The sequence below is a fragment of the Gopherus flavomarginatus genome, chromosome 1, assembly GCF_025201925.1.
Source record: "Gopherus flavomarginatus isolate rGopFla2 chromosome 1, rGopFla2.mat.asm, whole genome shotgun sequence".
NCBI lineage: Eukaryota > Metazoa > Chordata > Testudines > Testudinidae > Gopherus > Gopherus flavomarginatus.
Window position 1 is genome coordinate 147,176,023 of NC_066617.1, and position 72,089 is coordinate 147,248,111.

At 44.1% G+C, this 72,089-nt stretch overlaps 1 protein-coding gene across 1 annotated transcript; it reads left to right on the forward strand.

Annotated features, from left to right (window-relative positions):
• The first annotated feature begins 10,092 nt into the window (after positions 1-10,092).
• On the forward strand, positions 10,093-30,984 carry LOC127043011 (C-type lectin domain family 12 member A-like). Its single transcript, XM_050936682.1, has 5 exons — positions 10,093-10,213; positions 11,732-11,818; positions 26,555-26,698; positions 27,987-28,138; positions 30,729-30,984. The coding sequence occupies exons 1-5, from the start codon at positions 10,093-10,095 to the stop codon at positions 30,780-30,782; spliced, it is 558 nt and encodes a 185-aa protein (XP_050792639.1). The 3' UTR covers positions 30,783-30,984.
• Positions 30,985-72,089: the final 41,105 nt, after the last annotated feature.

A 72,089-nucleotide genomic window follows, 5' to 3' on the forward strand; every position in this document is an offset into this window, starting at 1 on the left:
GGGGATCAGGGAGAGAATCCGGGAAGGAGGTAGAGGCAGGATCCGGAGCCTCCATAGGTGAGACGCCAGAAGGTGGCTCCTCCTGGCCAGGCTCAAGGATCTGGGAAGTGGGCAGGGGACCCCTAACGATGCCGGGCTCAGCCACTGTGGCACGTGCGGCAGCCTCGGCATCCAGAGAGAGATGGTAGTCAATGGGGTCCCCGCTGAGGAAGGAGGGCGGGTCCTCCACACCCAAGAGGGACACCCCCTGGGAAGCGGGTCTCGGCAGCGGGGCACTGGCCGTCGCCCCAAGGGGCTCGGCAGCCGCCAACAGAGTGCCACCCGCAGCCGAGTCGAGGGAAGATTCCAGGGGACCCTCAGAGGTGGGAGCAGAATCAGCGGGTAGGGGAAGGGACCTGGGGACAGGGGGGATGTAGTGAGGGCGCCCAGATCGAGGCCCGCCAGCAGAGGGTTGTCCTCCCCCTGCGTGACCGGGGTCAAACCCAGGGCCTCGATTTCTGCGTAGATGGGAGGGAGATCACAGTCCACCACCCCAGGGCCCTCCCCGCCAGCACCCGAGGTAATACCCACCGCGGCGCTCTCAGAGGCGCCAAGTGGGAAGGGGGCGAGAGAGGCTCCCTCGGGGGCATCCACGGGAAGGGACTCCGGAGGAGGGGTGGTGTCACCTTCCGGTGCTGCCACGGCATCCCCAGCCGGCACCACAAACTGGGAGTCATCAGGGGACAAGGCGGAAGACTCGACATCGGCACCCCCCTTCCTGCTCTTCCGGGGGGCCTCCGAATCCGAAGGATGTAAAGAAACTCGAGCCTTCCGCTTGCCCCGCTTCCCCTGCACTAAGGACCAGCCCTCCATGGCATCATCCGGGGGCTGGCTAACAGGGGTCGGCTCGGGGGGCAAGGGCAATGGCTCAGGGACTCGAGGAGGCAGTGGTGGGACAGCAGAAACCGGGGAGGAGTCCCCCTGGGACGAGCCCTCTCCCACGGCCGGCGGTAGCCCCGCCACACCATCCTCCACAGAGGTGGACCGAGAAGGAGGAGGAGGGGCAGCTTCGGGTGCCGGGCAGCCAGAGGGACCGGCGATGACAGGGCCGGCGCCTTGCCGGGGCTCGGGGGTCCCGGACGCTCCTCCGTGCTGGGCCAAGGGACAGTCCCTCCGGACGTGCCCCATCGCCCGGCAGAGGTAGCACCGGGCTTCCCCCGTTGAGTAATGCACCCGGTAGTGGGCTCCCTGGTAAGGGACCAGAAAGGACCCCTCGAGCGCCTCTCCGCCACGCGCCGCCGGTGGCAGTTGAAGCTGCACTTGCCGGCGGAACGAGAGAACATGACGGAGGGCGGGGTCCTTGCAGCCCAAGGGGAGAGGGCTGATGACAGAGATGGGGCGTCCCAGGGCAGAAAGGGCGGGCAGCAGGGCGGCATTGGGCAGGAAGGGAGGGACGGAGGTCAAGATCAAGCGGACCCCCAGGTCTTCTAACGGCTCCAGGGGGACGAACACGCCCCCCACCGCCAGGCCCGTCTCTACCGCCTCCTGGGCGGCAGCCTCCGATGCCAGGAAGAAGACCACCTTCCCGTACATTTTGGAGGCCGCCACGATGGCTGTGGGCCCCACTACCCTGGCCAACGCCCGCACGTAGGTCTCTACGTGGGGCGAGGCGGGCACCAGGAGGCAACGGACGCTGTGCTTCCTGGTCAAAGTGGGAAAGGGGCCCCGGCCGCTGTAGATGTTGGCGGAAGCGGCGGGCGGAGGAGCAGCGGCAGGCGGGGGGGCCGCCGCCACCTGGGCGTACGCCCTGGGGGCTGGGGGAGGGGGACCTGCAGAGCTGGTGGAGGGAACAGCGGGGAGGGACGCCGCAGCCGGTAGCGGGGCTGCGGCAGCGGGGGCAGTCTCCACCATGGAGGGCCTGGCCTTTCTAGCGGGGCCCTTACCCTTCTTCCCACCCCGACCCTTCCCACCGGCTGGGGGGGCTCCCCCCGAATCAGAAGGGGCGAGAGACATGGCAGCAACGGAGGTCTCCCCAGTACTCGCTGCTGCCAGTGCCCCAGCAGGGGCGGTGATAGGTGGAGCAGCAGAGGCGGTCGAGGTAGAGGCTTGGGCAGTGGACACGGGGGCAGGTGGAGGAGGGGTAGTGGGAGCATCGCGAGGGGTCTCCCCCGCCGCATCCCCCGCCATAACAAGAGCGGGGAGGGGGACAAACAGCGAGGGGAGGGGAAGGAGAGGAGGCGGCCACCCCTCCCCGCTAGGCTGCAGGCAGGGGAGGAGGGCGCCAGAATGGGAAGGCTAAAGGGGCGTAGGGAGCAACCAAGGACTACGGGTGGGATTGGTGCAGGGCACCAACGCAGAGGGGGGTTCCGGCTCCTCCAGTTGCACTAGGGGAGCGGGGGGGCAACGGCAGAGGGGGGAGTGCAGTGAACAAGGGGAAACCAAATGAGGAAGGGCACAAGCGCCTGAGAGGGGGCGTGGGCGCATGAGGGGGAACCAATCAGGGCTGGGGGAGCACAGGGTGGGGGGAAAGGGCGAGCTGAGATTGGGGTAGAGGGACCACGGGGACAGCTACAGGGCCGGGGCAGAACTATCAGGCAGCAGAGGGAAATAGGTGGGGTGGACAAATGTGGCAAAGGGGAGGGGGTCAGTCCAGTATGAGGGGGGAGGTGGTGCACCCACAGGCACTTGTGCCAAAAAGTCAATGCTTGGCTGCTGCAGGCCCAAATGGTGGAAGTGGGCGTGGTGAGCCAGGCGAGCAGCTCAGACCCAGAGGCAGGAGTCCAAAGCAGAAGGAAAACAGCCTGCGGGGGTGGTGGAGGGGGCAACGATGGTGGTGGTGGCGAAGGGGGACACGGATGGACTGGGGGCAGGCTCCACGCCACACCCCCGGTGCCCCAGCAGACACAGTCCAAACCCCCACCACAAGAGCACAGTTCGAAAAAGACTCAGTCCAGAAAAGCCCCCTCCACAGTGGTCTTCATACTGTCTCCAGCAGCAGGCGGTCCTCTCCTCCTTCCTCTCCTTCTCCGGGCACCAACAGCTCCCCAGCAACAGCCACAGCAGCCCCAGCAGCTCCAGGTGGTGGTGGTCTGGCGTCCAGGCAGGAGGGACCCCGCTCAGAGGGTGGTGTCCTCAGCAACAAGAGCTGGGGTCCCTCACTCCCCTCCTCTCAGGGAAGCAGGCCAGCACCCCCCCCCCAAGGGGCTGTAGGTGGAATAACAGCAGTAACTGAGGTGGGGGGGGAACCACTAGCCAGCCAGCAAACAGACAGCAGAGAGAGGGGTAGGTGGTGGTGTCTAGCCCAGCCAGGGGAGCAGCAGGAGCAGGAACAGCAGCAGAAACAGCAGCAGCGAGGGCCCAGCGCCCAGCAGGAACAGCAGCAGCAGCAGCAGCAGCCCTCTCCCTCCTTCCTCTACAGCAGAGCAGGCAAAGGAAGAGTCAGTACTGGCCCCAAGAGAAGCAGGTTTCTGTGCCCTGAGGGACTAGAGCAGGGGCTGCACTAGAGTAATCAGGAACTTGCTAGAACCAATTAAGGCAGACAGGCTGATTAGAACAGCTGCAGCCAATCAAGGCAGGCTAATCAGGGCACCTGGGTTTTAAAAGGAGCTCTCTCTAGTCAGATGGGGAGGAGTCAGAGGAGAGGAAGTGTGTATGAGGAGCTGGGAGCAAGATACACAAGGAGCTGAGACTGAGAGGGTGTGCTGTTGGAGGACTAAGGAGTACAGGCAGTATCAGACACCAGGAGGAAGGTCCTGTGGTGAGGATAAAGAAGGTGTTTGGAGGAGGCCTTGGGGAAATAGCCCAGGGAGGTGTAGCTGTCACACAGCTGTTACAAGAGACATTATAGACACTGCAAATCCATAGGGTCCTGGGCTGGAACCCTGAGTAGAAGGTGGGCCCGGGTTCCCCCCAAACCTCCCAACTCCTGATCAGACACAGGAGGAGTTGATCCAGACTGTGGGGGAGATCACTGAGGTAACCAAATCTGCCAATAAGCGCAGGACCCACCAAGGTAGAGGAGGAACTTTGTCACATTGGTCACAGGATGGCTATGAGCTGCAAATGAGAAGTGGCCATGAAAAAGGCTAACAAAGTCCTAAAATGCTTTGGGTGATGCATTTCCTGTTAAGACAGGGGAGTAATAGTACCATTGTACATGGCACTGGTGAAACCTCATCTGGAATGCTGTGTGAAATTCTGATCACCCATTATAATAAATGAAGGGGGGAGTAGCTCCCTTTTATGGACCCAGCCAGCCAGTTAGCTATAAAATCCCTCTTAGTAGCTGGTCTCTATTTACTTTACCTACAAAGGGTTAAAAGGCTCCCTGCGATGCATAGGTAAAAGGAAGTGAGTGGACACCTGGCCAGAAGAGCCAACTGGAAAGCTAGAACTTTCTGAAATTGAAACAAGACTCCCCTTTTGTCTATATGTTGTTGTTCTTGGAGAGAAGCAGAGACAGGGCTGGGACTATGCTGTAAGAAGCTTGGGGCCAGATATGAAAACCATCAGTATGATACCTAGAAACTACTAATTTGAAATCCCAGATGTGTAAGTAGATCAGGAAATATTGAGGAAGACATGATCAGGTTTATCTCCTTTTATTTCTTTATGGCTTATGGACTCCTCTGTGCTAGCCTCAGGTGCTTTTGTTTTGCTTGCAACCTTTAAGCTGAACCTCAAGAAACTAATCTTGATGTGTAATCCTTGTATTTGCTCTTTTTAAATCTAGCAATAGCCTAAGTTTCCAGATGTATTTTCTTCCTTTTGTTTTTTTTAATAAAATTTACCTTTTAAAAAAACAAAAAAACAAAAAACAGAATTGAATTTTTGTGTCCTAAGAGGTTTGTGCACATGTTGTTTAGTTAACTGGTGGCAACAGCTGATTTCCTTTGTTTTTATTTTTCAGCTCTTCCCAGAGTGGGGTGAAAGGGCTTGAGGGTACCCCACAGGAAGGAATTCCCACGTGCGCCTTCCTGGGTTTTCAAAGGGGTTTTGCACTTTCGTGGTGGCAGCATCTCCCAATCTAAGGTCAGAGAGAAGCTGTAACCTTGGAAGTTTAATACAAGCCTGGAGTGGCCAGTATTAATTTTTAGAATCCTTGTAGGCTCCCACCTTCTTCACTCGAAATGCCAGAGTGGGGAGCCAGCCTTGATACCCATGTTTAAGACAGATGAATTCAAATTGGAACACGTACACATGACGTAACTTATGAGAGGAAACTCAAAGAGCTTGGCTTTTTTAGTCTAACTAAAAGGAGGCTGAGGGGAGATGTGATTGCTCTCCATAAATACATCACAAGGATAAATACCAGTGAGGAAGAGGAATTATTTAAGTTCAGCGCCAATGTGGACACAAGAACAAATGACTATAAATGTCCATCAACAAGTTTAGGCTTTAAATTAGTCAAAGGTTTCTACCTATCAGAGGAATGAAGTGCTGGAACAGCCTTCCAAGGGCAGCAGTGGGGGCAAAAAACCTAACTGGTGTGTAGCCAATCTGCGGCTGCTAGAAGTAAATATCTCCAATGGCCAATGATGTGACACTAGATGAGGAGGGCTCTGAGTTACTACAAATAATTTTTTCCCAAGTGAGTGGCTGGTGGGTCTTGCCCACATGCTCATGGTTTGACTGCTCTCCATATCTGTGGGTCAGGAAGGAATTTCCCTCCGTGTCAGACCCTAGTTTTTTTCTCTTTCCTTTGCAGCGTGGAGTGTGGTTTAAATTTGCAGGTTTAAACTAGTATATATGGTGGATTCTCTGTAACTTGAAGTCTTTAAACCATGATCTGAAGACTTCAGTTAGAGGTTAGGGGTCCATTAGAGTAGTGGATGGGTAAGGTTCTGTGACCTGCAATGTGCAGGAGGTCAGACTAGAATATCATGACTGTCCCTTCTGACCTTAAAGTCTATGAGAAATGCAACATTTGTTAAGTGTATGCGACTGGTTGCCTTTTCTCTTAGAATAAGTTTTCCTGTATAATTCTAATGTAGGACTATTGAAGAGTCAGCCTCTTCATTTCCTTGAGGGATAAAATCAGGCAATTCCACCTTTAATCAGCAGGCCTGTTCTAAGGGTTCATATTGTTTTCTACAGCAGTTGCCAATACTCTCTTAGCCAATCGTCAAAGGCTAATGCTTCACAAGTCCATTGTCCTCTCTTGCTAGGTAAGTAAAAACTTCCGTTTGTGTCACAGTAGGATGTGCCGCAGGAAGGTGGTTGTCAAAAGGGAAGTAGGATGCACCTTTAGTTTTGTAAAAGCAGCAAAGAATCCTGTGGCACCTTATAGACTAACAGACGTTTTGGAGCATGAGCTTTCGTGGGTGAATACCCACTTCCTCAGATGCATGTCATCTATAAGGTGCCACAGGATTCTTTGCTGCTTTTACAGATCCAGACTAACACGGCTACCCTCTGATACTTTAGTTTTGTATTATATTTGTTATTATATTAGAGTTTGTCAACAACAAAAGGCAGATGGGCAGCCTGTTCCTTTAAAAAGGGCCCCTGTGTGCTTGTGCATGAGGAATATAGTGAGGCCCCTAGGCCATCGCAAAGTAGCCCTGAACCACTCATCTTCCCCACCATTTTCTTCAAATCTTCTCTTAAATCATGCTCTATTCCACTTCAGCTGTGCCTTTTAATTTCCCCTATGCCCTCTGCATCAGGGCTTTAGCATCATAACACCTGTTTTCAGTTAATTTCTCAGGTCCCTAATCTACTGTCTTGTATTATTTAATATTACATAGCATCTAGGGTTACAGCCCGTATACAAGTAAAATATAAAGTGTCATATAAAAAGAGAAAAATCATCCTTTAGGGCCCCTTGAATGTAATTGATAAATAAAAGAGAAAAATTAAAATGCAATTGTTGCTTTGCAGGTGTTGCTATAAAATACCTGTTAAGAATGTAATCCTGCAATGTTTCTGTTAATCTTGTTTATTGTTTATGGTAGTCCAGTGCCTCATAAAGTGAGAAACTATTTCTGTATGTCAAATGCTTGCCCATGCTAAAGCATGACAGCTAACAAGTAATGGCTACCTACAAAACTGCTTCACTAAAAATGATTTCAGTTAGTTATCAACATTCCCCTAAAGTCCAGGACAGCTCTTGTATCCCCACTATCCTGCTTTACATGTTAAACCTCTAAAAGTTTATTTTTAAAAACTTTATTTACTCTGGTTAAAATCTGTATGTTTGGCAAAAAAGAACATAGAAAGATGAAATTTTAAATTAAAAAAAAACTCAGAAAAGGGGTGCAGGTGAGTTGGGGCTGTTTCTTCAAATAACATAATCAGAGGCTACAGCTTTATCTCTGGATTTCCTGCCATCATAAAACCATGGCTTTTGTTTTTTAAAAACTATTTTAGATTATAAAAATCATCAACTGTGGGTTTTATACTACACCCTAAATATTAAAGCTTTCTTTACAATTTACAAGTGATAAGACTGTAGATCTCTCTCTCTCTCTCTCTCTCTGTGTTTTGCATTCTGGTCAATTCATTTAAGCAAAATTCTAAAAAAGCAAACTAACACTGTTTTTTAAAGATAAAGAGATAAGGGAAATTGGTGTAGAAAGGCTGGACATAACTTTAATGAGGGACTTTCTACTATTTAAAAACAAATGCTAGAGGTTTTATGTAAAAAGATAATTTAGTTCCTGGTACAAAACTAAGACCAAATAAGGATGACTGCTAAATTTACATAAATTTTGTAAATAAATAAAGAGATTTACATGTATGCTCCTTTTGATTGGTATTTTAAAAGTTTATTTGTTAACACTTTACTAGATAGAATTCTATCTTCTGTAAAGAGTGTTATCAACTGTTTTACATAAGCTAGTTTTCTTCTAAGTTAGCCAGTGTGAGTTTTGTATAAAGTGTGTAAATCTAAAGCTTTCTTTACAGTTTACAGGTAATAAGTTTTTAGAGCAGTTTTCTTGCACGCAAAACTTTAAAAAGCAAGCTAACGCTATTTTTTTTAAAAGGCTTTTGTATTTCTATAAAAAAAACTTGTGTTATTTACAGTGTTTGTCTTTTCATTCAGTTGCTCAAAGAGATGCATTTTGTAAACAGGTCAGCAGACAAAAGCTATGCCTCTTGGGACATTATGGTTGGTTCATGAAAGTGAAATTCTATGACATATCTAAAGAATAGCTTCTGATTGGCTCAGCCAAGAGTCATGACTTGTCCAAGGCTGACTGTCCTGGAATTACTGGTATTTGACTAGTGGCAGCTGCAGTGGTAAGGTGCTTTTCTCTTTTCTCTGCTCCTTAATCAATGACACAGGCTTTCTTCCTTTCCTGTTTTAAAACTTTCTCTGCAGCTTTCTCACTTTATCTTCTCTCCTTGTCTGTAACAGGCTGAAAGTCTTATGCCTTTCTTAGCTGTTCTACAGCCTCTCTCATTTTGTGTCTTGTTTAATCACCACCCCTTCCCCCCAAAGTTCTCTAAAAATGCATGTTCTATTACTAGTATTTAATGCCTTTATTTTAAAAAAATACAATTATTGCTCTCTATTTTTGTCACTTAGACTTAATTTTAAAATAACCAAAATGCATACAAATTCTTCTTTTAAAAAAAAATCATGTTCTGTTACTAATATTTAATACCTTTATTTCAAAAGACGTACATTGTTTCTCTAAAAAGGTGTGTCATTCAGACTTTATTTTAAAATAACATCAATGCATAAACTATTTTTTCTCTAAAATGGCCTGTTAACATACTTATGTCTTCACACTTTAATCCTCTTCTTACTAAACTTTATTGAAAAGGGCTTAACTGTGTAAAAGCCTATTTTTTTCTTAAAATAAATTATTTATTCTTCTAACCTTAAAACTTTTTAAATGGCTCTCAGTGTGGAAAAAAAACCCACACAAGCAGTCCTAATGCTGCCCATAAAAAAAAATTAAAAAATCAAAATGGCTGCCACACCAATAATGTACATGTCCAAAAATGAGATCAGAGAGTGGGATGTAAAGCAAAAAAAGGGGGGTGTAGAAACATGTCATAATTTATATGGGGATGTCATTTGAAATAATTACTTGTGAGTCGTAAAGGCCCAGCCAATCCATGAGGAAAGGTCAAACCAGCTGGTATATAGGCTGCTAATGAAAACAGCCACTCCAGTCTGCTCAACGGTGCTACCTTGTTGGGGATGCTCCCTGTTACCTGGTAGTTCTGACTGACTATACCTGCTCCAGCTTGGGTGGCTGATGAAGGAGCAGCAGGAGGAGAAAGTGGCTGATGAGGGGCCCAGTAACAGGTAGGCACTGGACTCTGTCAAACACTAGTCCAATTAGCCAGTCCATTGAGGTATGTTCTCATTCTTGATGCCATCTCTCAACTTCCAGGAACGAGTCCAGAATTTTCTCCACTTGCTGCAGAGTGCTCTTAAACTGCTCCTGATTTTTCTGCTGCACACCTGCAAGCAGGTGCCCATGGCCCTTCTACACCTTCCTCTGCCCTCTTGCTGGGGTGGTTTCAGTTTCAGAAGCTAAACTGTCTGCAAAATCAATGAGCACGAAAACATTACATGTTTGGCCTTGAGAAAAAACTTGACTCCGCCTCCAATATCATAACTGCTGTATAAGGCCAAAATGTTGATACTTTTAAACGCTCAAGAAATGTAACTCTCTCTTCACTGGGTGCCCTGGTTCTCAGAAAGCTGCTACAGCCCATAAGGAAAGACCAGCTGCATATAATGGTGATACAAAAATTAGTAGTAGTTTTAATCATTTAAAAAGTTCATCCTGTCTCAAGAAGTTGGAGGATAGTGTGGAGATTCCTTCCAAGGACTATGTACCCAGTTTCAATTATCTTCTTCAAGACTGGACACCCGCTGGAGGATGGTATTTCAAGTACCTCAATGGAAAAAGGAAGTGGCTTTTCAGTCTTCATTCTGTGCCAGGGAAATGTTTCTGAGAATGGGAACCCCACTACATATCACTGAATGGAGGGATCTGGTGATCTATGAAGGAGGTCCAAACAGTTTTTCACACCCCAGGAATCTCAAAGACCAGCTGGAGCTCATGCTGCATGAAAAATTTGCTGGCATATGTTTCCAGGATTGGGAGAAGAATGGAATGTACATCAACAAAATTCTGAGCTAGGATGGAGAGATTTAATGCAAAAGGAGATAGGCATCATGAACCCAGTCCCTGGCTGCCTCTGAAAAACCTGCCTTTGTGCCTGTCTATTGGCTGTGAAATGGACAGGAAAGTGGAGACATATGGTAAGTTAAATATCTTTCCTGGAATGAATGCACATTGTTTCAGATAACTTTAATGGAATGCTGCATTGTTCTCTTTTTTCCCACACAAAAACTGAGCTGCTACCCACGCACTTGTCCTGATTCACTCACCCTTGGCAGCCTTCTTCTCTGCCAGGAGAGAAAGATTAAAGCAGGGCAAGTCATCCCAACCTCTTTAACTCTCCTGGAACCCAGGAGAACATTGCAAACATTTTCTTCTAACAAAATCTAAGGAATGCTGCACTGTTTTCTTTCCCTTTTAGACCAAAGCTGCCCTCTCCCCCACCATGCTTTGCATGGCCCCTGCAGCCTGCCTCTCAGCTGAGAGAGAAAGTGTGAAGCTGTTACAAATGTTCCAACTTCAATAACTTCCCTGGGACACAGCAAAGCAGTACAGACATTTCCCTCAGACAACTTTAAAGGTGTGGTGAGCTGTGTTCTCTTCCCCGCACCGGGATGAAACCCATCCCCAGAAAGAAGCTCTGGGATGCTTGCTGCCCCAGAATGCTCACTGTCTTATAGGCAACTGAGGAAAGGACAGATACAAGACTACACTGATATTTTGAAACACCACTTAGGACCTAGCGTAGACTCAATTTAGTACAGTTAAAACAGACTTTTGGTCAGATTTGAGTGGGAGAGTGTTGGTACCTCTAAACCTCATCTGCTCTGGACTTCAAATAGCTAATCCAGTTATAAAGGTATTAAAATGCATCTGCATTAGTAGTGTTTCAAATGGAGTTAGCTGATACTTTTTAAAAAACTTCTTTTTTCATGAATAAGACAAGGTCACTGAGGGGGAACCAATCCCACAAAACCCAGTGAGGTAATCCAAGATAAATCATCAGCTCCCCTCCCCCACAGCAACAGGGCCAAGCTCTGCTCTGGTGGTTGCTGAGGGGACAGGTGGCTCTGATGGCTGCTGCTTTTACCTCTTCTGGAGGCTGTCTGCAAATTTATGTGGAAGTCACTGCATCAGTTACACTTGACTCACATTTCCATCCTTTTCTTTGCAACCATAAAAATTAGGAAAATTCATATTTTCATGAATGCTTAGACTCTGATCCCAGCATACAGTTCTAGGAGCTGTGGTACTGGGCATATGCATATTACATCTGTGCCTTAATCTGGCCTTCCCATGACTCTTTCTATGAGGGGGAGTGAAGCCTGAAAAGCCAAGCAAAGCCCACAGGATAATATTTTGAACATCTATGCATTGTGCTGTGAGTTGTGTGACATTTTCATATCTCAGATGGAGAAAATTTGGTTTATGGGTGAAGCCTGGAAGAGTATCACTAATTTTGTTTTTTTAATTTGACCCCTGGTCATAATGATGCTTTAACCCATAAAGATGAAAATCCTTTTGCTCTGAATACTTTGTGAGGGGGCAGCTCACTTCAACCAGTTATGTGCGAACTTCCTGTGCAGTTGTAGCCGGAACACCACAGCAAATAATTGTTTCCTCCTTTGTTTTATGTTGACTCTCTACTAACACGATAGACACTCTTTCTCATATTTTTATGCCGTATGAAGATATCAGCACATCTGTTCCAGGATTCCAACCAAGGATCTCTGACATCCACACAGGTATCATCACCAAATGTCTTGGTAGCTTTTGTTATTAGACTAGATAATTGAAGGAGGTTGGTTTTTAACTTTGTCTTCTTTTTTCTCTTATAAATTTAATACAAGTGGTTATAAACATTACTATTGCATTAATCAACATTAGCATTAGTATGGGCTGTCCCTGCAGCATGTGAATTGGCATTTGTGCTCCTTTTGCCTTCTGTAATGTATTTGGTTGTTTTACCATTAAACACCAAGGGTAAACATTTTCAAAAATGGCTAATAATGTAGGCATTTTTGAAAACTGTACATCGAAGGTATAAGATCTTTTCCAAGCCAGGAATCAGATCTTGAGTTTAGAAAAGCTTTGTTTACAAACATTCAAAAAATCCTATTTGAAAAAATTAATTGAAGCTGGTTGAGAAATTATTCTAGTCCTACTGATTGAAAAATGGGTGAGAATCCAAAACTAAAGTGTGATGACTCATGTCAGTGTATTAAATCAGGAGTTGGTATGCTTTGGGTTGCTATAGATAAGTTTATACTGAACTAGGTGATGTTCTGAACCCTACAAAAGTCAGAGAAAAAATACAAAAGGACCTGGAGAGGTTAGAAATAAGGTTAGGAAAAGGGGAAGGTACTCTTTTTATGTAACATAATCACACTCATGTTGCTTCTCTTAGCAGTTTCTTGAGAACTCTGGTGGTCTCTGGCACAGGAGTTTTTGGTATAGGGTGCTCACCTTAAATTGCTCTTATTATTTTGGTGGAGCCTGGGTTTGTTGACCTTCAGGGCATGGTTCAAGACTCATCTTTTCATTCTTGCATTTTCTGAGGATGGAATATGACACATTGCTTGTCCAAAGCTGGAACTGGGATGATGATTTTGAGTTTTGCTCTCTGTCATAGAATTGAGAGTGTTAGAAATTATGTAGTGAGGGTCTGGCTATGGACGATACCAACAATAGATAGCATATTTTAATTTTGTTGGTAATAGGTTTGTACAGATACAATTGATTGGAACTTACTAAGCAATTCTATTCCAGCAGGCGATGCACAAGTAGAAATAGACTAGTTCCATCTGTCTGAGCTATATTGGCTCTAAGGGGCTAAAAAGATTTTTTTTTAAAAATCTAACTTATTTTTGACACTAAGCCAAGTCAGCAGCTATGATCTGAATATGCACAGATCACATACTCACTGGGGAAGAGGGTATCAATTTTACATAGTTACTTTTTCAGAGTAGCTCCTCACTTTAAGTTTTTCTGGAGTCTGTGCTCCCATATGTCACACATGTAGCTCTAGAAGAGTGCTCTGTGCTGGACACTCTCCATGCTGCTGTGTGGAGTCCCAAACCACTGGAGCCAGGAGTTCTGAAGCTTCCTTGGCTATCAATAGAGTGCAGAAGTGTTTCCTCTTCTGGCTTCTCTGGCACATCTCGTGAGTGTAGGCTGTCTGTTATCATCTTATGCAAATGGGGCCACATGGCCCAACTAACATAGGCCCCTAGGACCAGTGCTGACCCCTGCCACCCAGACTCTCCTGTAGCTTAAACACACCCTCTTGCAGAACTCCAGCCTTGTGAGCATTCTAGATTTACTGTTTTAACTCATCAGTGACAAAGGCAACAGACACATCGGCTTCGTAATAGCTTCTAAACACCATTTCTCTTTACTTAGATAGCAAGAGACATACACAGATCTAGGCAAAATAATCATTTTGTCTACACATCTCCCTGCCTCAGGTTCCTCACCACTTGAGATAGCAAATGGGCTTGGGCAGAGCCCTTTGGGGTGTCCAGGATCTTTGTTTCCTGCACACAGTTTCTCTCTGGAATCACAGATTCTTGCTCCCTCACTCTCTCTCTCTCTCTCTCTCTCTGTTCCAGGACACTGGACAGCTCTCTTTGTTTGACTTTGGCTGGTGCTGCAGATAAACAGGACACCTTGCTACAATAGCAGGCCTCTCTCTTGCTCTCTCCTGTCCAAAGTTTACTGTTCCTTCCCTGCTGTGTGAGTCTCTCAAGTTTATATGTCTCACATCCAACACCTGATTCCTTTGTTCTGCTGCTGGAGATACCCCAGTCTCCAGTCCCAACCTCCTGCAAACTGGCTTTTCCCAGTCTTCAGCTATCCTATTTTTCTGTCAGGACCAGGTCTGTTCACTGCTTAATAGCCCTTAATAACTGTCTCTTTCAAAGAAGACATGTAGGCTCCATTTCCCTGTGTTGCCACCCATGGCAATTTCGGTCCAACGTGGAGATAAAAGAGAAAGAAGTGGGCAACTAGCACCACATTCTAAACAGTGTTTGCTGCTTGATAAACATACATACAGAGACCTCAAAATCTCAGATTAAAGATGTACATTGACAGATTCCCAGACTGTCACACCACACTTTTCAAGTGGGATTTTAAAAGACACTTAAGAAAATTCACTTTGAATTTCAGTGGAAACTGGATGCTTAACTCCATGAGGTCCCTTTGAAAATTTTGCCCTTCAAATATATTTTTTAAATATTAAGTCAAAACCTGACTTTCTAATGTTTGTTTTTATAAACCTTCAGTGTTAACAAGTTGATTTTTTGTCTTTTGTTTTGTTTTTAATTTCACTGTTTAAATTACTAACATGTATTGACAGCTCCAGTTTGGGAAATTTTATTCTCTGGAAATATAAATAGAGGTCAGACATTAGAACCCAATTCCCAAAGTTTTGAAAACTGAGCCCCCTTTTAACTAAATTTCCACACTGTATTAGAAAATGTGATAAGAAATTGACACTGGACTCATTGCTCTAGTATATGATTTCTTTTCATCACAAGAACCTTGATTGGATTTTCTAAAAGACAGCTCATTTGTGGCATAAAATAGGTACTGGTGCTTTTTGTTTGCTCTGATGGGAGTTTCACAGATATGTCATGTCAGTTATTCATCATATCCCATTACCCATCTCAATACACTTGAGTCTAAACTCTCTGTTCTATAACCCACTAGAAATGAGTGAACAGGATGTGACCTACTCAGAGTTGAAATTTCACAGTCCTAATGAACTGCGAAGCAGACAGATTGCTGAGAAGGCCAAGAATAAAGGTACCATGCCTTAAAAGCTTCTAGTTCTATATATACTGGTGTTTCACTGTAAAGACTCAAACCTCTTCCTCCAGTAACTAACTTTCTTCAACTGTGTTTGCTAGAGGGCTTTCCCTTCACACCCTGCTCCGGTTCTTGTCCTGCAGACAGCAAGCAGCAAAAGACCAGTAGTCCAAAGCACCGACAATGCAACATTTATTGGGGTTAGTTTCCAAGCAATCATATTCCGAAGCCCTTCACACCAGTCAGGCTTATCTCTATACACCGATAGAGTCTGTTCCCCAGTGTCCCCTTTCCCAGGTCTGACTCCACAGAGTGTTTACCCTATGTGCCTCTTCCCAACTTTGATGCCGCAGAGCATTTACCCCAGGTCCCCCTACCCAGCTCTGAAGCCACAGAGCCTTGCCTGTGTCCCTGTTCCCATTTTCCCTGCCCCTTAGCAAATATGATTCCAATTTCCCTTCCCCCCACTTCCTGTTTGACCCCAGTTTACATAGTAATATTCTCAGCTATCCCTTAACCAATCATTTTACTGTAATTCAACTAACCAGTCTTAACATATTGTAACATAATTTTGTATCCAATTATATCCCACTACCCTAATTAACTTACACCTAGCAAAATTAATTATACAGCAAACAGAAACAATTAGAGAACCAGACAGATTAACAATAGAAAAGTGAGGGCCATAAAGATAAAACAATACAGAAATGATGGTTTCACAACCACAACCATTGATAAGTGATTTCTTGCTAGACAGGATGCTATCAAACTATGTTTTCTTTAACCCTCTTAAGATCTGTTTTTTTATCTGATGGTGATGGGCACTATCAGGACAGGATCATCTTTCTAACAGCCCAATAGCGCCTTATTTTAATCGACTGGTTTGGAATGTGAGGATGTGACTGTTTGCTTCCCAGCTTATGGCTGCCCCTGCTGTTTAGCCAAAGACCTTAGCCTAAGAACAAGGCCTCAGACTATCCTAGTGAGAGAAGGCCCATACACAGGTGGACAGTGATTTTGATTCTTTATTTTATACCTCTATAACTAGCTAAGTGATAAAAAAAACACATAAATTCTTAAAGCAGGGATTCTCAAACTGGGGATCGGGACCCCTCAGGGGGTCACAAGGTTATTACATGGCGGGTCACAGGCTGTCTGCCTCCACCCCAAATACCGCTTTGCATCCAGCATTTAAATATATAAAAAAGCGTTTTTAGTTTATAAAGGAGGGTCACACTCAGAGGCTTGCTATGTTAATGGGGTCACCAGTACAAAAGTTTGAGAATTACTGTCTTAAAGTATAGGCCTTTACAGGCAGGCCTGAATATCCATATTCTACAAGTGTTTGCTTATGTTCTGTTACTGGTAGCTGATAACAAATCTGGGCCCAAATTGTCTATAGCAGGCAGAGAGATCTTAACGGTTCTTGATCAAAAGTGTTTAATCAAAGTTTTTTCAACAAAAATGACTTTTAGACCAAATAATTTTGATTTTTTGGTTTTGGTTGAAATTTTTCATTTTTTAATTAAAGTGTTGAAAAGAAAAATATTGTTTCACTTCAAAAATGTTGTTTAAGTTAAAGGTTTGGGGTTTCTTGTTTTGTTTTGGTTATTAAACTTCCTTTATCTCTCCTTTTTTCCAAAGGAAAAAGAGGGGGAGATAAAAGGTGACAGAAAATGGGGCAACCCTCCCCCCCGAAGCAAAATTCTTACACTTCTTTTTAAATTTGGAAACTAACTGAAATTTATTAATTTTTTTTCGATTTTGTTATGAAAACAATAAAAATGAGAAATTTTCAACAAAATGAAAAATGTTCATGAACTTCTATCTTTCAGTCAGTGCTAGTCACAAATCTGCCACCAAAAAGTGTCTATTTGCTACAGTCACTTTCATTAGCTACACAGGTAATGAATGGAAACTATTACTGTTTTGTTTTTTGTTTTTTTTCATATACCGCCTTCAAGTTGCAGAGCATAAGTCAAGCACTGACTACCTGAGGTTAGGAAGAAACCTTTTCCACAGGGATGTTTTTGCGTATTGTCCTTTATATGGGATTTAAACCTTTCTCTGAAATATTAGGTACTAGCCACTGTTGGAGACAGGATGCTGGACTAGAAGGACAATTGTTCTGATCCAGTATGGCATTCCCTGTGTTCTTATTTTAGTCCTGGTTGGTTGGATTCTGTCCATGTGTCACATATACTGCCTAAAGAAATTTCAATCTGACACCAGATTCTGAGGATAGGGAGCTCACTTTATTTGATTTTCTCCCTTCTCCTTTCTATTAGATTCTTCCTCCCTGCCTCCATACCTGCAGCTCATTTTAGTGATTCTTGGAATCTTCTGCCTGGTTTTGTTGGTAACAATAAGTGTCCTGGGTGCTAAGGGTAAGTACTTGCAGAGAAGACACTAAGTAGGCCAGATCCTCAGCTGGTGTAAATTGGCATACATCCATTGTTTTAACACAGTTACCTGTATATTCTCAGATAATGCATTCTGTACTCAAAGAGTAAGTGCTGTAAGTTTAGATGGATACACTGTATTGTTCATTCAAAAACAGTTTTTTACCAAAGTATGGAATCCTCAGTAATCAGTTATGCCTTGGTACCTCTCTTCTTAATTTATACCCATTTGATTCATAGACTGATAGATTGTAAGGTCAGAAGGAACAAGCGAATTCATCTAGTCTGACTTCCTACACACTGCAGGCCACAGAAAGTCACCCACTCCTGAAGTAAACCCCTAACCTCTGTCTGAGTTACTGAAGTCCTCAAATCATGGTTTAAAGACTTTTTAAGTTACAGAGAACCCACCATTTACACTAGTTTAAACCTGCAGGTGACCCATGCCCCAGGCTGCAGAGGAAGGGAAAAAACCAGCAGAGTCTCAGCCAATCTGACCCAGGGGAAAACTCTTTCCTGTCTCCAAATATGACAATCAGTCAAACCCTGAGCATGTGAGCAAGACCCACCATGAAGATACCTGAGAAAGAATGCTCTACAGTAAATCAGAGCCCTCTCCATATACTGTCCCATCTACAGGCATTGGGGATTTTTGCTACTGGCAGTCGCTGATGGGACACATGCTATCATAGGCAACCTCATCATACCATCTTCTGCATTAGCTTAACTTAAATAACTCCTCTCCATCACTGGTATTTAGCCCTCTGATGTATTTATAGAGAGCAATCATGTCTCCTCTCAGCTTTATTTTAGTTAGGCTAAACAAGCCAAGCTCTTTGAGTCTCCTTTCATAAGACAGGTTTTCAATTCCTTGGATCATCTCAGTAGCCCTTCTCCACACCGGTTCTAGTTCGAATTCATTTTTCATAAACACGGGAGTCCAGAATTGCACATAGTATTCCAGATGAAGTCTCACCAGTGCCTTGTATAATGGTATTAACACTTCCCTGTCTCTACTGGAAATACCTCGTCTGATTTATCCTAGCACTGCATTAGCTTTTCTCATGGCTGCATCACACTGATGGCTCATAATAATCCTGTGACCAATCAATATAGCCATCCTTCTCTGTTGCTTCCAACTGGTAAGTTCCCAGTTTGTTGTTAGTCCCTAAATGCATGACCTTGCCCTTCGTACTATTAAAATTTCATCCCATTTCTATTACTCCAATTTACAAGGTCATCCAAATCTTCTTGTATTATATTCCAGTCCTCCTCTGTATTGGCAATACCTCCCAGTTTTGTGTCCTCTGTAAATTTTATTAGCAAACTCTCACTTTTGGTGAGAAAATTATTAATATAAATGTTAAATAAGATTGGTCTCAAGACTGATCCCTGAGGAACTCCACTAGTAACCTCATTCCAGCCTGACAGTTCACCTTTCAATACAACCCGTTGTAGTCTCTCCTTTAACCAGTTCCTTATCCACCTTTCAGTTTTCATATTAATCACCATCTTCTCCAATTTAAATAATATTTTCACATGTGGAACTCTATCAAATGCAATGATTCATTTCTATGGGAAGAACAAACAAATCAAAGCAGATGTAATCAAATAATTTTATGAGACACTTTGGTGGAGATTAAGTTAGAGACACACACTAAAGGAAATGTTGTTAAACTATAACTACTTTTGAAATTTGCATGTAGTATTAATGCACAAAAGAATTTAACATGATGACATTGGAACAAGATAAACTCATCAATAAGGCCATATCTACACTAGAAATGGTTTGCCAGTATATATATAACAGCAAACTGTGCTAGAGTATATGAAGGTTATACTGGCAAAAAGGTGATTTTGATGGTATAGTTTATAATGGGTCCCTGAGCAAAATAAGTTGTACTGGCAAAAACACTTATTTTACCAGTATAAGCTGTGTTTACACTAGCATTTAGTCAGTAAAATAATATTGCAAAAATCCCCCCAAGCTGACATTGCTAAACTGCCAAAAGTTTCTAATGTAGACCTGGCCTATGGAGAGAGAGAAAGAGATTCACAAATTCAAGAGACAAATAGGCTTTACTACAGAAAGACCTTCAAGCTCACCCCTTTCCACAGCACTAACTGGCAATGTGCTACTTTGTTTATCTTCACCATCAACACTATAATTTCACAGACAATTTGAAAACCATACCCTATGGTGTCAACTACCAGAGGGGTAGCCATGTTAGTCTGGATCTGTAAAAGCAGCAAAGAATCCTGTGGCACCTTGTAGACTAACAGACGTTTTGGAGCATGAGCTTTCATGGGTGAATACCCACTTCGTCAGATGCATGTAGTGGAAATTTCCAGGGGCAGGTATATATATGCAAGCAAGCTAGAGATAACAAGGTTAGTTCAGTCAGGGAGGATGAGGCCCTGTTCTAGCAGTTGAGGTGTGAAAACCAAGGGAGGAGAAACTGGATTTGTAGTTGGCAAGCCATTCACAGTCTTTATTTAATCCTGAGCTGGTGGTGTCAAATTTGCAGATGAACTGAAGCTCAGCAGTTTCTCTTTGAAGTCTGGTCCTGAAGTTTTTTTGCTGCAGGATGGCCACCTTAAGGTCTACTATTGTGTGGCCAGGGAGGTTGAAATGTTCTCCTACAGGTTTTTGTATATTGCCATTCCTAATATCTGATTTGTGTCCATTTATCCTTTTCTGTAGAGACTGTCCAGTTTGGCCGATGTACATAGCAGAGGGGCATTGCTGGCATATTATGGCGTATATTACATTGGTGGACATGCAGGTGAATGAACCGGTGATGGTGTGGCTGATCTGGTTAGGTCCTATGATGGTGTCGCTGGTGTAGATAGGTGGGCAGAGCTGGCATCGAGGTTTGTTGCATGGATTGGTTCCTGAGCTAGAGTTACTATGGTGCGGTGTGCAGTTACTGGTGAGAATGTTTCAGGTTGGCAGGTTGTCTGTGGGCGAGGACTGGCCTGCCACCCAAAGCCTGTGAAAGTGTGGGGTCATTGTCCAGGATGGGTTGTAGATCCCTGACGATGCGTTGGAGGGGTTTTAGCTGGGGACTATATGTGATGGCCAGTGGAGTCCTGTTGGTTTCTTTCTTGGGTTTGTCTTGCAGTCGAAGGCTTCTGGGTACACGTCTGGCTCTGTTGATCTGTTTCCTTATTTCCTCGTGCGGGTATTGTAGTTTTGAGAATGCTTGGTGGAGATTTTATAGGTGTTGATCTCTGTCTGAGGGGTTAGAGCAGATGTGGTTGTACCTCAGTGCTTGGCTGTAGACAATGGATCGTGTGATGTGCCCGGGATGGAAGCTGGAGGCATGAAGGTAGGCATAGCGGTCCGTAGGTTTTCCGTATAGGGTGGTGTTAATGTGACCATCACTTATTTGCACCGTGGTGTCTAGGAAGTGGACCTCCCATGTAGATTGGTTCAGGCTGAGGTTGACGGTGAGTTGGAAGCTGTTGAAATCGTGGTGGAATTTTTCCAGAGTCTCCTTCCCATGGGTCCGGATGATGAAGATGTCATCAGTGTAGCGTAGGTAGAGAAGGGGCATGAATGGACGAGAGCTGAGGAAGCGTTATTCCAGGTCGGCCATAAAAATCTTGGCATATTGTGGGGCCATGCGGGTGCCCATAGCGGTGCCACTGATCTGGAGATATATATTGTCATCAAATTTGAAATAGTTGTGTGTGAGGATAAAGGCACAGAGCTCAGCAGCCAGTTGTGCTGTGGAATCATCAGGGATACTGTTCCTGACAGCTTGTATTCCGTCTGTGTGTGGGATGTTTGTGTAGAGAGCCTCTACATCCATGGTGGCTAGGATGGTGTTTTCTGGAAGGTCACCAATGCATTGTAGTTTCCTCAGGAAATCAGTGGTGTCACGGAGATAGCTGGGAGTGCTGGTGGCATAGCGTCTGAGGAGAGAGTCCACATATCCAAACAGTCCTTCAGTGAGAGTGCCAATGCCTGAGATGATGGGGAGTCCAGGATTTCCGGGTCTGTGGATCTTAGGTAGTAGATAGAATAACCCTGGTCGGGGCTCCAAGGGTATGTTGATTTTGTTCCAGTGTTAGTGTAGGGAGTGTCCTGAGTAGATGGTGCAGTTTCTTAGTGTATTCCTCAGTGGGATCTGAGGGAAGTGGCCTGTAGAATTTGGTATTGGAGAGTTGTCTGGCAGCCTCCTTTTGGTAGTCAGACCTGTTCATGACGACAACAGCACCTCCTTTATCAGCCTCTTTGATGATAATGTCAGGGTGGTTTCTGAGGCTGTGGACGGTATTGCGTTCTGCACGACTTAGGTTATGAGGCAAGCGATGTTGTTTTTCCACAATTTTTGCCTGTGCACGTCGGCAGAAGCATTCAATGTATAGGTCCAGACTGTCATTTCGACCCTCAGGAGGCGTCCATGTGGAGTTCTGCTTCTTGTGCTGTTGGTGAGAGGGTACCTGTGTATCAATGCGCTGTTCGGTGTTGTCCTGAAAGTATTCTTTGAGTTGGAGACGGCGAAAGTAGGCTTCCAGATCGCCGCAGAACGGTGTCATGTTGGTGGGGGTGGCACTGCAGAAAGAGTCCCTGAGATAGGACAGACTTTTCTTCTGGGCTGAGTGTGTAGTTGGATAGATTGACGATATTGCTGGGTGGGTTAGGGGTACCACGGTTGTGGCCCCATGCCAATATTTTATATGCCAATATTTTTATGGCCGACCTGGAACAATGCTTCCTCAGCTCTCGTCCACTCACACTCCTTCTCTACCTACACTACATGCATCTGACGAAGTGGGTATTCACCCACGAAAGCTCATGCTCTGAAACGTCTGTTAGTCTATAAGGTGCCACAGGATTCTTTGCTGCTTTTACATACCCTGTGGATGACTCAAATGTAGAAGAAACCACATGTTCAGATATAATAACAAGCGTGCATTTTCATCTATCTCCTATGACTAGACCAGATCATTTCCCACCTCCTATTCTACTCAGATGGGTTCCCTAATCCTTGACGTCATAATTTGCCCACTCTGACTAAAATGAGGTTGTAGTTTCCCTTCAGCAGATTGTTGTGGTTTGCCTCTTGTAGAAGTGCTTATTTATGAGGAGGACAATGTTGTGCAAATAGTTTCCCGTGTCACTATTGTGCCCTCTCATCTGAATGGCCCCTAATGATTTTTTTTATATGATGCTATTTAGTTTTGCAGAATCCCGGCTTTCATTTGCAAAAAGTCAATCTATTATTATAGTTGCAAAGAAAACCTCAAAAATGAATGTCAGAGATGCCTAAGTGATTCCAGGAACAATAGCCCGAAAAGGGAAGAGCTGCCCCATTCCTCTCAGTGAGGTTGTCATAAACAGATAGTTAAGGGTTAATGTCTCTTTTACCTGTAAAGGGTTAACAAACAGGGAACCAAAAACACCTGACCAGAGGACCAATCAGGAAACAAGATACTTTCAAATCTCGGTGGAGGGAAGCCTTTGTTTTGTGTTTTTGGGTTTTGCTTTGTTCTCTCTGGGTCCTGAAAGGGACTAGACATGAAACCAGGTTTCTTGCCAATCTCCCTGCTACAATCTCTTATATATTCAGAATAGTGAGTATTAAGTAGGAAAGGCGGTTATAGTCTTTTGATTGTTTTCTGTATTTGCAAATGTGTAGTTTGCTGGAAGTATTTTAAATTGTATTTTGTTGGAGGGGGGCTTCTCTCTAGTGTCTATAAGCTGAAAGACCCTGTAACTGTTACCATCTAAATTACAGAGACAACTTTTACTTTTTTTCTTTCTTTTTATTAAAAGTTTTGCTTTTTAAGACCTGTTTGATTTTTTCCCCTTGTTGAGACTCAAGGGAATTGAGTCTGTACTTACCAAGGAATTGGTGAGGGACACGGAGAGAGAAGGGAGGGGGGAAGGGTGGAATCCCTTTGTTTTAGATTCACGGAGCTTGAATCTGTCTCTCTCTCCAGGATAGCCCAGGGAGGGAACACCTGGGAAGGAGAGAGAAGAGGGGAAAAGACCTAATTTCTCTGTGTTGTGATTCAAGGAGTTTGAATCACGGTGATCTCCTAGTGTACCCAGGGCGGGAAAGATCTAGGAGGAAGAAAGGAGAAGGGGGGGGAATGGTTTATTCCCCTTTGTTGTAAGACTCAAGGAATTTGGGTCTTGGGGTCCCCAAGGAATGTTTTTGGGGGGACCAGAGTGCCCCAAAACACTATATATTTTTGGGTGGTGGCAGTATGTCAGATCTAAGCTGGTAATTAAGCTTAGATGAATTCATGCTGGTACCCCATTTTTTGGACTCTAAGGTTCAGATTGGGGATAGAATACCATGACAGAGGTGTTAACTCAGATACCCACTGATGATGATTTAAATGTTATCTTTAACTATTTAATTCTTCATGTAAGAAAGGAGAGGGAGGATCACAAATCAGCACAATCTGCCTTTACAAACAGCTAATTTTGGTGCTCGACATGGCTGGCATTTTGGAGATAATACTTTTTAAATTCCCTCTTGGACAAAAAGGAGCCATGCTAAAGAAGCCTAGAAGAGCCCATGGGCATATTCAGGCCCCACTGAGGAGGAGCCCAGTGGAGCTCAAAGCATGATCATATTTTGAAAACGATCTGTATAAGTTGTACCTCATTTTGATAACTAACATGGAACAAAACTTATTCTGTGTGTTGAGTTTAGGATAGTAGCACTACCCTTTCCCGCAATTTAACAGAGATTAAAAATCTGTGTTGGTTATATAATGATTTTGCACATGGTTTTTTAGTCAGGTTACAAAATCAGTCTTTTTCTTTTACTATCTTAGTGGACCTGTAGAGCAAAAGACAATTGATTTAATAAAGGTTACTGCAGTTTCAGTTTTATGTGGTACAGCTTTGTTACTTTATTATTAATTTAAGTTCTTCAGAATGAAAACCCCAACAAACAGCATGAATTATTCGAAAACCTGAGCACCTTGCATCCTCCACAGCCAATTCCTGTGATTAGACTAAAGCAGTTTCTACCTCCTCTCTTCTCCAACAGACCCCTGTTCCCCATTCCCCATAATTTCCCACTCACACTAAAAAGGCTGCTGTGGGTTCCCTGCTGCAGAAGCACTTTGTTGTGAGGATCACAATGCTGTGTTATGCCTTGCAGTGTTGCTTTATGTTCATGTGCTTGTTTGTCTGTTTCTTGCTGCCTTTCCCAGATATAAAAGCAGCAAAGAATCCTGTGGCACCTTATAGACTAACAGATGTTTTAGAGCATGAGCTTTCGTGGGTGAATACCCACTTCGTCAGATGCATGTAGTGGAAATTTCCAGGGGCAGGTCCACTACATGCATCTGACGAAGTGGGTATTCACCCACAAAAGCTCATGCTCCAAAACGTCTGTTAGTCTATAAGGTGCCACAGGATTCTTTGCTGCTTTTACAGATCCAGACTAACACGGCTACCCCTCTGATACTTTCCCAGATGTATTTCATTTTCTTCATCTCCTCTGTTCATGACCCACAAACCCTTGTACAAAAAATCATGTTCAGGATCTGTGCAAAGTAGAGGACCAGGAGACAGAAGATGATGGAGAGTAAAGATTATTGTCCTTAACCAAAAATCCAGTCTAGACATGTGGTGTCATTAATTGTCAATCAACATATTTTAGCGGACACATCCAAAAACTGTAGTCTAGACAAGATCATAGAGCGCTTTACTTGGGTCAGTAAGCAGCCAATGATCAGTATCAGATTTTAAACACCAAGTCACTAGTATCTGACTTCACTAAACTCCACAACAACCCATTGGAATCTTAGCATGTCACTGAAGATGTTCCAGGTCCATGAGGCAGTACTGGATGTGTCTTTTGCTCCAGGTGAACCAGCAACAGAAAAATGGCTATTTATTCATGATCATTTGATCTCATCTTCTTCTATGCTTTCATTAAGCATAATTGTGTTCATCTGCCTGTTTCATCCACATTCCACTTGGGAGAGTCCTCAAATTCAGTTTACTTTGCCCTCTTTTCCCATAGAATTTCCTCCCCTAGAAATGAAGCACATTGTTAAGATGGGACATTTTCATGTTATCAGTGGTTGGATTCCTTGCCATATAACCCTAATTTTCCACCCTCATCGAATCCTGTTCCTACGACTCTTGTCACCTATTTGTGGTCTTTGACTTCATGCTGAAATCTTCCCCACTCTCACTATTCCTCTTTCCTGGTGCAGAAACTTGAGGACTTCTTCAAAGAGAAGATCAACTCCTCCCCATTTTCTGTCCTCTTCTCCCTCCACTGTACCCTGAAAACTCTCTTTTCTTCTGCAAAAGAAAGCAACCTTTCCTTATCCCTGTCTGGCTGTCATTGGCTCTCAGCTAAACAGACCCGACATTTCGGTAACACCTCTTTCATCAATTAATTCCTTCCTCCTTTGTCTAGTGTTATTGTTAAATGTTTTCACCTTTCATCTTTTCTTCTGAACCTTTTCCTTAATGGATTTCAAAGTTGCACTCAAATTTATTCTTTAGGTCTTTTTCCTTCCTTCCTTCCTTCCTTTGCAACTGTCTATAAAATATATAATGCATTCAGTAGGTGAGTCCTTATTTGTACATGTTTTTCCAGTGTTACAAGGGAGTGGGAGGATCTTGAAAATTACCTTAAAATACCATATAATTTATGAACAGCTCCTTCCTTCCTTCCAGTGATTTCTCCATCTTTTGATAAGGCATCAGATTTTTCAGGTTCTCTCATCCAGCGCAACGTGGCTTGATTGGATTTCATGGTAGCAATGTTGTGTGCTGTACCTCTGAGTTTTAGCAAGATTTTAAATGGATTTTATCTCTATTTAGGGTTTTCTTTGGAGCACATCCATGTCAACTCCTGTTACTTCATTCTGCCTAAATCCCTACCTGTTTTCCTTGCTACTTAGCTTGGATATTGGCAGCACCAGTGTATCTAGTTTTGATTTCATTGGAGTGATGATGACACAAAACCAGAGTAACAGAGTGGTGAATCAGCCATTAAGAATTGACAGTCTTTCAGTCTCTTAAAATATTCACTGCCTCCATACCAGAGATTAGAAATCAAACTAAATTGCCAATTGTTATTAATATGTTCCATTTAAAAACCACCCAGTGCTTTTTTTAATATCCAAGTAGCATTTACTATTTTGCTACCAAAAAAATCTGAAAAATTAAACATATCTCTAAGCAGACCTATAGAACAAAAGGCAACTTGTGAAAACTTACAAAATTTACAAGTGGTATAGTATGTGTGAATTTATTCTGAATTTCAGTTCTGCAGAACAAATCCCTCAACAAGCAATGTGAAATTGTGGACAATATCACCCAACTGCAGAAAACACTGGAAATCTACCACCAGCAAAGAGATGATCTCCAAGCAAAGAGCACAAACCTCACAAATATTATGAACATGAAAGGTAGCAACTCAGGTTCACTATTTTGTTATAGTCTATAAAATAACATTTGTGTTTCATTAGACTCCTATTCACCTGTGCACACACTGCCCAAGGGCCTGATCTAATGGTTGTTAACACTGAAAGCTACAAATAATTCTATGCAAAAATGTTGAGCATCCAGCATGAGTTATACTCTATGATCCCTGGGACTCTAACTTCAGGGGTTTGTAACATGGGCATATCTGTTTCCAATTTGTCACCAAAGTCTTTCCTGTCCCTTTGGGAGTGACAGGATGTGTCCAACAAATGGCAAACTGAGGTGGTATAGCTCAGTGGTTTGTGCATTGGCCTCCTCAATCTTGGGTGGTGAGTTCAATCCTTGAGTGGGCCAATTAGAGATCTGGGGCAAAAATCTATCTAGAGCTGGGCCCTGATTTGAGCAGGGGGTTGTACTAGATGGCCTCCTGAGGTCCCTTCTACCTCTAATAATCTATGATTCATGTCACCTATTTCACATGTGATGTTTCCTTCCTGGGTGTTCTTATTCATAGGGCCCACAAATAATTGCAATTTTTGTGACCATCAATAATAGCAATTCACTGACAAGACTGGGTCAGCATTTAAGTGGATCAACATTGTCAGTACGCTAGTGAGACGTAGCATACACTGATCAAGCTCTTCCATTTCAGGCCTATGCTTGCAGATGCACATGCCAAGGACAGTGCTAAAAGGTGACAAATGAAAGAAATCCTGGTGTCTTTCTTAAAATAAATAAATAAATAAAAAATAAGTTGCAGGCTTAGGTCCAGTTTTTCCTTTTCATTTTTTAATGGAAAAATCTTTATCATTCCTGATAATTTGAGGATGTTTCTTAGTTGCACCTGAACATATGTTGGACCTTTGATCAGACAGTGACTCTGCAGTTCAGTCTCTTCTCTATTACATTGGTTGCATGTAAGTTCTTCTCTGGGGCAGATGGTGCCTGCCCTAGTTCCATTAATGGTGCTAGCCTCCTCTAAGTAAGGAGGGTGAGGCTATGCTACCTCTTGAAATCTGCATGTTTGTTTTCTAATTGTCCCAAATTCATGGCCAACTACAGATAATGCATCGGCTGAACCTGAGACACACAGACTCAGCAGTAGAATTAATTACTTTTCGTTTCGAATCACAAACATGTGCCACTTGAAGACTCTATTCCAGTATAGAATGGTGGTGCACAAACATGCCAGTGCAGCTAATATGTTATGACCCCTCACATGAAACTGCATCACACACAAATGTGATGGATTTATAATGTCTTTTTTTCAAGGAGATAAATGCAGACCTTGCCCAGAGAGTTGGATTCAGCATGGAGAGAAGTGTTACCATTTTTCTAAGGACATGAAAACATGGCACAAGAGTAAAGAATACTGCTCTTCTTGGGGATCCCTACTGCTTAAAATAGAGAACAAGAAAGAGCTGGTAGGGAATTTACCCTGTTGTTTTGTTTCCTGTATATTGTGAACTATATCTTCCATATATCCCTGTGATGGGGAGATAGAATATGGTTATAAAATGAATGGGCATGTTGTTAGGATAATATGGCCCACTAAACTGCCTTGTGTTGTATTCCATGCACAATTTCTTAAGAGAGCTTGACCAGACTTTGAGCACCGGAGAAGTGAATGAATAAAAATTCTAAAACTACCTGAAGGGCTTAAAGGAAGGGTGATGATACCAGGTCTCAGGTTTAATGCTCAGTACAGCTACATGAGGGGGGTGGGGGGATGGCAAGAGACTGAAACGCATTTCTACTATCTCAGTAAAGGGCCCAAGATAGCGCTCTCTGCTCATTGTGAAGAGAGTGTTTCATCTCCTTCCACAGTAATTCCCTTGGATAATTAATGTGCTTGGCCAATATCTGGCCAGCATACTGTCTGTGAGCATGACTCATTAGCTTTCCTCCCATCCCTTATATCCACACTCAAACTCATATCAGGGTTTGAGCTGATTTGCTTTTGTTTCCACACAGGGTTTCATAAAGTCTCACGTCTCATTTCACTGGATTGGACTATCCCGTACGGCTATTGGTCATGGCTGGGTGTGGCAGGATGGCACAGCACACCCCACTAACCTGTAACTCTCAGGCACACCTAGAAATTGTTCAGTTATTTTTATATCCTTGTGTATTTGTTACCAAATTTTTACTATGTCGGTGGGAAGGGGAATAAAGATTATTCAGTACCCCCAAGTAGGTCCCACAGTTCTGACCCACCTGGGTTGATGTTTCCTCTAGAAAGAGGCATTGTGTCAGACAGTATGGGAAAAGGGCTCATTTAATCCCTCCAAGGATTTCAGAGTCCAAGCCATCAGGTGCAGCTGAGTCTAGCCAAGCTCAGAAAGATCATATATGTGGGCTGAGCTCCTTCTTGGAAGTAGAGAGTGGGGTTTGCTGATTGGAAGCCAGGATGAGGGTCTCTGGACACCTTTGATTTGTCGGATGTATGATTTAATTTGATTACAGAGCTGAGTTTTTCTTGTTGTGAGGATTTTTTTTGTTATTTTATTGATAAAAACATGAAGATTCAGACTGAGCTATCTGAATCCATGGTTTCACAGCACAGACTTTTTGAAGCACAAACAGAGTTATCACTTATTGAATTTCCATCGGAGTTGTTTATTGAGTTTCTAGAAGTGCTGTTAATGAATGGTCCAAACTGAGCAGGGTTTAAAGGGTCAAAGTAATAAAGTCACATTACACATACACAAATACATTACAAAAATGTTATTAGGGTTACAAATTTAAGCACTCAAAAGTCAGAAAATACAAGACTTAAGGTTTCCTGTGCAAACTTAATTCAGCTCCCTTTGTGCATAGCATTATGCAGAGGTAGTCAATTATTTTTTGTTAAGGTCCAAATTTCTTAGTCAAAGTCCAGACTCCAGAGAAACATTTTTGACACTGCAGTGAAAATAATGATAATGAGTAAATAAATAGATTTTGCCATCCATTCAAAAGCATCTGGAGGTTTGGTTTTGGCCCATGGTCCTCCTACTGACTACCCCTGTTACATGACCACATACTGTTGTATTTCCATAGGATGCCTGCCTCAGTCAGTGCACAGAATGGATGTGCAATATTTTGCTTTATATCCATAGTACAATCCATGCCCCTAGGCCTTATTGACTGCATTCAGTGCCAGACATGAAGGCAGAATTATGGCGTTCATCACTATAGTATCCAAGTGTTTCACAAACATAGGTTAATTTATCTTCATAACACTGCTGTGAGCTGAGGGGGAGGCATGATGCTTGTGTTGCAGATGGGGAGCTGAGGCACAGAGATTAAGGATGAAGTAGAACTGGTTGAGTAATTTATTGTCAGAAAATCTTTCTGAAGAAAAAAAAGCTGTTTTTATAAATGCCCTAGGTGGGTCAGACTGCTACACATACGTGTCTGAGATAAGTTACATATAACAGGTAAGGCTAAAAGCTCTGTCTCAGAGGAAAGACTTTTCAGCCAGCACTAAGAGACTGATTATGACCCCCTAATTTACATTAATGAGCAGTTAACCACATTAGTAATAATCTAATTAATATCTGCAGGATTACTGCTCTAAGTGACTACTCACCTATGTTTGTAAGGGGATCAAAGTCTGTCCCTGAAAAAGAGAAGTAGCCCACAGTGATACAAGCCATATGAGAAGCCCAGGACTGGAATTTGAGGAGGGCCACAGGGCAGGACGGAGTGGCATTGGTGGGTCCGTGTGGGGCGCCCAGGACTGGGAATGGCAGGGGGGCTGCCAGGCAGGATTGGGGTTCATTACGAGAGTTGTGTGGAATGAATGAAACTTGTTCAAAACCAGCCTGCAGTCTGTCTAGCCCTAGTCAACTCTTCCCCCAATTTTCATATTTTAATCAATTCTGCTTGTCTAGGGTCCTGAACCATCCCAAAGCTATTTCTTTCTTTGTATATGGCTGGCATCTACCCCCAAGATTTAGGCATTTTATAAGTTTGTTTGTGATTTCACCAAGTCTGATGTGTCTGACAGTAAAATATTTCTCTTAAAAGTTTTCCAGTAAAGATACAAGAGCCTGGAGAAAAATGTGCACTTTTCAAAGCTGAGGAAGCCTTCTCCCATAACTGTACAGGCCAATATCGCTGTATTTGTGAAAAGAGGGCTACTCGGCAAAAGACTACTGAATTGGCACAAGGAAGATAACAGTATTCATGGTGATCATAACCGGGGACATTCCAAAGGGAAAGAGAATTCACCCCTTGAGTTTGCAGAGTTGCCACCTTGAGCTGGGATACTTCATCTGTTAGAAGCTGATCTACTGTTGTTGTTTTGCTGCATAGCAGGTTAAATAAGTTAACAAATGTATTATGTTATGAAAACTCTTTGTAACACTCCTAGTTACACTAAAACCCATTTAGTAGCCGCTTGTTAAATTGAAAATCTCCTCTAATAAAATAGAAATTCTATGAACCAATTCATTTGGCTCTACGTCAGCATAAATGTGCCTATTTAATATGAATTACAATTGAGCATATTTCTTTTTTAATGTCAGTTGAAAAGCTTTTATGTCCTGCACCAAGCAACACTGAATATCAATCACTGACCATATGGGAAACTGCACAATATTTTCTTCTCTCAGTTAATTACACTGTCATTATACATTCCCAGGCTCCTTGTATGCTTTGTGTATGCAACAATTATGTGAAACTGAAGCACTGACAGCAGGAAGTTGCAACAATGATTTCATATTCTAGCAGTGAACAACTGAATTTTCTACATGTCAGTACAATGACTAGTACCATGGGTCAAACTTCATTGACCTGCTTCAATATAAATGTTAAACTACATATAAAAACAACTTCTTATACTGTGGAATAGTCTCTTTTGAGAAAAGTGATGAAAACCCCAGTCTGAAATATTTATGAATAAGATTGGTCAATGTTAACATAATTACTTATGAAAACTATGTTAAAAGAATGTCACTGTGGTTGCAAAGTCAAGCACCCAGAGGTTAGGAAGTCCCCTATTTATAGGTGCCTTTGATTATGTCATTAAAGACTGCATGGTAATGAAATACAAGGGGGCTGAATTAAGGTTGCACAGGCAATCATAATTTTGCATTTTCTAATTTTGAGCGCTTCAGTCTGTAATGCAAAGATTCTTTTAGCAATTTTTTAAATGTAATTTATTTTTTCAGAATGGAAAAAATAAGTTCTATTACATATAATTACCACATCATGAGCAACACCTGAATCCTGAACTTTCAGCACTGCAGTTCAAATTGCTATCACTTAGGGTACATCTACACTATGGGAGTATTCCGATTTTACATAAACCGGTTTTGTAAAACAGATTGTATAAAGTTGAGCGCATGTGGCCACACTAAGCACATTAATTCGGTGGTGTGTGTCCATGGTTGGAGGCTAGTGTTGATTTCCGGAGCGTTGCACTGTAGGTAGCTATTCCGTAGCTATCCCATAGTTCCCACAGTCTCCCCCGCCCATTGGAATTCTGGGTTGAGATCCCAGTGCCTGATGGGGCAAAAATCATTGTCGCGGATGGTTCTGGGTAAATGTCATTAGTTATTCCTTCCTCCAGGAAAGCAATGGCAGACAATCATTTCGCTCCCTTTTTCCCTGGATTGCCCTGGCAGACGCCATAGCATGGCAACCATGGAGCCCGTTCAACGTTTTTTTACTGTCACCATATGTGTACTGGATGCCGCTGGCAGAGGCGATACTGCAGCACTACACAGGAGCATTCATTTGCTTTTGCATGATAGCAGAGATGGTTATCAGGTGTTTTGTACTGTCTGCTGCTATTGTAAATTGGTAATGAAATGACAGCTATCTGTTATTCTGTACCATCTGCTGCTATCATGAGTGCTCCTGGCTGAGGTCGGCCGGGGGGCGCAAAAGCAAAAATGGGAATGACTCCCTGAGTCAATCCCTCCTTTATGATATCTAAAAATAGTCAGTCCTGCCTAGAATATGGGGCAACTGTACTAGAGAACCAGTGTATCAGAGAACCAGAGAGCACAGCTGCTCTGTGTCAGATCCTGCAGAAATGATGAGCTGCATGCCATTCACGGGGGTTTCCCCTGCAACAACCCCAACCGTTGCTTCCTTCCTCCCCAACCTTCCTGGGCTACTGTGGTAGTGTCCCCTCCATTTGTGTCATAAAGTTATAAAGAATGCAGGAATAAGAAACAGTGACTTGTTAATGAGATAAAATGAGGAGGAGGCAGCCTCCAGTTGCTATGAAAGTCCAGGCAGGACATTAAGCGGTGTGGGGGAGAGGAGCCCAGCATCCCGCTGCTATGACAGTCCAGGCAGTACAGAATCTTTACTTTACACATGAAAGGGAGGGGGCTGATTGAAGCTCAGCCCCCAGTTGCTATGATGAAGATAGTTACTAGCCATTCTGTACCATCTACTGGGAATGACCAGGAATCATTCCTATTTTTACCCAGGTGCCCCCCACAGCTAGCCTCACCTGAGGCCGGCCAGGGGTATTCAGCAGCTATCAAGCATATTGTACCATCTGCCACCGGGGAGGGAAGAGGAGCAGATATGCTCTTTACTGCCACAGCATCGCGTCTATCAGCAGCATTCAGTACACATAGGGTGACATTAAAAAAAATCAAGAAATGATTTTTTCCCTTTTCTTTCATGTGGGGGCAGGAGGGGGTACATTGACGAGCTATACCCTGAACCATGCCGGACAATGTGTTTGAACCTACAGGCATTGGGAGCTCAGCCAAGAATGCAAATACTTTTCAGAGACTGCTGTGGACTGTGGGATAGCTGGAGTCCTCAGTCCCCCCTCCCTCCCTCCATGACCGTTCATTTGATTCTTTGGTTTTCCGTTACGCTTGTCATGCAGCACTGTGTAGCACTGCAGTACAAATTGCTATCACTTAGTCCTGCCTCAGCTCAGGGGCCTGGATTTGATGACCTCTAGAGGTCTCTTCCAAAGCTACATTTCTATAATTTAATAAATGTAGCAATATATCCTGTTTCCCAACTTCTGCCTGGCAGGGCTGTGGGGTTTGGAATATGTGCTAATAACAACATACAGGGAAATCTTATAACTTCACATACAGGGTTGCTACATATATTTCACCATGACAACACTGATGAAGTGATGAGTTTTCAAATGATACCTCACAAGGCATACCCTGTACAAAGATTATTACAATTGTGTGCAGGATGTGAATACAGGGACATTGCCTGTGATAATGGGTCCACAACTGATTGAGACTATACTCTAAAAGTATAGTCTCAATCTGAGGAAGTGGGTATTCACCCACGAAAGCTCATGCTCCAAAACGTCTGTTAGTCTATAAGGTGCCACAGGATTCTTTGCTACTCTAAAAGTAGTTATTAATGGTTTGCTGTTAAATTGGGAAGACCTATCTAATGGAGGTCTCACAGCGGTCAGTCCTGGCTCTGTTACTGTTCAATATTTTCATTAATTACTTGGATCATGGAGTGGAAAGTATGCTTATAAAATTTGTGAATGACACCACACCGGGAGGGGTTGCAATCACTTTGAAGGACAGGATTAGAATTCAAAATGGCCTTGACAAATTGAAGAATTAGTCTGAAATCAACAAGATGAAGTTCAGTTAAGACAAGTGCAAAGTAATACACTTTGGAAGGAAAAATCCAATGTACAACTACTGGCTAGGTGATAATAGTGCTGAAAAGGACCTGTGGGTTATACTGGATCACAAATTGAATCTTAAGTCAAGAATGTGTTGTGGTTGCAAGAAAGGTTAATATCATTGTGGGATGTATTAACGGAAGAATCATTTGTAAGATACAAAAGGTAATTGTTCTACTCCACTTAGCAGTGTTGAAACCTCAGCTGGAGTGCAGTGTCCAAACTCTATTTGAGGTAATAAACTGGTGTATTATTCCCTGAAAGGAGCAATGGGTTTAATACATTTGGACTGTCCAGGAGAGGTCTGGAGAGTACAAGACATACAATTCTGGGGGGAAATCCAGGATTGGGAGTGTGTTGGGGTCATTCTGCAGTATAACCAAGGCTGGTGAGAGCCAGAATGTAACTCAAATGTATCTGGCAGGCTGCAGCTACTCACAGAAATTCAGGATATGACTTGTATGCTGGATGGCTGTTTGTGACTGGCCCAGGGGTGAGCTACTGCAGCAAAGCAAGGCATCCAAGATTGCAGGAGAAGGGTGACACAACCCCCTCACTGGTCTAAATTGTACCCTGGTATGTCCCATGCATCTTATAGTAATATTATCTAGATCACATTTTCCTAGTTTGCTTCTGAGAATATTATGTGGGACTATATCAAAAGGCTTATTAATATCAAGATATATCATACCTACTGCTTCCCCTCTGGACCAGTAACTCTGTCAGATAAGGACATTAGGTTAGTTTGGCAAGTTTTGTTCTTTACCAATCCATACTGACTATTCCTTATAAACCTAAAAGCCTTCAGGTGTTTACAAATTGATTGTTTAATAATTTGTTCCAGTGTCTTTGCAGATATCAGTTAAGTTTACTGGTCTATATTTCCATGGGTTCTTTTTGTTCCTCTTTTAAAGATAGGTTTGCCCTTCTCTTTTCTTCTAAGATTGGATTACTCACCCGTCCTCACCATGCGGGATCGATGTCTGTGGCTCCCCCTGTCGATTCCGCAACTCCGTTCGGGTTGGTGGAGTTCCAGAATCGATATAAGCGCGCTCGGGGATCGATATATCACATCTAGATGAGACGAGATATATCGATCCCCAAGCAATCAATTTTAACCTGCCGATACGGCGGGTAGTCTAGACGTAGCCAGAGATGGAGTGGGTGTGGAGGGGAGTGCGTATGTAAGCACACTGTCTCATTAAGTTCAGACAGCAGCCGAAAGCAGCCAATCCTGAGGCAGAAGCTGGTGCAAAGACAGCTGGTGTCCCCCGTCCCATCACCCCAGCTCAGCAGAGTCCGGTACATCAGTGAGGGGAGGGAGACACTCCAACATCAGCCCCCTGCCTCCCTCCCTGGATCTGCACAGCACAGCACAGCACAGCAGGAGTCTCTTCCCCCCACCCAGCAGCAGCCTGACCGCCACTGTGGTCCTAGTGCTGGGGAGAGCAGGATTCTGCATTAATCTTTTGATCCCCTCTGAATTCTCCCACAGCCGCCTCTCCCCACAGACCAAGGAGATCCACCCCCTCCTCTGTAGTCCAGGCAGGGAGCCGACATGCTTAGCTGGGCAATACCTATGTGATCTCTCAATACTGAGAAATTTCAACGCTTCCTGGGGCTTTGAAAGAGGTGGGGCACATATCTGTGTAGCTGGATGCCGGGCTGTGGAGTTCAAACCAGTGAGCAGAGCGGTCATGGTGGGCATTGAGAGATACCTCCTGGAGGCCAGTTATGATGATGTAACAAACGCAGTGTCTACACTGATGCTTTGTCGAAGTAACTTTGCTGCAAAAAGCACCATGCCTCTTGTCTAAGTGGTTTTATTTTGTTGGCAAAGCGGGAGAGTTTTGTTGGCGGGAGGAGCATTGTAGTGTGTACACCTCTTCTGTTTTGTCAACAAAAGTTGCCTTTTTTTGACAAACCTGTGTAAAGTAGACAAGGCCAAACTCTAAGATTCCTCCATTTTAAGAGCAGTGTGGTGGCTGGGCTGGGTTCCTACTGGAGGCTGGTATAGCATACCTGGTAAGAAGTGGCCACCGGTACAGGCCTGTATGCAGTCAATGTAAAAGTGCTTCTGTGGCAGCACTTTAAGGACGCTCCTTAAAGTGCTACCACAGCAGCGCTTTAACGTTGCTGCTCCTTTTGCCCCACCCTGTCAGCCACTGGAGCCTCAGGCAGCATGGGCCAGGCAGTGCAAAAGGGCTGGCTGGGGGAGGCTGACTCCCAACCTCACCCCTTCTGCCAGAGGCCCCGCCCCTTCCAGGAGCCCGGAGCCGGGCCGTGTGCCAGAAAGCTTTCTATGTTGCTTTCACTTCTGGTTCTTCTTTTTATCATCATGTCACATTCTAGCAGCATTTCCCACCACCTGCCCACTGACCCAAGTCAGAAACTCTCTTTGTCCAGCACCTGTTTCTGCTCTTGACCTAGGTGTAAGGGGACTGTTGCCCCCTTACTAACATTCAGTGGGGGTGTTTTGGTTGCTAGTTCTCAGCTCTAAAAGGGGAGGGGTCGATGGGAAATCAGGACCCTGAAACACTCCCCAGGAACAATGGCGAGAGCCCAATGCTCCAGGTCAACCTGATTGACAGGGCGGGCAGGCTAATCAAGAAGACAGAAGGCCAGGGTGGGTCCTGTCCTCCATGTGAGGTGGAATTGCCTGGTCAGACAGAGTGGGGCCGAGCTAAGGAGAAAGCAGGGGCTCAAAGCTGAGCTGGAGAGCAGAGCCATGCCAGATCCAGAGGGGCCAGAGCTGCAGTAACAGAGCCAGAGACACAGCCCAGGGAGGGCAGATCCTGTGCTGGGAACAGAGCTGCAGCCACAGAGCTAAGAGGCACAGCCCAGGAAAAGCAGATCCTGTGCTGGGAGCAGAGCTGCAGCCATAGAGCCAGGTGTGGTGAGCAACTGGGACCAGCCAAGGGGGGGACCTTGGGCAAAGGGCCCAGTGCAGAAAGACACCCCCAGCCAAGAGTCCTTGCAGGCCAGCCTGGGAAGGGGATCTTAACCCGATGGGGGGCTGATGCTGGGAAGAAAGGTCCCACCACCCAAAGCCTGGAGGTGTGTGGCCACCACCATTGCAAGTGTCCAACCCGCAGCATCCCTGCAGCACAGCCAGGGCCTGAGACAGAGGCCTGGGACCTACAAGGAACAAACTGTGAACTGCCTTGATGACATGCATCTGAGGAAGTGGGTATTCACCCACGAAAGCTCATGCTCCAAAACGTCAGTTAGTCTACAAGGTGCCACAGGATTCTTTGATGCTTTTACCGATCCAGACTAACACGGTTGCCCCTCTGATACTTGATGTCCAGAGACTCTCTTTGTAATGTTCCCTGCCATGGAGTGGGGTGATGTGTTTTCCTGTAACCTTTCCCATTTTTCCTTATTCTTTTTTAAAATTAATTGTTAATTAAACAACTTGTATTTGCTTTAAATTGTATGGAATAATCAGTGGGTCAGGGAGGTGCCCAGTGCAGAGAGAGTACCCCGGAGTGGGGACACCCTAGCCCCTATACTAGGTGACCACAGCAGGGTTGGGGGTCGAGCCTCCCAGGAATCCTGGGCCCAGCCTTGTTGGGGTTACGAGAACTCTGCCAGATAGGAGAGTGGAAGGGGAGTCCTCAAGGGTAAGCAGGCCTCTGGGTAAAGGAAGTGGGAGCGAGGACTCAGATTCTTTCACTAGCCCACTTCATCGGGGTAGCGCAGAAGCCAGGAAAGTTCCCCACAATAGCGGGACCATTCCCCCTCTTACATAGGCACTAAAATGACTAGTAAAAGGAATAAAAGAGTCTATGAGGCTGCTGATACTGAAGCCATTAGTTTCAATGCTCTTCTGATGTTGATTCTGATTTTGCTGCTCCCACTGGTTCTTCTAGTGACAATGCTGGTGTGCCCATGGCAATTATAGTTTTATTTTAAGGTTCTGATATGGAAGGTTCTGACAGAGACTAGGGAAAATTCAAAAGATGAAGCAGCAGAGAGGTTCCCCATCTCCTTCTGTGCAGTCAATATGTTATAGAAGTCTTGTTTTAGAGAACAGATTGGCAAAGAGCCCATCCTGAGGGGGAGTAAAACTGTATTCTAAAAAAGTGTTTGGACACCAGCTAAGTCTTTGGTAGACACAATTGTTTACTGCAGAAGTTCAAGCATCTCAGTGGCTCCAACCAGGCGTTGAAATTAACACCATCGGCCTCATTAGTTATTCAAACAACTGAAAGTCCCTTTGTTCTAAGCGCCTTGTGCAGGGGCAGCGCACTTCACATTAGCACAGTGAGAGCTTCCTGTGCAGATGCAGCTGGAACATGGCAGAGTAAAGAATTCTCCCTGTCTCAGCTCACATTGACCATCTTCTCAGAGGATAGACTCTCAACTCTCTTCTTTCCCTGAGGACATCTATATAGGACTGACTACACAAGTGCACCTCATAAAGTTCTATTCCAGAAATCCACTTGACAGACCTCTGGACATATACAAAGGTATTGCCACCAAGTGCTCTTTGGGTCTTCCTTGTTAAACTGGATAATTGGTGTAGCTGTGATTTACCTCTCCTGTCCTGTTCATGATATGAGTGATAATTGGATTCAATGCATTTATAACTTTTATATTTTTTTAATTCTGGTAAAACGTAGTACAAATGACAAACATATTTGGGGTATAATATTTTGAGCAATCCCTGTAGCATTTTGCTTCTGCATTTATTGCTGTGTGTTCTATGTCATTCTATTACAAATATACAAGATCACTACCAACCAGGAAAGGAAAGGAATGGGATACATATATTAATTTCAGAAAACTCTTTGGAAATCAGCATTGTCTCTTGAACTGAAAGCTTGCCAAGGAACCAGGAACAAAAGCTAACAAATACAGTATACTGAATGCAGAGTATGCAGCTAAATGAGGGGGGTGCGGGGGTGGGGGGATGGTTACAAGAAATCGGTGATAGTTCTCTCAGTATTTATGTGGAACAGGGTGTAACTAGCATGTTAATAAGATTTTCAAATGATATTAAAAGAAAAGGGGTTCTGAGCTCTAGAGAAGTCATGTAAAAGGGTTAAAAATATAGATTGGGCCCAACAAAATGAAATCAAGACAAACATTTTATTCCTATACAAAATATGTGCACCTGAAATCAGTGAATTCTTGCTGATAGTCCTCAGACATGAATTATGGAGAACATGGGCTAGGCATTTTTGCTGCAGGGTTCTCGCCCTTTCACTCAAAGCCTGAGCTTGTCGACCATTGTTGCGTGAGAAAAAACTCATCTGAGTTGTTTAGGGTCTGCAGAGTGAGCAGGAGTAAAAAGTATGAAACTTTTTTTTTTTTTTTGCTAATAAAGACAGCAGATAAATACACAACAGAATGAATTGGTTGAGTAAGTGTCATTTTGACACATTTTTTGAGAGTGCGAACATCCTTTACAGGTGTGTTTTTTGGTGGTCTGTTGTAGGGAATCAGGTTGCTTTATTTCAGTTTTCTTAAGGTTTGTTTGGCTTTAGCTATTGAGATGTTCTAACAACTTTTCTTTTCAGCTTAACTAAGTTTTCTGGAAGCAGATAAAAATGATAAGAATTACCAACTGAACTTCCTGCTCAATATGAAATTTTAATTCATCCCAAGATTCTGGCTCCCATAGACCAATCTCTTAGGGCATAAAAAAAGTTGTGATTTATTTATTTGTTTGCTTTCTGTGACAGAAATACACAGCTCTGTCATGTCAATTCCTCATTCAACCCCATCACACACCTCAGTCCACCAAAGAAGAGTCTAAATTTTCTATCCTATATCCCCCCAGAATGAGCGAGCAGGAGGTGATCTATTCAGAACTGAAATTTCACAGTCCTACTCAACAGCAAAGCAGACAAAGAGCTGAGATCACCAAGAACAAAGCTACCTTGCATTACAAGCTATTGACTCTATACATGCCGGTGTTTTACTTAAGACCACATCAATAGGCTCTATAGGCCCATGCCTAGGACTCCATCTCCTGGAGTCATGTGATTACATTAGAATCCCAGCTTTAATTAAAAAAAATTCTAGCCCTCATGTTTGTGAAAAAAGAAAAAGGTTTAAAAATTTGAATTGGCCGTAACCAATGCACTTACACCTGCCTGAACCTGCAAAGAGCTCGAAACAATTGGTCTGAGATGTGTGAGTTGCCCTATTCATCATAACCAGGTGTAAACTTCAAGGCCCACTGCACTCCAACCCTACCCCAGCCATAGAATCTACATGTGCCAGAAAAGAATGAGTGAAGCAGGGCTCAATAGCCCATCTAAGCAGATGCACCTTAGCTTCTGGGGTGAACACTGGGAACTGCCTCTCCAGTCACGTTTTACTATTCTAAAGAGAAGGGGGCTTCTGCTGGTGACCTGCCTGTCTGAGAAGGGAGTGGATTGTCCTGCCACTGCTACTCCAGATGGGCAGTGACACATGGGGGTGGGAAGTTGGAGCTACATAGGGGCCCTATGTTGTGGTCTGGCCGTACTGACCATAGTCAAAGTTCTTCATCGACTATCTGTCAATTGTTTCTAATGGGGTATTTCAGGAGTTAGAAAGTACTATGTTTGCTTTCTATTGTGCTTGCTAATCTCATGTTACTAGGAGACGTGGGATCCAAATGCAGGAAATAATCATGCAGATGTGGAGAGTTCAGGGTTTACCAGCCAAAAAGGAAGTCTGTTTTTCCAACCTCTCACTAGTTGTCAGAATTATTGAGCATCTAATCAAAAGAAGCTCTTAATTTGCAAGTTGCTGTATTTCACATCCACCTCAATGCCTCACAGCATAAGCCAGCTGCTGGGGGTTAGGAAGAAACTTCCTGTATGGACAGGCTATTCCATAGTTGTCCATTATTGGGAATTTACAATGCCCTCTGAAGAACTGATATGGGCCACTCTTGAAGACAGGACGGTGGACTAAATGGCCTATTGGTCTGATATTCTAAGGGAATTGTTAGGTGGGTTCTGGCTTTGAGAATCTGCTGCCATCTGGACAAGCCCCAGTCTGACCCCAGGGTCTCAGGAGAGGGACTCAGTTTGTCTGTCTTTGTTCTTGCTCTCTTTATTAGATTCTCCTTCTCCTCTGTGGAGGCTCTTTGCTGTAATCTTTGGAATCCTCTACTTGGCTTTGCTGGTAACATCAGGGCTCTTGGGTGCTCTGTTTTCAAAAGTGACCACTGATTTTGGGGGCCTCAGTTTTTGAGTGACCAATTTGATACATCTTGGGCCTGATATTTCAGTTGTGCTGAAACTCATCTCTCTCATTGGCTTATGACACTGGTAATGAAATAGATTTTAATCTCTGGGTCAGAAATTCAAATCCAGGTCAATCCGAGAGATTAAAAGCACAATTTTTTGCCATCTGCTGGCACCTGGATGTGAAAATGTGAATAGGTCAGGAAACAACTCATCTCTCATGCCAAATGGTGTTCTCTCCAAAACCAAAGTGGAGGCACATCTATTGGGCAATGGAGTGAAGCCAGCAGCGTTGGTACCAGTGTTTTACTTGTGCCACAGATAAACAATGATGACCCGTGCTGTTCAGGTTGGCAGTTTACACTACATTTACAGAAGGCCAATTCAGACAAAGCTGCTAAACCTATAGTGGCACAGGGGTCCCTGGAGATCCCATCTAAGAGATGGAAAATACTAGTTTGCTGATCACTGCTCATGCTATGCTACTCCATACTCTGTAGTATGAAAATCTTTGTGGTGACTGAGAACTCTGTAGTAACAAATTGAGCCCCCAGGGAACTGGGATGGCTCCCCCTTTATCGTGGCTCTTACTGGGGCACATTGTTGCTTGCCTGCCTCTCCTACTTACAAGGAAACCTTTATCCAGTATTCCCTTAACTCTCTCCACAGATAGACACAGCATGTCTGAAATCATTTCCTATTCTCCCCACAAATGGCAAGATATGGAAGTTCAGGGTAGGTGTGTTAGGGGAGATCACACACTGAACATTGGCCTTTGCATTCAAGGCACCAAGTATATGGCTTCACAGGAGACCCCAGATTTCCTAGAACAGGCCTTGAACATTAAAAATATTTTTAAAATGAAAGAAGAATCTTCGTCAGGCTGCGTCTGACGAAGTGGGTATTCACCCACGAAATCTTATGCTCCAATATGTCTGTTAGTCTATAAGGTGCCTCAGGACTTTTTGTCAATTTTAGTAGCGTAATTTTTTTAAATTATTTCTTTAACATCAAAAATAATTGGAACTGGAAATAATAAACTTACATCTCTTTGTCCTTCTATCTTGCAAGCCAGTGGGATATTATTTTCTGATTTTAGATCTACTATGCAGGTGGCAGCAAAACTTCAGCCAGCAGCAGGGAATTCTGGAAAATCTTACCTACTAGCAAATTAATTTGGAAAACCAAATTCGTGAGCTACAAGAAATCCTAGAAAACCTCACATGGGAGAGAGATCATCTTCAAATCCAGAATACTAATTTCTTGAAAACTTTGCAGTCAAAAGGTACAGGACCTTGCCTTTGGCAGACAACTGTGTTTCTTGTATTTAACTTTAGTCTTGGTAATTTTTAACAGAACTTCTGAAATGGCATGCAAAAAATGGAAAAATTAGTTATTTTTTTGTTTCTAAATTTCCCTTATTTTTTGAAATTCAATTTTTTTAAAAAATCAACTAATTCTCATGAGTGTTTTCTAACCAGAGAAATATAACTCAGATCACCCAACCCCCAAGTCTCTGCTGGACTTCGTGGTGGTGATCAGGAGACAGTTACAGCTCCCTAATCCTGGTTCTGGTTTGACACAGGCCCCAGCCCTGGGGGAGGTAAGGGCATCTGGGATTCTGTGTCCCCTCCCATTCTCTCTCCAAATACGTACTCTGTGCCAGGGCTTGAACATGGTGTTTGCCAGCAGGAAATCCCTCACTCCAAGGATATCTCTAGAAGCCAGTTTCCGCCCTCTTGCATGACCAGAGTGGCAAAGGAGGGCAGCGTCTACACCATGATCTGATTCTAATAGCTTCAGCACTTTTGCAGTCCAGGCGGCAACATTTTAGCTTAATTAGAATGCTTTACTTGTGTACACTTTCTTCAAGGAAAGTGCTAAACAACTGATAACATACATAAGGGCCTACATTTTCCATTGGCATAACTCTATTGAAGTCAATGGCATTTTGCCTGCAGAGAATTATCCCGTTATGTGTTGCAGGAAGAGAATTGGACGAAAATGAAGAAAACTATGTTTTTTTTTAATATTATAAAAACTCTTGAATCAAATTTTCAATTAATATTATTCTACCTACTCCATACAGGAACATGAGTTTGTTGCAAATAGTTTCTCAGTCATTATGGCCCTTATTAAACAAAGCACTTGAACATGTGGGTCAGTCCCATTCATTTCAGTGCAATGTAAGCATGTGCCTAGGAGCTTTTCTGTATTGGGGCCAAAATAACTAAGGATATGTTCACATTTAAAATGCTACAGCAGCACAGCTGTGCCACTGTAGTTCTTCAGTGAAGACACTGCCTCCGCCAATGAGATGGGTTCTCCCATCAGTGGAAGTAATCCATCTCCCCAAGAGATGATAGCTAGGTTCTTCCACTGACCTAGTGCTGTCTACAGTGGGGGTTAGCTATGCTGCTCAGGGATGTGGATTTTTCATACCCTGAGTGACATAGTTAAACTGACTTAATTTTCTAATTGTAGACCAGGCCTAAGAATGCTGTAACATGTTCAGCTTTGCTGAACTGGGGACGCATAATGCAGTAAGCCTCTGTGTGCTTCAGTCAGCGATCTGTACATGCAATTTCAGCCAGTTCAACATTTCCCAGAGTAAACTGATTTTTGGGGAATTTTCCATCACCCATTTCAATGGATAATTCCAAACCAGCTCTAAAACTTGCCTTATATAACCTTGGCATATTGACCAGCTCACAGTTTGTCTCTCTCACTGGAAAGGGAGTGAAAACTTGTAAAGGTAGCCTGGCATGCTGGGGGAGTGGGCAATTTAAATTTCCACTCTTTCTGCTTCAGCCCCTTACTCCTCCCCTTCCAGCACACTCAACTGCTTCTCTTCACTTCCCATAGCCACAGGATGCCTCCTGTCACAGGGCAGCTGGTCCCTGTCAATAGACCAGGCCTAGTGCCCCTGTGGCACAGTAGGTGAGCCTAATCCAGCCAATTAGAAGGGCTTGGGGTATATCTGGGACTACAAAGGACTGCTAGAGGCCAAGCAAAGGAGAGAGTGATTGGGCGAGGCAGTGCCTATGGATGGAAAGCCAGGGTAGAGTGGCACTAGCACCACTAGTCTACTGCTCCAAGAAGGGAACTGAGCTGACTAGAGCTGGGAAGCTGCCTGGTGCAAGGTGCTGGAGACCTGGGAAGGGTGGCCCAAAAGCCTGAGAACAAAGAGTGAGTTAAAAGATGATTTTCTGTTTGTTTACTCAGTTGTGCAAGAGAACAAACCTGCTTGGAAGAGACCTGGCATAGCTGAACATATTTAGCTGATAGCTGGAGAGGGTGGGAGAAGATTCTCATGCTAACATGCTCCCATTAACTTTCCATCCCTTTACTCATGTTATGGGGCAGGGACTGTTTTTGTTTTTAAGAGGTGTTGAAGGGAGCACTGTGATACTGGAGGGAGCATCTTTCACATGGGCTAGGAAAACAAATACTCCTGAGGTCTCCTGCAACAGAACCAGACCCATTTTCCCCAAACCTGATAAACAGGAATATTGTTCTAGTATCCTGCCAGGTTAACATTTGGCTAAAAAATATTGACTAACTACACTGTGCCTAATTAGATACAATTTACTCTTTACAGTCTCACATAAGCAAATTCTTATTCTCAGATATAGCACGGCTGTGCTCTTTAACAGTTATTTCAACTCATTGTCCCTTTATAAAACAAGCAATTTGAGATCTTTGTTTGGAAATTTCTATGTAAATGATAGCTGTCATTATTACTAAGCCAATATGCCAGGTACAGAGCTTTATTTTCAGGTCATCTGTGGTGAGATGGTCTGTCTGTAACATAACAAGATTGACAGGTTGGGAGGACACTGCCCATACTGTAAGCATGAGCCACTCCTGTAAGAGAGTAGCAGACATCTTGAGAACGCTGTCTGCATGTTACATAAAGTAGATGAGGGCATATAGTGTCTAGATTATACCTATTCCCGGTGTATAGTGTGCTAAGCAATTTTCCAAGGAAAATGACACTATCTGAGCTAAGTACTAATAACTAAAGCTGATCAACAAATTTCCCTCCACCATTTTGTGATGGATAATTGCCTCTCTTCTTAACTGTTTGCAGTATTGTAGCTGTGTTGGTCCCAAGATATTTCAGTGACAAGATGGGTGAGGTAACATCTTTTACATAGGTGGCATATGAGTCTTTCATTTGAGGATGCTACATCCAGGAGTGCCAGAAGCTCTGTAGACGTGGGGGGCCCACTGGCGCCCAGACCGTTGCCCTGTCCCCCTCTGTCCTTCCTCCAAGCCACACCCAGGCTTCCTCCTCCCACCAAAGACTCACCTGCCACTCACTCAAAGAGCAACGAAGAGCTGGGGGCAGGTGAGTGTGGCAGGGGAAGCAGCAACAACTGCAGGAGGGTGGAAATCCCATAGGGGGAATATGGGGAGGAGCAGAGAGCAGCCAGAGTGCAGGACATGACCAAACAATGGGGTGAAGACAGAGAACTGCACCGGGGCGCGGGGGGAGAATGGTCAGGTAGAGGGATGAGAAGGCTCAACAGCCCAGTGCAGGCTGATGTAGGAACGAGAACGACCTCTGAGGGAGAGCACGTGTGCCCAGGTCCACATGCACATGGGCAGGAGGGGAAAGGCAGCTGCAGCTAAAGGGCGGGGAAAGGCAGGTGGACAGTGCAGCACTAGGGATGCCGGGAGGGCTTCATGCCACTTAACTCTCCCCTGAGTGGGGGAGGGACAGATTGGGGGGGAAAGGGCCATGGTCTGGGCACTGGTGCCCCCCCCCCCCTTTCTAGGTAGCTTCTGGTGCTCCTGCTCGCAGGGTGCAAAGGTGGCGGGCCAATGCACCTCCAAACAGAGGTAATCCGCATCTGGAATTTGTCCCCTACATGGCCAGCCTTTTTTATTTTGAAGAGGTTTAACTTCTTATATGTGCTGCCCATAATCTTTTATTGGACCAACTCCTTCTGATGAAAGATACAAGGTTTCGAGCTACAAAGAGCTGCTAGTTAAGGAGAAGAAGAAGCTGTGTAGCTCAAAAGCTGGTTTCACCAACAGAAATTGGTCCAGTAAAAGGTGATACCTCATCTACCTTCTCTCTCTCTCTTGTTAACGATTTTTCTCAGAATTAGATTTATTTGAAATGTTTCATTTTTGATGAAAAATTATAAATATTATTTTTTTAATGTGCAATCATTTCCCTTGTTATCTTGCTATCTGTTTACCCACTCATTTTCCCTTTTAATATTTTTGCCAGTAAAAATGGGGAAGAGAAGGGGAATGGGGGAGGGGGAAATAAAAAAATCACTGTAAACTCTGAAAAATGATTTTTACAATTTCTAAGGAAAATAAATTGGTATTTTTGATACTTATACTACACAGCATAGAGTCAGAGGGTGGAGTATGAGTATCAGCTCTCAGGTGGATTTGCTGGAAAGAGAACCCAAGTTCTAACTGACTCTGACTCTCTGTACATATATTTTCTCCTGAAGGAGACAAATGCATTATTTTTCCAAAGAACTGGATACAGCATGGGAAGGACTGTTATGAACTTTCATCTGGTATAAAATCTTGGTCTGTGTGTAAAGAATATTGCTCTTCCCTGGGCTCTAGAGTGCTGAAGATAGACAGCAAGGAAGAGCTGGTAAAGTCTATTTCATTTCTTGAGAATACCTGTATATCCCAAACTACAAATAACTGATTTGTCAAAGATGAGAGAGGAAAAGGTTATATAATGCATTGATGAGTCTGATTGCCATATGATTTTATGAGGAAAATACGTACTAAATCTACAAATTTGACTGATACAAATGATAAAATTACCCTAACCCCTCAGGGCTATTAACTTATCACTTATCATTCATCTCTCCTTGATAGCCTTGGAAAATAAGATTTGTCTTGATAACAGTACCTTTTCTACTCATGATATGGACATTGGCATGATATGAGTCCCTCATCCATACCAGCTGTATCCTCAGTTCCAAAGGGACCCTTAGCTAACCTTGTGTATTGGAGAAGTGGAAAGAATTTAGAATTATCACTGATTGAAACAGTTAAAGGAATTGAGAGTATGGCTTCACTGCAGTTTTAACACAAGTTATCTACACTTGAGTTATTTCTCTTGAGTTAGCCTAGCTGGAGTGAGAGCAGACATGGTGTGAAATAACACTGGAGCTGCTGTGTCCACACTAGCACTGAACTGCTCTATATGTACCACTTCTGGGAGTGTATCCCATGATTCTTAGCACTGCAGTAAGCTGAGTTGCTCTGAGTTCTTTCCCAGTGACTTGTGGGAGAACTTGTCTGTTCTTTCTAGGCACAGGAGGATAATTGTTCTCCAATACCTTCCCACTAGCAGTACACAGGTGGAGCTAGCCTGCATCCAAACTATAGAATGTTAGCAGCAGATGAGTTGTGTTAAATCAAGCTTTAGCCTATGCACCCTGTCAGACCAGACAACTCAAGTTAAAAGCATTGCAATTAAGGATTTTTGTTTGTGGATGAGACTCTAGTTAGGGGCAACACTTGAATTATAACTCAAGTTAACTTTGCAAACGCAAGTCCTGAGTCTGGGCAGAGTTTTGTAATTTTTGGGTTAATATGTTTTACTATTCTAGAGAGCCAGAAGGGAGGGGAATATTTGCAGGGAGAACATTCATATTCCAAAGTGGCTCATTCATTCCAAAGTGTGCTCTGATTAAGCCTACTTTGACAGGGGAATAGATTGAAGTTCACTAGGTAACTTTGAGCGCATGGCAGCAGGTTCCACATGGACACTTTCTGCTAAGCAGGCTAGTACAGGATAGGTTTTACATCCCAGCTTGCAGTGAACTAAGTGTTTATATAGACAACCCCATATTATCTCTCGTAATGTGTTGGCAATCTAAGTATCCCTTTCAATTATCATCTGACTCCTCAGAGCTAGCTGGCTATTAATGTTACACCCACAGTGCACACTGCTCCTAAGGGAGGGAATGTCTCACGTCCCTCAACTCTCTGGAGCATAGATTTGATTTCCAAAAAGGGCTCCCATGCAGCCCCCTCAGGTGGACTCATTGTACCTTTAATGTATTCCTTCATGGAGAGGAGGGGAAGTACACTGGGGAAAAGTGTCTTTCTAAAACAACATCCCCACATTATGGCCCCTTTTCTGGGTGTAAGGAATTCTGTGATTGACCAGCTGGCAGTCAGACCTACATAGAACATTAGCCATATTCCTTTCCTTCAAATCCATATAATTATAGGAAGGGCAGAAGCAGGGGATTGAGTTATGTTGATTTTTTTTAATTTTTGGAAAATTTATTTCCAAATTTTTGAATAAAACTATTTTGTTGAAAACTTTCATTGACATTTTTCAGTGGAAAAACATGTGAAAGAAAATTATTTCATTTTAAATTGAAATGTTCATTTCTTTTTTTTTAAACACAACAAAACTCATTTTTTCAGTGTTCTGGTTTTATAGATTTTCTGTTTCCCCCTCCCCCTCCCGCCACTTACCTCAAACTATATTCCAACTTGAAAAGTGGGGAGTAAAGCAAAAAAAAAATAAGGTGGTACTGAAGGGTGGAGGCTTCTCCCCCTTGCTTTCTCTCGTCTTCCCCACTTTTTACATGAGGGAAAAGAAGGAAAATAAGAAAGTGATGAGGGGAAAAGAGTAGAGATGGAAGGGGTGAGGAGATAAAAATCTGGAAACCAATAATCAAAAAACAAACTTTTCAGTTGCCAAAAACTAAAATGGAAAATGGAAAAAAATGTAGCTAGTATTGAAGAATCTGTGGGAAACATTTTTATTTTAGTGAAACTGCATATTTTAAGGAAAAAAAATCCATCAAATTTCTTCCAGTTCTACTATATTTTTGTGTCTCTCTCTTTTTTCTCCTCCATAGGATTTCATAAAACCACTGACATATTTTCCTTACTGGATGAGATTGTTGTATAATGAAACCAAAGGCTACTGGCAGTGGGAAGATGGTACAGCTCTCACCACTGATTTGTAAGACTTTGCTATTATTTCCCTGTGTATTTATTGCAGAATCTTTGCTACAAAGCACACAGGATGCAAACACCAAGGGGAGAGCCAGTTCTGAAGTCAGACCTCAGAAGAGTGCGTGTGTGTGTGTGTTTGTGTGTGTGATTCACTGGATCAGGCGTGCAGTGTAGCATAACTCATCCTGCCTCCCAATTTGTACCTAGTAGCAGAGAAGGGTAGAATACGTCCTGGACAGAACTGGCTGAATGAAAAACTTCTAAAATGGCCTTTTAAAACAATTTTTGTTTTTGAAAAACATGTTTGAAAATGTTTGCTTTTTCTGATACTTTTAATCTAAACTTTCTATGGCAATAGAGGTGTTTTGGTTTCTTTTGCTTACACTTTTTTTTATGTCCTGGTCACTGAAAAATGGTAAACAATTTTTTTTGGAAGAATCATTCTGATAACTTCACCAAAATTTTTGAAACCCCCCAAAAAGGATTGGCTTTGAGCCCCATGAAATAGAAACTTTGATTTTTTTCCTGATTTCTCCTTCCCTTCCAGCTGTAGTCCTGAGGTTCAGGAAACAACAGTTTTTGTTTTTTTTTCATCTGCCAATAATTTCTATGGAAAAAAAAAAGATTGTAGGTACAATTCCTCTTAATAATTTTCTACATTATTTCTGAGCTGAACACTGAAAGGTTGTGCAGGTCAAGTCTGTAAAGTGTTGAAAAAAGCACTGTTGAATACCAGGGCCCAAATAACTGGTGGAGCTGGAGGTCAGAAATAAGGGGTATTAGTAACCCTCTGCACTGTACTTCACTCTAGTCAACATTACTAGAGTACTGTTCTCATAACCTCACTTCCATGTTTTTTAAAAGCTACTCTGCTCATCACAATTATCATAGAATCATAGACTTTAAGGTCAGAAAGGACCATTATGATCATCTACCCTGACCTACTGTACAATACAGGCCACAGAGTCTCATCCATCCACTCCTGTATCACACCTGTGTCTGAGCCATTGAAGTCCTCAAATCATGGTTTAAAGACATCAAGGTGCAGAAATTCTTCCAGCAAATGACCCATGCCCCATGCTGCAGAGGAAGGCGAAAACCCCCCAAGGTCTCTGCCATTGTGCCCTGGAGGAAAATTGCTTCCAGACTCCAAATCTGGTGATCAGCTAAACCCTGAGCATGTGGCAAGAGTCACCAACCACCAGGAAAGAATTTTCTGTAGTAACTCACATGGTAACTATTTATGATATTGATATGTGACTTGTCTGGCTGAAAACAATATATCTCTTCATCCCAGGTTTCCAAGTGTGAGAAGTTACCATGGTCCATATTGTGCAACACTGAAAAATGGAAAAGCCATTCTTGTGAAGGCCTAAACTCCTGTATGTGTGAAAAGGGTCTGTTTAGCTGAAGTCTTCTGTAATGGCACAAGAATGAACATAAAAAGTATGAGGTCCTATTTTGGAGCATCCAGTTTCTACTGTTGCCTATATTTATAAGGCTCCCATCTTGTATGGTGCTGAGTATGGAGTCCAACTTAAGTCATCCAACTCTGACATAAGTTATTTAAGTTCTGGGCACTTAGGTCCTGTTTCAGCAGAGCACAAAACAGGACAGGGTCCCCACTATGCTGTTAAAATTCTCTGCTGTGCTCACAGAAAGTGCTTGTAAGCTATTATAGAAGAAGATGGCTCCTCTTTCAGTAAGAGCAGCAACAACCACACTCCACTTCACCAACCAGCCTTCTGTTCTTGGCCCTTGCTGCTGCTATTGTTCATCTGTTCCAAAATCCAGACCAGTCTCAAGAGTGTGACACTGCTGTGGAGCCAGCTTGAGGCTACTGCCCTCAGGATTCACCTATCTCCTGTTGCAAAAGATATTATCTTTTATACAAAAGCATCTGGATTCTTACCGCCAGCAGCTGCCTCCAACACCTGTATCTTCACCACCCAGCCCTGAAAACTATGACCCTTACCCACTGCACACAACCCCCAGCGCCATGCAGTATAGCCATCCTGAAGTGCAGCATTCATTGCACGTCACTCCAGACTGGACATATGCAAATCTGTGATTGCACCATTCCCCACCCCACCCCCTTGCTCTTTCTGTTTCCCAAGCAATTGTGTTTCTTTTCAATAAATGGATTTTTTTGCTTTGAAAACATTCTTTATTATTGCATAAGGTAAAAGATACCTTAGCCCAGGAAAGAAACAGGCACTGCACGTCAGAGTGGAACAGGAAGATGTGGATGTAAAATCTATGGAGTTTTGGCAAAAGCTCAGTGGTGACCCAGGACTAGAATAGCAGAAGTGTTGCAGGGCAGAGTTGTGGGACATTGGCAGAGCTATATGGGGAGAATGAGACTGGAATAGTAGTGGGTGTAAATCAAGAGCTGGAAACCTTTAAGTGGATGCTTTTGGTCTACCATGGAGGGGGAATAGACATAATTATGCTGAACTGTGACAACCTTAAATATCTCTTCCTCTGTGACCATGACTACTTTTGACAGCTAAATTCTACAGGAACAATGGAGTTGTCAATCACGTGAGTAACACTAGAGAGCACTGGAGATATATATCTCAGTAGCTGTCCAGAAACATGAAGCTTCCTCCTAGAACTAAGTCATCAAGGCCATAAATATTTCACCTTCAAAATGAAATTGAAAATCTCACTTCTAATAGCCAGTCACCCACACAAACAAAGAATGAATATTTCCTTTGAGCTGGAGGATGGAGAGGCAAATGTGTGTCCTATGCCTTTCTGTTAAAATATGACTGTTGATTAGGACTGTCAATTTATCACAGTTAACTCATGCAATTAACTAAAAAAAAAATCACCATTAAAAAGTTAGCTGCAATTAATCACAGTTTTAATTACACTGTTAAATAATACACTAACAACTGAGATTAGATGAGGCGAACTGAGGCGGCTGCCTCAGGTGCCAGACTGTTGGGGGGCACCATTAGGACCCAGAGTGTAGAAAATCGTGTCTGGTGCTGGTGCATATGTATTCTCTATGCTCTAGATGCACAGAGGTGGTGGAGTGCTGTGCTGGAGGAAGGAGGGCACAAGAGACATAACAGGCAGGCAGGAGAAAAGGTAAAAGGGAATAATGGAAAGCAACAGGAGCTACAGGGAGAGAGAGGAGGAGGAGCCTTTTATGTACCTCTCTAGCACTCCCAGGAGCCTGGACTGATTAACACCTACTTGTCAGGAAGCTTCCTATTTCCTGCTCCTTCCCTGAACCCACCTGAGCAGACCAGGCAGTCAACTGAAGTGGTAGGAGCCACTTAGACCTTTAAGACACTGATATCTTTCCTCACTCAGGCCAGCCTGCTACCAGCCTGCTTATTTGTCCCCTTCAATTGAGTGTTGAGAGCCACTATGGCTGGCACAGTACAGCAGTCATGAGTGAAAGAAGGAAACACCCCTCTAGGGCAGCATACAGAAAAAAAGAAAGAAAGCAAAGGAAGCTTTTCTATCTAAGCAGGAAGGAGCTCTCCTGAAATACATAGACACAAATGTTCATGGTGAGCCTTCTGACCCCAGTGAGGAAGTGAGTGGTGAGGAGATGCCTGATCTTCCAGTTAGTCAAAGTGCAGGTGACCTGGCAGCTACTGCAGCATCCATATCTCCATCTCAAATGGATGTAACCATGCACATTCCTGAAGAAAAGTGTAGATCAGAGAAGAGTGTGGTAGAGGTGCAAGAAACAGCTGTTGTTGAGTTCAGTTCCTTAAATCTCACTTGAGCAGTAGCCTGAGGGACTTTCTTGTACTGCATGGGTCACAGCAAGTGATAAACTTCATGTTCCCCAAAGACAATGAAAATAGAAGTTTCCATCCAACACATCCCTGGTGTGAAATCCCCAATGGTGACAAAGTGGAGAGGCCATGGCTTATGTACTCAAAAACCCAGAATGCTGCATACTGTTTTTGTTACAAACTCTTCCAGTCTAATATTCCAGCCACATTGGGTTCTACAGGAATAAAGGACTGGAAATATCTGGCTATAAATCTGTCATGCCATGAGAAGGCAGCAAATCAGCAGAGAGCATTCCATAGGTGGAAAGAGCTTGAAATGAGACGTAAAGACTCCCATAGATGATCAGCATAGATGATCAACATCAAGAAAAGATTGCATCACAGTCTTTTTACTGGCAAAATGTTCTGAATAGCTCACTGCCATTGTGAGAATGCTTGCTACCCAAAACCTAGGACGGTGTGGCTCTTCAGATCAGCTGCATGTGCCAAACAATGGAAACATCCTTAAAACTGTGGCGCTGATGGCTGAGTTTGATGCTGTACTTCAGGAGCATCTAAGAAGAGTCACCATCCAAGAAATAACACACTCCACTACCTTGGAAAAACAATTCAAAATGAGATCATACAGTTACTGGCAACAAAAGTCAAACAGAAGATTGTGGCAGATCTGAAGTCAGAAAGATATTACTCTGTTATTCTGGACTGCACACCTGACATCAGCCATACGGAAGAAATGATTTAATGGTGCGTTTTATAACAACAGAACCTAGGGAAAATGTCGCTGCAATGGTGACTGTCAGAGAGCATTTTCTAGAATTTATTGACATTGATGATACTAGAAGAGCTGGTATGACAAATGTGCTTCTTAAAAAGCTGGAAGATACGGGAATTGTGATAGCTGACATGAGAGGTCAGGGCTACGATAACGGTGCCAACATGAGAGGAAAGAACAGAGTAATGCAGACACAGATCTGACAGTTAAACTACTAAGCTTTTTTTGTCCCATGCAGTTCTCATTCACGGAACTTGGTGGTCAGTGATGCAGTATCAGCTTCCAGTGAGGCTGCTGAATTTTTTAATGTAGTTCATTTAAATAATGTAGTGATTTAAATGATGACCTGAAAGCCCTTTCAAGATACATTTCAGCAGGATCAACTCCAAAGGCTGTTCTGGAATATATATGCACAAATAAGATGACCACCCTCTTTCCAAATACTTTTGTTGCTCTGTGTATACTTCTAACACTTCCTGTAACAGTTGACAATGGAGAACGCAGCTTCTCCAAGCTGAAATTAATAACACATCTACACTCCACAATGACACAGGAGAGGCTGGTCAGTCTTGCAATCATCTCAGTTGAGCATGAGCTGGCCCAGACTGTGGATCTTCAGGAAGCAGTTCAAATCTTTGCAACCAGGAAGGCACGAAAAGCACCACTTTGATTATTCCAACAGATAAAAATGCCAGGCAGAATTGAGACCTTTCAAAGTTTTGTCCCAAGCGAGGGGGCATGGGGGCATCATTTGAATTCCCTGCCTCAGGTGCCAAAATGTTGTGGGCCAGCCCTGTCTCTTTTCAAGGCCACAAATGCAGCCTTTGCCCAGAGAATTGGTTCTGGTATGGCAAAGTCTGTTACCACCTCTCTATTGAATGGAAAAGGTGGCAAGGAAGTAAAGATTATTGTTCTTCTCATGATTCCAGACTTCTTAAGATAGAAAGCAAGGAAGAACTGGTAATGTCTTTTCCTTCTCCACTTACCGTAGATACCAAACCAAGAATGAATGCAGCAATGGGTATAGGTTATATATTGCATGCTCATATTGCCACTGATAAAATGACACCACTTATGCATTGTATTCTTGGTCAGTATCAAGGAAAACTTGGCAGACAATGCATTACATTAGAGAAGGTAATAAAAGACATTTAAAAACTGACTGAAGGAATCAATGGCAATGCTATATGAAAGGCCCTGCAGACCAGTGCTTTCCACTGCCACATAACAAATGTGGGTATCTCACTGTCCTATGACCAGCAAAGGCCAAGAGCGCTCAAGCGCTGTGGCTGCTTGCTATCATTAACCAGGGAAAACATATCCTGTCTTCAGGTATCCACAGGTAGAAGGGCTGTAACTGTAATGCGACCTCTTGAATTCTTTGCATCGGTCTTCATGGTTGAGGATACGGGGGAGATTCCCAAACCTGAGCCATTCTTTTTAGGTGACATATGTGAGGAATGGTCCCAGATTGGGGTGTCATTAGAGGAGGTTTTGGAACAAATTGATAAACTAAACAGTAATAAGGACCAGATGGTATTCACCAGGGTTGATGTTAGGGAGGGGCAGGAATGGTCACATGACCCTCACCAGATGCCTGGGGGGGTACATTCCAGAGGGGCCAGAGATGAAGCTGTCCCTGTCCTGTCCTGCCCACCAGCTGTGCTCAGGTACGTGCCTGCCTGCTTGAGCTCGCTGGAGTCACTCTGCCTGCCACTGCCAGTGAGTAAGAAGAGAAGCTTCTTGTTTGCAGTGACAGTGCAAAATGGAAGGGCTCAGAGGAGGGAGGAAGGGTTGCAGGAAGGAAGGGAGGGCACCAGGGACACTGGGGATGATCACGGGGAACATGGGGAGACAAGGAGGCAGCATAGGCCAGGGCTGGGAGTCTGGTGGTGGGGAGGGGCAAAGAAGGAGCCTTGTGGTCAGCCTGGATGGGAGGAGGGTGGAGGGTGGGGAGCAGCAGGGCCAGGGGCTAGCGAAGCAGGTGGGTGTTTGGGGGAGGCAAAACCCATGGGGGATGGGGGATTTCTGTGGGAAAGAGAGGATTCTTGGCCAGGGTTCCTCCGGCCACCCAATAAGCTAGACAGAAATCCCTGATGTGCTTTTGGCAATGAACAGAATTCCTTTAAAGCCATAAGGGTAGGAAACAGGTATTTTACTTTAAATTAGGCCCTGCCTGAGTTCCAGCTATTGTATGAGTGCAGAATCAGACTAATATTTCATGAAGGAAAGCAAACTTCTCAAGTGATCTGGGTCAGCCTACTAGTATCTGGTGAGCACTTAAAAGTCCATTCATCTTGCAAATGTTTGTTGCGTGTTGATATGAAATTCAAAGATGGGAGAGGATCGTCTTGTGGTTAAAACACTGACTTCTCTTGATAAGACCTAAATATTACTATTATTATTTTGTCACAGACATCCTTTAGGCAAGTTGCTTAGTTTCTCTCTGCCTTAATTTCCCTATCTGTAAAATGGGGATAATGCTTAGCTAAGGAGGGCATGTGATGATGAACTTGTCTGTGAAACTTTGGAAGAATGTGCTATAGAAGGATAGAGTATTTATTAAAATATTAGGAATGAGACTTTAAAGAATGGGTGCTTAAATTAGGCACATAGAGCATTATCTTGTATCACTGAAGCCAAGGATATCATTGCTATTGATCTCCATGGGAAGAGGATCAGAGCCCTAAATCCTTACTGAGGTTCTTAAGTGGCTCAGTTTTTCAAAACACCTATCAGTTTCATTTTTGAAAAAATGGGTCACGTATTTCAGAGCCTAACTGGAACACTGGGGGCATGGCTACACTGGAGAGTTACAGCGCTGGTGATGGGGTTACAGTGCTGCAACTTACTCTGTGTCCACACTTGCAAAGCACGGCCAGCTGTACACCTGGTCTGCCTGGGGTGTAGTGATTCCAGCGCTGGTGATGCAGTGCTGGTCATCAAGTGTGGACACCAAAAGCGCTTTTATTGGCCTCCAGGGTATTAGGAGGTATCCCGGCATACCTTTTCAGCCACTTTGCTCATCGTTTCACATTCCACTGCCCTGGGCTCAGGTGACCCGCCCTTTAAATGCCCCGGGAATTTTAAAAATCCCCTTCCTGTTTGCTCAGCCAGGTGTGGAGTGCAATCAATCAATCAGTGACCATGCCTCCATGCCCCAAACGAGCCCCAGCATGGAACACTTCCGAGCTGCAGGACCTCATCAGTGTTTGGGGTGAGGAAGCTGTGCAAGCACAGCTGCGCTCCAGCGGTAGAAATTATGATACCTGTGGGCAGATATCAAAGTCCTTGCTGCTAAGGGGCCATGAATGGGACGCGTTGCAGTGCAGGGTAAAAGTAAAGGAGCTGCGCAGTGCGTATTGCAAAGCCCATGAGGGAAATCGCTGCTCAGGAGCTGCCCCCACGACCTGCCGTTTTTACAAGGAGCTGGATGCCATACTTGGGTGTGACCCCACTGCCAATCCGAGGAGCACGATGGAGAGTTCAGAGCAGGGAGAAGTGGGAGAGGGTGTAGAGGAAGTTGATAGTGAGGCTACTGGGGTGGAGAGAGACACCCCGGAGTCCCAGGAGGTATGCAGCCAGGAGCTCTTTTCAAGCCAGGAGGAGGCTAGCCAGTCGCAGCAGCTGGAACTTGTTGGTGAAGAAGAAGCAGAGGAGCGGGTTCCCAGTTAGCAGATTTTATTTTTAGGATGGAAATGTTTTGGGAGAGGAGGGTGGGGGTTATGGCTGCCTGCATGCATGCCTAAATGTGGAATAGCCCATTCATTTCGTCTATCACGTCTCTGTAATTGGCCTCGGTAATCTCTTCAAACTTTGCAGCCAGAGCGTGGGCAATGTGCCTGCGCAAGTTTACAGGGAGAGCCACCATGGTCCTTGTCCCGGTCAGGCTAACTCGTCCCCGCCACTGTGCCGTGAGGGGTAGGGGGGACCATTGCTGCACACAGGCAAGCTGCATAGGGACCAGGGCAGAATCCACATTGCTGTAGAAGACCCTCCCTCTCTTCCCAGGTAACATGCAACAGTGATATATCTGGCAGTCGAAAATCCTGTTGAAAATGCAGGGATACTGTTCAGTGCAGGTCCCCACCAGCTGCTCTCTGCTTTCCCCAATGCACAGAAACCCCAGTGAGTCCTGACTCAAGCAGCTCCCCTTCCCAGAGGAGAAACAGCTGTGGCAATTGTGGGGGTGGTGTTCAGTGCACTTTCCCCCCAGCTGCTCTCTGCTTTCCCCAATGTACAGAAATCCCAGTGAGCCCTGAGGCAGTTCCCCTTCCCAGAGCAGTAACTGCTGTGGCAGTTGGGGGGGGTGTTCAGTGCAGGTCCCCCCCAGCTGCTCTCCGCTTTCCCCAATGCACAGAAACCCCAGTGAGCCCTGAGGCAATTCCCCTTCCCAGGTGAAGTCGCGGCAGAAACACTCACCCCATTACTCGCCATGCCTTCGCTGCCGTGGCCTCTCTGCTATGTTTGGTATGTGTACATGATGCTACAAATAGTCTACAAACTCCTTCACTGTGATAATAAATAATGTAGCCTCTGTATTAAATGTTTCTATTTCTGTTATTTTAAGTGTCCTTGAATCCTCCAGCCCTATCACCACCTGCGCAAAGACTGCAGAACTTGAGGAGAAATCCAAGGAAATCAAAAGAAGATTTGATCAAAGCAGTTATGAATCAGTACACCAGAGACAGTAAGAGGCTGCAGGACTGGAGAGAGAAAATGCATGAGTGAAGGCAAACACAAAGCAGGAGAAAGGAATTGGCTACCAAGAAAAGCACAAAGCAGCTGATAAGCCTCCTGGCTCACCAAACAGACTGTATGCAGTCTCTCATAGCCATACAGGCAGATCAGTACCGTGGTAACCCCCACCCCTCCCAAAGCCCTCTCCCTTGTTCCCCAGTGTTTGCACAAAACACCTTTCTCCAGCAGCCTGGTTCTTACCACCACCAGCTGCCCCCAGCACCTGTACGATCACCTACCAGCCCTGAGAACTACAACCCTTACCCAATGCACTCAACCCCCATCATGATGCAGCATATTAATCCTGAAGTGCAGCAGGCATTGAACAGCAATCCAAGCAGGACATAGTCAAACCTCTGAATGTACAGTCCACCACCCTACCCCCTGTCCTTTTATGTACTGTAATTTGAATAAATGATGTCTTGGCTTTTAAAACATTTTTTATTATTGCAGAAAGTGAGAAATACTGTACCCCAAGGGAAAAACGGGCACAGCAAAGGCATCAAACATTACTGTTGGCTTTCAGCCTCAAATTGCTCCCTTAAGGCATCCCTAATCCTTAAAGCCCTTTGCTGGGCCTCTCTAGTAGCCCTGCTCTCTGGCTGTGCAAATTCAGCCTCTAGGCGTCGAACCTCGGAGGTCCATTCCTCACTGAATATTTCACCCTTCCCTTCACAAATATTATGGAGGGTACAGCACGTGGATATAACAGCGGAGATGCTGCTTTCCCCCAAATCTAGCTTCCCATAGAGACACCTCCAGTGACTCTTTAAACAGCCAAAAGCACACTCCACAGTCATTCTGCACCGGCTCAGCCTGTATTTGAACTGGTCCTTGCTCCTGTCAAGCTTCCCTGTATACGGTTTCATGAGCCATGGCATTAAGGGGTAAGCGGGGTCTCCAAGGATCACAATGGGCATTTCGACGTCCCCTACTGTGATCTTACGGTCTAGGAAAAAGGTCCCGGCCGGCAGCTTCCTGATCAGGGCACTGATCCGAAAGATGCGTGCATCATGCACCTTTCCAGGCCATCCTGAGTAAATGTCAGTGAAACGCCCACGGTGATCCACAAGCACTTGGAGAACCACAGAGAAATACCCCTTGCGATTAATGTACTCGGATGCCAGGTGGGGTGGTGCCAGAATACGAATATGCCATCCCATCTATTGCCCCTCCACAGTTAGGGAAACCCATTTGTGCAAAGCCATCCACAATGTCCTGCACGTTCCCCAGAGTCACGGTTCTTCTTAGCAGGGTGCGATTAATGGCCATGCAAACTTGCATCAACACTATTCCAACGGTCAACTTTCCCACTCCAAACTGGTTCGCGACCGATCGGTAGCTGTCTGGAGTTGCCAGCTTCCAGATTGCAATAGCCACCCGCTTCTCCACTGGCAGGGCAGCTCTCAATCTCGTGTCCCTGCACCGCAGGGTAGGGGCGAGCTCCTCACACAGTCCCATGAAAGTGGCTTTTCTCATCCGAAAGTTCTGCAGCCACTGCTCGTCATCCCAGACTTGCAGGACGATGTGATCCCACCACTCAGTGCTCGTTTCCTGAGCCCAAAGGCGGCGTTCCATGGTGCTGAGCACGTCCATTACTGCCACAAGCAATTTACTGTCTTGTGCTTCAGTTGAATCAATATCATGGTCTGACTCCTCACTGTCACTTTGGAGCTGAAGGAATAGCTCCACTGCCAAACGTGATGTGCTGGCAACATTCATCAGCAAGGTCCTCAGCAGCTCAGGCTCCATTTGTAACAGAAATCGCGCTGCAGACTCACAATGGCGCCAAACTGCTTGGAATGTGTAGCAAAGCACCACGGGGCGTTGGAACAGGAAGCGAAAAGACCCGCACCCTTCCGTCCCCTTCCCACAACCCACAGCGCCAAAATGGGATGAGGTGCTCTGTGGGATAGCTGCCCACAATGCACCACTCCCAACAGTGCTGCAAATGTTGCAAATGTGGCCACACTGCAGCGCTGGTAGCTGTCAGTGTGGCCACACTGCAGCGCTGGCCCTGCACAGCTGTACGAACACAGCTGTAACTCCCAGCGCTGCACAAATGTAAGTGTAGCCATACCCATAGTTAGGGGAATGAACTCTTGGTCTGCGTGTCTGGAGGTTATTGCCTTCTTTGAGGCAACTATTATTGCTCATCAGGCATTTACAAAAAAATCTGCAGCCAACACTTATAGAACATTTAAAAGCAATTGTCATGCAAGGGTATGGAACTGATAACTGACATGTGAGCGATATCAGGGTACTTGGTGCAAGTTGTTTATTCTTCTAGTGAATACATCTTGCATTTGAGTCATGCTTGCAAAATTGTTATGAAAATTTACTAGTGGAGGCACAAATTCTACTAACCTGAATTTACAATATTTTAATGAAAGCAATATTTTACTTGCTTGGTTCCCCTCCCCCCCAAACAATTATTTACCATGCATATGTGGAGCTTTGCAAGGAAGAATCAAGTCAAACTATGGGAAATGCTTCAGGAATGAGTGCCGATTAAGTTAGCAGTTCCAGAATTTTTTGACTGATAATGTGGCACTCTCTAAATTAGTAGATTAGGGCCCAATCCTTTAAACATTTCCACACATGTGCAATATTATTTAGGCAAGTAGTTTTATTGAAATCAAGTAGAGTACTGATGTGGAATGCAGTTAATGTTGGTACATTGATTACTTGTGTGAGTACTATTTGCAGTGTTTGTACAATATGGTTTCAATCCAAGGACCCAGTTCTGCACTTAATGGAGAAGTAAAATCTTTATCAGAAGCCATGAAGAAAACTCTGCTGTCTTCCTCTTTAACTGCAATATAGCAAGGTTTGTCCTGAGAGATGTAACTGCTTTGCCTGCTAGGTCATAACTACACTTAAATGCCCTTACCACAACTCAATTAAATTGTATAAACTAGGTACACTATCACATTTTGATCTAATATGCATTTAAACACCTATATTTTAGCCAAGCTTTATATCAAAGATTTTTCTTCATAATTCATGAAGTAATTTCATCTAGTCATATACCTAAGTGCATTCTATATTAACAGGAAAAGGAGCAGAACATTACTGCAGCCAGCTAAGGGAAGACCTCCACTCACTGTGCAGCCACAGCAGGGCCGCCCAGAGAGGGGGGGCAAGTGGGCAAACGGGAGTTTTTCGGGGGCCCTGGAGCAGGGTCCTTCACTCACTCCGGGGACCCCGGAAAACTCTGGCGGGGCCCGGGCCCCCAGAGCTTCTTCCGCTCTGGGTCTTTGGTGGCAATTCGGCGGTGGGGGATCCTTCTGCTCTGGGGCCCGCCGCCAAGTGCCTCAAAGACCCGCGGCGGAGGGTCCTTCCACCCCGGGACCCACAGCCAAAGCGCTGGGTCTTTGGCGGCAATTCGGCAGCAGGAGCCCCCCGCTGTGGGTCTTTGGGGCACTTTGATGGTAGGCCCTGGAGCAGAAGAACCCCCCACCGCCGAATTACTGCCAAAGTGGGGGCCCCCCGCCGCTGAATATCCCAGGCCCCCTGAATCCTCTGGGTGTCCCTGAGCCACAGGGGTTAAAAAGCAAACAAAATGTTAGGATACACATGGAATGGAGACTAAATGCAGAGTAAAAAAATGCCAATGTATAAATCACCAGTATGCCCTCATCTGGAATACTATGTACAGATTGGATCAGATAAGGATAAAGCAGAAATAGAGGGAGCTAAGGCATAGTTGCTGAGATAGATCCGAGGCATGAATAAGCTCTCATATGTAAAGATACAGAAAAGACTGGCATGTTTACCAGAGAGATGTGTTAGGATTTTCAGAAGAGCCCCGGGAGTTAGGTGCCCAACTTCCGTTGAACTTCAATGGGATTTCAAAGTCTAATTTTCCTAGGCTCCTTTGAAAATCCTAGCTGAGATGAATGAGAGAGGACCTGATAAATGTGTAGAGAACAATGAATGGTCCAGAGAAGGTAAATTGGGAACTTCTGTTCACCCTGTCTCATACTGTGGGAACAAGAGAATATTAAATGAAATTGAAAGGCAAATTCAAACCTTGTAAAGGAAATCATGTTTTCACACAATGCAAAACTAGCTTGTGGAACTCACTGTAATCTCACTGAGGCCAGAAGCTGAGATGGCGTCCAAAAAAGATTAGACATTTATGTATAGTAAGAATATCCAAATTATATAATAATTATATGTTAAAAAAATACTCTGAGGAATTTTGGAAGGGATATAAACTCTTAACATTCTGTAGGGCATAAGCTAACCTCTACTATTGGGGAATAGGTATACACTTTCCCTTGGGTATCTTACACCATAACTAACTACTGCAGAGTTTCTTGAACCTTGTTCTGAAGCATCTGGTATTTGACACTGTTGATGACAGAATACTAGACAAGGTTGACCGCTGGTAATTTGGCAATTCCTATATTTCTGTGTTCCTGTTATTAGAAACAGGTATGAGAGATTTTTGGAGTCCATCTAGATTTAAAATTGAGGGTGTTAAGTTTATATATATAAACTTAACACCCAGGGCCAGTGCTTCCATTTAGGCGGCCTAGGCAATCGCCTAGGGCGCCAGGATTATTGGTGGGCGGCATTTTGCCGGAGAGGGCGGCAGGTGACTCCGGTGGAGCTGCCGCAGTCGTGCCTGTGGACGGTCGGCTGCTCCCGCGGCTCCGGTGGACCTCCCGCAGGCACCACTGCAGCAGTTCCACCGGAGCCGCAGGACCAGGGTGCGGGCGGCGAAATTGCCGTGCGCCTGGGGCGCTAAAACCTCTAGCACCGGTCCTGTTAACACACTCAATTTTAAATCTATATAATATGCAATTGAAAAAGTGGGTTTTTTTTTCATGAAAGCTTATGCCCAAATAAATCTGTTAGTCTTTATGGTGCCACCAGACTCTTTGTTGTTGTTGTTTTTTAAGCAGCATTTGTTGTTCATCTTGTTAAGCTGCCATCTTCACAATAAATCCTGAGTTGCACTGTTTATATTACTGAATGCTGGAGACAGGGTCAGAAAAGGTGGGTAAATATGCATTTATTTTGTGGATTTCTAATACTGCACTACAGTGCTGCCTTTGTATGTTACTAGCTGCCCCATCATTCCGTTTATTTTTACTTTTTCGGCATATAAAATATTCCTTTTACTACAAGTCAAAAAATCAGGAGTTAGCAGGAAACTCATGGTTAAGAGCAGGCTAATCTTTCTATATAGTTCAAGTATGTAGCTCACTTTGAGCTTTTAAGGTATGGATCCTCAACCTCATTATAGGTTTCAGAGTAGCAGCCATGTTAGTCTGTATCCGCAAAAAGAACAGGAGTACTTGTAGCACCTTAGAGACTAACAAATGTATTTGAGCATAAGCTTTCGTGGGCTACAGCCCACTTCATCGGATGCATGCAGTGGAAAATATAATAGGAAGATATATATATATACACATAGAGAACGTGAAACAGTGGGTATCACCATACACACTCTAATGAGAGAGATCAGTTAAGGTGAGCTATTACCGGCAAGAGAGAAAAAAACTTTGTGTAGTGGTAATCAAAGTGGTCCATTTGCAGCAGTTGACAAGAAGGTGTGAGGAACAGTGTTTGGGGGGGAATAAACATGGGGAAATAATTTTACTTAATTATTGACTCACTCCACTAGTGTGAAGAAATATAGGCCTATAATGTTTAACTGTGGTTTGACGCACTCTTGTGTTCTGTGTATCACAGAGCCATCGAGCTTCCTTATGCTACTCAGAACAGTTCTCTGCACTTGAGTTCTCTTGTGCATCTAGCTATCCCTTCCAATTAACAGGAGGATAGACTGAACATGAGAGTTCCATCAGGCCTGAGCTCCATAGAACCTTCCAGTGTCTTGTTTGATCTCAGGAGCTCTACAAAATAATTTTCCAGTCCTAGGTGTTCCATGAATGCCTGTCAGCTTTATTTTACTCTTGCCAACATATCTTTTACAGATGTACAAATATGTGGTAATTTTCCAACCTAAAAAAAACCATACAAATCCCTCCTCCTACTAACAGCAGCGAGTATCGCTGCAGACATTTTCCCACCAGATGCTCTTTTTAAGTGCTTCTATATCTGGGAGAGAACACAATTTCCCAAATAGGGAGAGACAGGAATAAATTACTTTTGTGTCTCCTGCTTGTGTATGGACCAGATCACTTGCAACGATTCTGGAAACATACTTTCTTCTGAGTTTTTTCTGGAGCACAAACTGCTTGATCAATAATGATTTGTCAAATTCCCAGTATATATAAAAGATCTAAGGTTGGCTGTAGAGTAATACTTCCTGAAAGCAGGGTTGCAAAAGTGCTTACACTTTTTATTAAGATGGCCACCATCAAAGTCTTGCTTTACATCAGACCTGTGACAGTTACTCTGGAATTCCCTACGGGTCTAGGAGTCCTGCATTCCTCTCCAGGTGGGCAAAAATGTAGGATCAAGGCTAAAGGCACAATGTCACCTTGAAAATCACAGTTCTGTCTGAAAACTTTGTATCTACTACAGTGACAAGATAACAAGTAAGATTATGAAAACCAAAAGAGACTAAGGTGTGTCTGGTTTGGGGAGAGTCTCTATTTTTTTTTCAGTTTGTTTCTTTTATGTATTCATTCTTGACCTGCAGTACCCATCTCACTGTTTCATTACCTATAGCCTTTGATCAATACATCTTAATGTTGACTTATACCATCCTCTGCTGATTTGGGCCCCCACAGAATTTTAAAATTGCAGAGCCATTGGCCATTATCTTTGAAAACTCATGGCGAATGGGGGAGGTCCTGGATGACTGGAAAAATGCTAATGTAGTGCCCATCTTTAATAAAGGGAAGAAGAAGGATCTGGGGAACTACAGGCCAGTCAGCTCCACCTCAGTCCCTGGAAATATCATGGAGCAGGTCTTCAAGAAATCAATTCTGAAGCACTTAGAGGAGAGGAAAGTGATCAGGAACAGCAGCATGGATTCACCAAGGGCAAGTCATGCCTGACTAACCTGATTGTCTTCTATGAGGAGATAACTGGGTCTGTGGATGAGGGGAAAGCAGTGGATGTGTTATTCCTTGACTAGCAAAGCTTTTGATACAGTCTCCCACAGTATTCTTGCCCGCAAGTTAAAGAAGTATGGGCTGGATGAATGGACTATAACGTGCATAGAAAGCTGGCTAGATTGTCGTGCTCAAGGGGTAGTGATCAAGGGCTCCATGTCTAGTTGGCAGCCGGTTTCAAGCGGAGTGCCCCAAGGGTCGGTCCTGGGGCCAGTTTTGTTCAATATCTTCATTAATGATCTGGAGGATGGTGTGGATTGCACTCTCAGCAAGTTTGCAGATGACACTAAACTTGGAGGAGTGGTAGATATGCTGGAGGGTAGGGATAGGATACAGAGGGACCTAGCCAAATTAGAGGACTGGGCCAAAAGAAACCTGATGAGGTTCAACAAGGACAAGTGCAGAGTCCTGAACTTAGGACGGAAGAATCCCATTCACTGTTATAGACTAGGGACCAAATGGCTAGGAAGCAGTTCTACAGAAAAGGCCCAAGGGGTTACAGTGGATGAGAAGCTGGATATGAGTCAACAGTGTGCCCTTGTTGCCAAAAAGGCTAACAGCATTTTGGGCTGTATAAGTAGGGGCATTGCCAGCAGATCGAGGGATGTGATCATTCCTCTCTATTCGACATTGGTGAGGCCTCATCTGGAGTACTGTGTCCAGTTTTGGGCCCCACACTACAAGAAAGATATGGAAAAATTGGAGAGTCCAGCGGAGGGCAATAAAAATTATTAGGGGGCTGGAGCACATGACTTATGAGGAGAGGATAAGGGAACTGGGATTGTTTAGTTTGCAGAAGAGAAGAATGAGGGGGGATCTGATAGCTGCATTCAACTACCTGAAAGGGAGTTCCAAAGAGGATGGATCTAGACTGTTCTCAGTGGTACCTGATGACAGAACAAGGAGTAATGGTCTCAAGTTGCAGTGGGGGAGGTTTAGGTTGGATATTAGTGTGTAGTGCTCCTCTTCACCTGATTACCTCCTTTTATGGCAATCCGCTTACAGGTTCTGATGGACAGGTCTGGGTTCTTTTTTATCCCGCCACCCACTACCAGCAGGGTGAATCTTTTTTCTTTTTTGTTATGAAATTATTTGGCGGTGCATCCACCCCCCTCCCTCCTTCCTGGCAGGATCACCAGGGCAGCTTCGGTGGAAAATTCTGACTACAGAGGAATCCCCACTTACTTGCCAGATAGTTGGAGACTTCCAAGAAATAACACAACACATAAAAATATATTCAACACAACAATTATATTAAACAGGCAACAAATACAACATAACAAGGTGAAACACTATTTTTAGGGTCATTGGTGCCCACACTGAAAATACCCAGGACTTGATGTAACAAGTGTAAAATTAGTCTCCTGTTGGTATGTGTACTTTGCTGGGGCCCTTGATGACCTATAAAATTCTCTGCAGTGGTTTAGCAGTGTGGCTGACTGGGTTCAGTACAGCCCAAAGGACTGACAAGTGGGAGGAGGTGGTGAATCCCTCCACAGGTGTAATAAACAGCAGGTTATAAAATCCTCAAACTCTTACTCCCTGGCTTGAAGACACAGTTCAGGGAGTAGGGGGTCCCCAAAACAAATTCCCTGATTAACTGACTAAAAGCTGGTGAACTCACGAACTCCATGAATGACCTTCAGGTTTGAAGATGACGCTGAACTCCTCAGTCACTGCAGAGTGGCTGCTGTCTGCTGACAGGGATCCTCCTCAGGCAGGATTCAGGCTGTGTTGGTCCCAGGATTTCTCCTTACCACAAAGGAGTGCAGGGCTCAATGTGTAGGTTATACAACTACCCTAATATCCAAACTGTAGTCTCCTAGGCCAGCCTCCAGTCAATACTCAGCAGGCAGCAGCCCTGGACTAGCAGCGCTGACCATGTGGGGACTGGTCTCACCAGGGGAGCTGGAGGTGAACCCAGCCTGGCTGGGGAAATTTCTCAGCAAACGTAACAATTGGGAATCTTCCGTGGGGAAGGAAAACCCAGCTGAGGGATCTGCGGTCAGGTCCCTAGAGGCCAGTTCACAGGGGGAACCCTGCTTGCAGGCCTGAGACTCACCAGCTCCCCATACAAGCCAGTTTGGCCCTTCCCCTGGCTGGCTCCAGCCTCTCCTCAAAATGACTTCTCCCCTCTCCTCAACTCCCTGGGAGGGGCATCTCCACTCCCTATTGGTTGCCGGGCAGACTCTGAGTTTGCCTTGGCTCCTCCTCCCTGAGCTGCTAGCAGACAGAGCTCCAGGAATCTATGTAATCTCCTTGCGGGTTACACTCTGTCCCTGGGTGAAAGTCCTTGCCGTCCTCGGCAAGGGTCATTTAACCACAAAACAGCATTTAAAGTCCTCTTCATCAGGTAATAATAAACATTGTTTAGTGGACAATAAATGTCTTTTACCAACAAGTAGATATTGCCATGTCCACATACAATATTAATTTAAAATAACATGAAATTGTTATTCAATGTACATTAATAACATTCTTACTATATTGAAATAAATGACTTAACCTTGGAGTCTCCATTGTTAACTATCAGACAGAAACAAGAATATGCCACCACATCCATCTGTTTATTAAGTGCAAAGGGACAGAGGTGGAGGTCCCTGGAACGTCATAAGTGAGTTTCTGTACAGGTTTTCGCTCTCGTTCTGAACGTCGAAGTACAGCAGCTTATTCATTCTCAGGGCTTTCAGCAGTAATGGCTGCAGGACAATCAATGATTTCCCTCTCTGCAGGTTGCATGGCTTCTCCCACATCCTCTAGAGGTGGAACCGTACTAGCTGGTAAACCACTTGCCTCTTCAGGCGGTGCCAGCAGGCAGGGGTTATCATGCCGTATTGTTGACTGATGGGGGACAAATGGTGCAGCTTCAGGGTTAAGAATTTGAGCTAGAGGAGGCCCAGATTCTCCATCTTTAATAGTTTCTACCTCAGGTAACAGTTCATGAAGCACAGCAGAAGTTGTTGAATAATAGGGGAAGAATTCCTCCTCCCTGCTACTCTCTGAATGAGGATCATTTTCTCCAAGGGAAGTTAAAGACTCGCTGCCTGCCTCCTCAGCAGATTCAAGTTGTGCAGTAAGGCTTCTTTCTGCAGGAACTTGCTTCCTTAGTCTAGAACAAGTAATGGGTCACTGGAAGGGACCACATTCACTATTGTTCTCTTCACCTATTAACTGCCCCACTGGCAAGAGGTGGTTTCGGTGAATAGTCTTACAAACATTTTTTCCATTTTCCATCCTAAGACGGTATACAAGCAAGTCTGGTAGCTTATCAACCACTATGTAGGAGTCTCCATTCCACTGGTCAGCTAATTTGTGCTTTCCAGTGAGACCTAGATTTTGGATTAAGACTCTGCCTCCTACCTGCAGATCCTGTTCATGGACCCGACTATTATATCTCTGCTTGTTGGCAAGGTTACTTTTCCTGGCTGCTTGGGAGGCCAGTTTGTAAGCTTCCCGCAAGTCATAGCTAAGACTTTGAATGTACTGGAGATAAGTTGTTTCGCAAGCTTCATCAGAGGATATTCCAAAACATAAGTCAATTGGTAGCCTTGCTTCTCTACCAAACATTAAATAATAAGGCGAAAATCCAGTGGACTAATTTTTAGCGGAGTTATAAGCATGCACAAGGTAACTGACATGCTCACTCCATCTGGTCTTTTGGGATGGATGCAGAGTTCCCAATATGTTTAGCAAAGTCCGGTTGAATCTCTTCGGTTGTGGATCTCCCTGAGGATGGTAAGGAGTGGTTCTGGACTTTCTTATTCCCAGAGTTTTTGTCAGTTTGTGAATTAGTCTGCTTTCAAAATCTCTTCCCTGGTCGGAATGGATTCAGGCAGGAAAACCATAATGTATAAAGAATTTGTCCCATAAAATTTTGGCCGCTATACTGGCTTTTTGGTCTTATGCGGGATATGCTTGGGAATACCTTGTAAAATGGTCAGTAACTACCAGTATACTGGAGTGTTTTTTTCTATCAGGCTCCAATGACAGAAAGTCAATGCACATCAATTGCACGGGTGCATTTGTAGTGATGTTCACCATAGACGCTGCCCTTTTTGGCAGGGTCTTCCGCTTAACACACCGAGAACACCGGTTACAGTGGTTTTCCACAGATGCTGTCATTTTAGGCCAATAAAACCAGGCTATGACCAATTCCAAAGTCTTGTCTACCCCCAAGTGACCATGGTCATTGTGCAAAAACTTCAACACCATCTCCTGGTAATCTCAGGGTAAAACCAGTTGTTTTTGCATATGGCCTCTTATAGTCTGGATGGTCTGGAATAACAAGCCTTTGTTGATCACTAAATGATCCCACTCTTTTAAGAGAAGAATTGTGCCGGGGGGAAAGTTAGCCTTGGAGATGAGTTTTTCACCCTATTCCACAGCTTCCAGCACAGGCCCAATGTCTGAATCTTTCCACTGAGCTCTTCTCAGTTCAGTCGGAGTTAACTGGGGCGATTCAAAAGTCTTTAACCCAACAAGGTTGGCATAAATTGTAGGTATAGCCTTGTCAGATACCCCCAGTATGTCAGCATATCTTTCCTCATTTACATAAGGGGACTGCAAGTTTCCTGTTATGGTCTTGCAGGTGGCACAAAGAGCAGGAGAAGGTATTTCCATCCACTCAGACTCTTTCTCAAGCTGGTTATGAGGGTGATGGGACAATGCATCTGCATCTGCATTGGTTTGACCCGAATGGTACTGCAGCTTAAAGTCATAAGCAGCCAAGGCAGCCATCCATCGCTGACCAGAAGCATCTAGTTTAGCTGTGGTGTGCACATAAGTAAGTGGGTTATTATCGGTTTTTACTACAAAGGTCGCTCCATACAGATAATCATGAAGTTTGTCCACAACAGCCCATTTGAGAGCTAAGAACTCAAGTTTGTGCACGGGATAGCGTCTTTCTGATGCAGTCACCCTTTGACTGACAAAGGCAATGAGTTTCCATTTATTCTCATAATTTTGATAGAGAACTGCTCCTAATCCATCAAGACTGGCATCTATGTGAAGTTCAAAGGGCTTGGTAGGATCTGCAAAGGTTAATACTGGTGCAGCAGTTAGTTTCTCAATAACGGTACAGAAAGCATTGTTGCATTCCTCGGTCCAACGGTCCCCAAAGGGCTCATTCACTTTAAAATACCTCTCAGAAGGACTCACAAGCTTATGTAGGGGTAATCTCTTCCACGTTAGGGAGTAGCCCCTTGTCAAATTGGTAAGTGGTCTCACAATGGAGAAGTAAAATTTTACAAATCGGCGGTAATATCCACAGATGCCTAGGAAAGACTGTAAAGCTTTCAGGTGTTTGGATATAGGCCAGGTGGTTAATGCCTCCATCTTCTCTGAGTCAGTCGCCACACCTTCTGCTGAAACAATATAGCCTACATATTTTACTCGAGTCTGACAAAATTGACATTTATCAAGTGACAGTTTCAACCCACTAGCTTCCAGGCAGTCTAACACTTTCATTAGTTGAGCTTCATGCTCTTCTAGAGTCTTCCCAAACACAATTAAGTCATCCAAATACACCAGCATTTCTAACAAATTCATATCCCCCACCGTCTTTTCCATCAAATGCTGGAATGTAGCAGGAGCTCCCGAGATACCTTGGGGCATCCTCTCAAACTGGTAGAATCCCAAAGGGCAAATGAAAGCTATTTTCTCTTTCTCTTCAGAGCTCATCGGGATCTGGTAGTAGCCGCTTCATAAATCTAAAACAGAGAACCATCTGCTTCCTGCTAGGCAAGCTAAGGCATCATCTACCCTGGTTACAGTGTATTGATCTGAGATGGTCCTTTTATTCAGTGTGCGATAGTCCACACACATGTGCACAGCCCCATTTTTCTTCCTCACCACCACAATGGGGGATGCATAGGGGCTATGGGATTCAGAAATTATTCCTGCTTCCAATAGTTCATGGATATGCTTTCTCACATCCTCAATGGCTGCAGATGCCAGTCTTCAGGACCTCTCACTAAAAGGCCTGCCATCTGCCAAACTAATAGTGTGTTCCTCGTTAATGGCACACCCCACATCCCATTCCTCAGTGGAAAACACATTAGGTCTCTCAATTAGCTGTTTTTTCAGTCGGTCTTTCCAACTGGGAGATACAGGAGAATCACCAAAATTAAAAAGATTGGGATCCAATGCTTTACAGGTCTTTCTGGATGCAGTTGCAGGGCTCACGACACTCTCTACCCTATACAATCGTGCCAACACCATTCCTTTCCTGATGGCTTTGAGATGGTTGCTTTCATTTCTT

Excerpts from the sequence above, each read along its gene's own strand:
- LOC127043011 (XM_050936682.1), top strand. The coding sequence starts at position 10,093 with ATGGAGAGATTTAATGCAAAAGGAGATAGGCATCATGAACCCAGTCCC. Across the intron at positions 10,214-11,731 it reads CAGGAAAGTGGAGACATATG|ACACTCTTTCTCATATTTTT; the intron begins GTAAGTTAAATA and ends CTAACACGATAG. Across the intron at positions 26,699-27,986 it reads AAATATTATGAACATGAAAG|GAGATAAATGCAGACCTTGC; the intron begins GTAGCAACTCAG and ends CTTTTTTTCAAG.